Source organism: Aedes albopictus, chromosome 1 (genome assembly GCF_035046485.1).
Source record: "Aedes albopictus strain Foshan chromosome 1, AalbF5, whole genome shotgun sequence".
NCBI lineage: Eukaryota > Metazoa > Arthropoda > Insecta > Diptera > Culicidae > Aedes > Aedes albopictus.
The window spans coordinates 337,042,622-337,103,569 of record NC_085136.1 but is presented as its reverse complement, the minus strand read 5'-3'; the positions used below and the strand labels follow the sequence as shown (position 1 = coordinate 337,103,569).

At 40.4% G+C, this 60,948-nt stretch overlaps 3 protein-coding genes and 1 non-coding gene across 6 annotated transcripts; 3 read left to right on the top strand and 1 right to left on the bottom strand.

Moving 5' to 3' along the window:
- The first annotated feature begins 5,990 nt into the window (after positions 1-5,990).
- Positions 5,991-39,468, top strand: LOC109412833 (lipase 3). 3 transcript variants are annotated; one of them, XM_029851893.2, is made up of 6 exons: positions 5,991-6,145; positions 7,426-7,913; positions 37,682-38,072; positions 38,139-38,338; positions 38,427-38,519; positions 38,722-39,468. In XM_029851893.2, exons 2-6 carry the CDS (start codon positions 7,539-7,541, stop codon positions 39,265-39,267), a joined length of 1,605 nt encoding a protein of 534 aa, XP_029707753.2. In that variant the 5' UTR covers positions 5,991-6,145; positions 7,426-7,538; the 3' UTR covers positions 39,268-39,468. The 3 variants fall into 3 exon arrangements, with proteins under 3 accessions (XP_029707753.2, XP_062703435.1, XP_029707754.2); XM_062847451.1 differs by lacking the exon at positions 5,991-6,145 and adding an exon at positions 6,215-6,229; XM_029851894.2 differs by lacking the exon at positions 5,991-6,145 and having other exon boundaries at positions 7,094-7,913.
- On the top strand, positions 11,689-11,829 carry LOC115254408 (U4 spliceosomal RNA). The gene has a single exon (XR_003891843.1). It is a non-coding gene; the product is annotated as a U4 spliceosomal RNA (small nuclear RNA).
- LOC109412830 (lipase 1) lies at positions 15,097-17,846 on the top strand. The gene is made up of 3 exons (XM_029851895.2): positions 15,097-15,679; positions 15,740-16,450; positions 16,513-17,846. The coding sequence occupies exons 1-3, from the start codon at positions 15,563-15,565 to the stop codon at positions 16,897-16,899; spliced, it is 1,215 nt and encodes a 404-aa protein (XP_029707755.2). The 5' UTR covers positions 15,097-15,562; the 3' UTR covers positions 16,900-17,846.
- LOC134287958 (lipase 3-like) lies at positions 19,596-21,621 on the bottom strand. The gene is made up of 2 exons (XM_062851300.1): positions 20,819-21,621; positions 19,596-20,765 (listed from the first exon to the last, which is right to left on the bottom strand). The coding sequence occupies exons 1-2, from the start codon at positions 21,512-21,514 to the stop codon at positions 20,190-20,192; spliced, it is 1,272 nt and encodes a 423-aa protein (XP_062707284.1). The 5' UTR covers positions 21,515-21,621; the 3' UTR covers positions 19,596-20,189.
- Positions 39,469-60,948: the final 21,480 nt, after the last annotated feature.

Below are 60,948 nucleotides of genomic sequence, written 5' to 3'. Positions count from 1 at the left end.
GAATCATCTGCCGTTCTACGCATAGTTGTCCCATGTTGAAAAACTTGAAACTGAGAAAATCGCGATTGAAGATTCAAACAGGTTTTTCATGTTTTTTGGCCAAATGGTGCAACAAATCGGATTTAAATTTTCATAGTATCATTAGAAATCGCTTATATTTTCATGCCTGAAGTATTTCCAATCAAATATTTTTAAAAAATATAGTGTTTTTAGCAAAAACATTATTAGTGGGACTGTTATGCCTAGAAATGTAGACCTGTTGGCGAAATTTCTACGCATATCAGTCCCACGATAATAAGTCGTCTCTTTTCACGCTCGATGTGGTCTGTTCTGTACTTTTTTGTTATATTTTTAAATAACAAACAGTATTAGCTTCTCTTATAACGTTATAAGACTCTCATGCATTAGGCTCAAATGTCTCGAGGCAAAACGGAGCCGAAAGACAACATAAGATTGACATCACATTTTAACACCTTCTTAATAATCGGGTAAGTAGGAACTAGGTGAGTGAGTTAATGAATAAGAAGTTGATTAGTGAATTGATGAGAGGATGAATGTGAGGTGCTCCAAGATTAAGTGAGTTGGTGAGTGGATCAGTTTTGAATTAGGTAAGTTACAGGGAGTGACCCCGTTAATTTTAATGTATTGGTAAGAGAATTGTTAAATTGGTGAGTGTGTGTGTGTGTGGGATAGTAAGTAAATGAATTAGTGAGTCAGTGAGTGACAGTGAGTAAGTGAGTTTGTTGGTTTATGAGTATGTGAGATCTGTTCCGTGGAGTGAGTGCATTAGTAAGTGAATTAGTGAGTTAGTAAGTGAGTTGGGTTTCGTGGCCGTGCGGTTAGCAGCGCCAGCCATTTAGGCGTTTTGATATCCACGTAGAGTGACTTCGATTCTTACTCCAGTCTGAGGAAACTTTCCATCAAACGAAAAATTCTTCATTGGGCCACTGGGTGTCGTACACTCAAATCTCCGTTAAAGAAATAAGTCGGGGATATTTAAATGCATTCATTACGCAAATAGATTCATTTTTTTTAAATAGCTCTTCCATCGCAGTTTACGTCGAAATATATACAGTATTATAGAAATAAGCGATTAGAACGTTAGGCCAAAAACGTTACAAAGTTGGAAAGGTCATTGGGCCGAAAATGTTGTTAGGTCGGAAAGGTCGCCAGGCCGAAAAGGTCTCTAGGCCGAAAAGGTCCCGAAAAGGTCTCTAGGCCGAAAAGGTCTCTAGGCCGAAAAGGTCTCTAGGCCGAAAAGGTCTCTAGGCCGAAAAGGTCTCTAGGCCGAAAAGGTCTCTAGGCCGAAAAGGTCTCTAGGCCGAAAAGGTCTCTAGGCCGAAAAGGTCTCTAGGCCGAAAAGGTCTCTAGGCCGAAAAGGTCTCTAGGCCGAAAAGGTCTCTAGGCCGAAAAGGTCTCTAGGCCGAAAAGGTCTCTAGGCCAAAAAGGTCTCTAGGCCGAAAAGGTCTCTAGGCCGAAATGGTCTCTAGGCCGAAAAGGTCTCTAGGCCGAAAAGGTCTCTAGGCCGAAAAGGTCTCTAGGCCGAAAAGGTCTCTAGGCCAAAAAGGTCTCTAGGCCGAAAAGGTCTCTAGGCCGAAAAGGTCTCTAGGCCGAAAAGGTCTCTAGGCCGAAAAGGTCTCTAGGCCGAAAAGGTCTCTAGGCCGAAAAGGTCTCTAGGCCGAAAAGGTCTCTAGGCCGAAAAGGTCTCTAGGCCGAAAAGGTCTCTAGGCCGAAAAGGTCTCTAGGCCGAAAAGGTCTCTAGGCCGAATAGGTCTTTAGGCCAGGTCTTGGCGAAATTACCTTGTTCTATACCTAGATTATTCGGCCCTAATGTCCTTTTCGGCTTAATTACCTATTCGGCTTAATGATTTTTTTGGCCTAATGACCTTTTCGGCCTAATGGCCTATTTTACCTAATCACCAACAAAGCATACATCTGATTAAGCTTTTGTATTAATTTTAAATGACAAGAAATATGTACATATCATTGAAAAAAATATGTTTAGAAATACAACAGATTATGTTTACAAAACATTCTGCACCATGCCTTCCTCTGCTTGTATAGGTGATATGAATAGGAACCCCAGCAAAGATTGGGAGTGATTTGCCATTAGAGGCTTCATGCTTCATGTATCTTTATTTGAATATTAAGGGTCAGAATGCCGCCGTTGGTAATGGCACGGTTCTATGTATATTCATCCTATTCGAAAACAAGCAGTTACGGTACTATGTTCACTTTTAATACAAATACAATAATAAGAATACATATAATGTTTTTGGGCTCTATCATTTATTTTACATATCCACAGAAAGTCGCTTATCTAAGACACAACTTACTAACAACAGTTTACTCAAGAATTCACTTACTCATCAAGTCTCTGGGCGTCTAGGTCACTAGTTTATCAAGTTACTCAATAACTCATTAACACAATCATTCAAAACTCACTCACCCTCCAACCCATTAATAAACCAACTTGCTTATCATCTTACTCATTTACTCATCAACCCACACACTTACAAAATCTCGCTCACCAATTCACTCACTTACTCTTCAATTCACTTATTCTCATCAATTGATATATTGATTGCTTGTTCAGTACCTCCAGCAGTTCGTCTTGGTTAAACCCGAAAGTGTTCTTTTTATTTTCTAAATAGGCGATAACTAAGCCACAGAGAACAGACATCCAAGCCTATAGAAAATTTTCTCGAATGTTGTGTAAGGATTAAATTTTTTTAGCGTTGACAACACTAGCGTTACCTATGCGGCAAATTGCCACAGTCAGTGGTGAGTACGCATATCTAGATAAGTTTTATATTCACCACCGACAACAGCGTGGGAACTTTGCAACAGCAGCGCCACCATGAAGTTGCCACTTGTGTTGCCATTTCAAATGACCGTTAAATTCCTTACACAGCTTTGGAACTGGACTTGGATGTCTGTTCTCTGTGACTAAGCCACTCACTTACCGACACAGTAATTCTATCAAATTATTGGGATAACATATTGAGAAAAAAAAGTGAAACTCATCAACTCACTTACCAACAATATTTCAAGCTTGCTTAAATTCTGAAAATTTTCACATATACCAGTCATTCAATTCAGCAACCTCTTTGTCATTATATTGGATCGGCTTCGTCATGCTTCACGACATTTGAGCCTCTTAATTAAGTTAAAATGTTTATGTTTGGTTTATGAGCTCAATGCGCATTGCAGCAATATTTGAATTTAGATTGAAACTGCAAGTTGCGAAGAAATAACAGGTTTTGTTTAACTGGAAAACAAGTTTCGTTCCAGCTGGAGCGTAATGCCATCTTAAAAGAAGAGTTTATACCATACAGTTTTGAAAAAGCCATGCTAGGTGAAGTAAGTTACTAAAAATGCTTAATGTATCGGTTTTACGTTGAAATTTTATAGTGGGACTGTTATGCGTAGAATTTCAGTTGTGGGACAATTTGACTTGACATGTTTTTCATTGAGTCTTCGAACAAAGTATGATATTTTTTATGTTATATGAAAATATATGTATAAATAGAGCGCCTGGTGCAAAAAAGTCAAAATCGTCAAAAAGTAACATGGGACAACTATGCTTATAACGGCAGCATAATACCCACGCTTTTTGCACCATTTCATTGCAGAAACGGAGAATTGACCTTCTCACCATACTAAAATTCAGCTCATTACTACAAATCTACTACTTCACCGATCTGTCCTATTCCTGGAGGAATTCCCGAGGAGCTACTCGTGGAATTCCCAAGGAACTCCCAAAGGAATGGATCACTAAAATAACTAAAACGGCCGCTATGAAATGAACAGATAGTGCCGCCGTAGCCTTGTGTGTTTGACGTAACTCGACTGATGTCACTGTGTTACCGTTCATATACACTGAACGAAACCCTCCGCCCAAGATCGACTGAGAGGCGATACGATCACGCCCCTTAGGGAACGTTCAAAAATTACGTCCGACATTTGGGGGAGGGGGGGTGTCTAGAAAAGTGTGACAGTACGTGTATTAGGTATAGGAAACTAGCGTGACAGAGGGGGGAGGGGGGGTCTAGAAATCCCAAAAAATGATGGACGTAATATTTGAATCTTCCCTTAACGATATTGGGTCGGAAACCGTACACGGAACTACAAATCAACCCAAATTTAAGTTGTTTTGACGCAATCCCGGTCTTCCGTGGAATAACTCAAATTTGCGTCAAACAGCGAAAGTGGTGAGTGAGTAGTTCTCGTTTGAGAGCGGCAAAAAAAATAACCCACTGGTAAGTTATTTTCACCCAACGGAGGCCTCAAATGACGCAAATTTGGGTTAACTCAAGAAAACCCAAATTTGGCTTCTTCCACGGAAGAGCAGCGGATGCGTCGGTGCTTCTCTCTTTGTTTTCGACAACATTGCGGTGGGGCGAGGGAGAAAACAACCCAACTTTGAGTTAAAACTAAAAGCAGTTAAGCCAAATTTGAGTTTTTAAAACTTATTCTTTGGGTTTTTATATTTTTCCGTGTATGGTCCGCCGACCAAATGATGTCATCTTAAAACCGGATGACAGCTATATGAAAATAGAATGTCGACCATATGGTCGAGCAACTTTGTATTTTAGCGATTGATAACAATAATGTCACCGCTATCTTTTTCAAATATGTGCTTAGTATGGCTTTCAAAAAATATGACATGTCCAGGATAGGACATGCGAAACAAAATCGTCAATGTCCCGGGTGTCACGATCAAGGAACTTGTTACGCTATCGATGAATAAATTCGGTGCATCTGTGTGGCCTTCGCTCTGCAACTAATATTCATTCACATAGCGTGCGTCGACTCATACGCGCATAAGATGATCGTCATCCGCTTTTTGGGATGATTGCCGTATGACTGATTCGTCATTCGAAAACACGATTTTGGTAACTTGGACTGGATGGTCGGACAAATCAGTCGATTTCGGGATGGGGTTTTCGTTCAGTGTACGGTGGCGCTTTTGATTTGATGCGGTATGAGTAGCGGAGAAGTCGGCTTCAATGATCCATTCTCGAGGAACACATAGTTCTCGAAGAACTCCAGGATGAATTCCCGAGGAACTACGGTAGGAATTTCCGAGGCTTTCCTGAAAAAAAAAAAATCTGCAAACTTCTGGAGGGATTCCCGAGGAACTGAAAGAATTCCTGAGGTACTCCATGTGGATTATCCGAGGAACACCTGGAAGAATTCCTGAGAAACTGACAGCAATTTTTCTTCCCGGTCATTGCACATGGCAGACACTGAAGCAATCTTGTGGCGCGCGCCTTTGATCTCCGCATATCGTTTCTATCCATGCTCTCCTGAGCTTCAGCAATCACACTCTCACACATTTTGTAGTCCAAACCGTCCTAATTGCTCTGAAATTTGATTAAAAATGTTTTATTGGTTTCTTGGACATCTATATATCTATCTATATCTATCTATATATATATAAAAATGTAGTGGCATACGTGGGACCGCGCATAACTTGCGAACGGAGGGTCCGATTTGGGTCGTCTTAGTTTTGATCTGTTGGTTTTCACTCAAGGAAGGTTTATGAGGCAAAAACATGGAAATATTGAGAGTTTTTGAAAATCGATCTTCCATACATTTTGTGACCGGGGTCTTGGATAGAAACTAGAAACGTCAAAAAACGCAGTAGGCAAGACAAAGTTTGCCGGGTACAGCTAGTATTTTTGTATTGTTTCGAAAATTTTCAAACGATGATGGGTAAATACGCGATGTACGTTGTTTACAAAGCATTCAAACTTTTTATACGATTGTTGATTGGAGGGCAGCGTCTTATAGGAGACCCAACTGTACTTATTTTTTTTTACTGATACACATCCAAAAGGCGCAAAACAGAGAAAGGCTCTCTCCTGCAACGTGATTGCCGCGTTCTCAAACACTCCCTCAAAAAAGAGAAAATCTCTCCTCATTCACGAGCAAACTCCTGCATGGACCTGGATGGAATGAATGAAAACATTTTGGCTTGCTTGGATGGACGATGCGAGCGAGTCGATTTTCCTCACTCCCGAACGGCTCGGAGTTGTCGGGGATAATTCAGTCTGTCCCAAGGCGCGGGCCTACTAGGACTTGTTTTATTTTCTTGGTTCTTTCTCCGTACGCGACGCGACGCCGTTTCGAATCGAAGGTATACATATTGTGACGTGTTGCGTTTTTTTCCTTCCCATCCAAAGTTTTCATTGAAGAGCAAAAGTTTCCGGCAGCTGCCGCGGTGAATATTTTGTGTTTGAATCTCAGTTGGCGCGTGTTTTCAGAAAGTTGATGACATCTTTGAATGTTTGATAATGGAAGTTTTGCGAGGGCAAAGTGCGGTTTTCGCCACGACACGGCATAATTTCACAACAGATTACAGCAATATATCAGGAAGAGATTGTTGTTTATTTTTGTTAAGTGAGCCACTCTGATTCATTGAGTTGACTTTTGACTCTTTCCGCAAGCTTATCGCCTTTCGAATGAGGCGGCAGATCCGCTTGAAAGAGCAACAATGGCAAATGGATTTGGATTGACATTTGAACTGATAAACATAATCTTTTATTCGAGTTCTAAGAAATGGGCCGTTGTATAGCTATGTAGCGAAAGCTTCGAAACTGAAGAAAATTGATCGATGAGTCACATTACTCCGCGTGTTTATACAAGTCGCGTATTGCTGCCGCGCCTGCTGCGGTTGATTGATGAATGCATGTTAGAGTGACTCGGATTATATGGAAAAAAGTTGACAGTCTGATACTTAAAAACACTTGCTTACTTGTTCTACATTATTTTGTAAAATCATATATTTAATTTCATAATTTTTTGCAAAATCATATATTTAATAAGTTCACATTAGGGTGCCAAATTTAAGTTTCATAATTCCACGCAGTATGGACTATTTGCATAATTTTCTTTTATTTGAATCTTAGATCAAGATTATGTTCGTAAGGGGCAGTTCATAAACCACGTAGACTTTCTGGCCAAAGTCTACGCTCCATACAAATTATAAAATTTTTGTATGGAAAAAAGTCTCCGCCACCCCACCCCCGGAGGGGTTTACGATGACCAAATTTTGGTCTACGTGGTTTATGAACAGCCCTAAGGGTGTTACTGTTATATAAAATCAAATAAAATTTTTGCACATTTACTGTTACAAACGACACCTTTCTAGTGGCAACAATTTGAAATTCTGTCCCGTGACGGTATAGTGCACAACCCAAAAACTCATAAAGTTCGGCATGCAAATGAAGCTCGAAAATTCAACGAACTAACCTCTTGGCCTATATTGTGCGATAAACCAAGTCATTTAGCTAACCGCGCGATCGGTCAATTCCCGTTACTTACACATCACCGCGACGAGTGGCGGAACGGAAATATCTTCTGCCTCCTCTCTATATGTCAACTTGAACCGGCTTTTTCCGTGTCCTCTTTCAACAGAAAACAAAAACACGCGGCATAAAAAAAAAGCAAAACCGACGTGAATCCATCAGTGAAGTGCGCGCATCAAGCCCGCACCGGTAACCGGTTATCGCCCCATCATCAAGGTAGCCATGACCTTGGTCAACAGCATCGGCAGCGGCGGCCCTTCGGCCGTCGTTTGGTTGCTTCTGCTCTGTTGTCTGGGCAACCACCAGCCTGCTGTGGCAGGTGAAAGCATCTTCGATAACATCATCAACCAGCTGATGTCGACGGCGGCTACGGCTCAGAACTACCTGGACACCACAGCTGGACCGCAGCAAAAGCAGCAACAATCATTGGTTGAAGAATCGTCGTTGTACTCGGTGGATATCTCTTCATCATTTTTGGGAAACGGACTACCGACTGTTGCCAGCTACGATGAGAATACGCCCTTTTGGAATCCGTTCACCTGGTTGAAACCACGGGCCGTTTCCATCCCGTACAATCCCGACACGGATTTGACTACGGTAAGTAATTACAATCTTTACAGATATAAGATGCAAACCTTATGAAATTTATTATGGTTCCGAGAAAGAGTACAGGTATGTACAGGGAATTCAGTCTTTTAGGAATCAGTTCCTTTATGGAACAAGAGTTTAGTATGGGATCCAGGAATTCGATAACGGAATTCCTCGAGGAACTTCTGGAAGATTTCCTGAAGAAATTCCCAAAGGAATCCTATCAATCCTAAAGATTTTTCACAACAAACTCTTAGAGGATTTCTTGGAAGAACTCCGGCAGGATTCCTAGAAGAAACTTCTGAAGGATTCTCATATGAAACACCTGTAGCATTTTCAGAAGGAACTTCTGGAGGATTTCCAGAAATAAATCCTGGAAGATAGGATTCCCAGAAGTAACTCCTGGAGGATTCATAGAATAAGCTTCTGGAGCACTCCTAGAAGGAACTCTTGAAGGAAATGCAGTGAGAAATCCTGGAGAAATTCTAAAGATGATTGAAGGAAGAATCCAGCAAAATTTCTTGGAAGTATTCAAATCTTAAGTTTCAGGAAGAACTTCTGCTGCACAATCACTAAAAAAAAGTACTGCAGGAATCCTGAAAAGGAGGAAATTTTTTTGTTTGATAAAAAAAAGCCAGAACCAACTCTTCGAAGAATCCCATGAGGAACTTCTGATAAAATCCTAAAAAAATGAGGAAATCCCACAACAAATTCTTGGGGAGCCCCAGAAAGCACTCCTGGCTGACAAGGATGGGAGCACTTACTTGCAAAGAGTTACACTCACTTGCTATTTTCTCAGCTCAGAAGCATGCCATCAAAAACAGTTGCAGTATATGTAGGACTTTTTTTATCTGAAAGTTTGCCGAATAAAATGAGTCTCGCAAACATATGCCGAAGTCGTGTGGAAGCCATGATTGCAGCTCTCCGTGAGATGAGCTCCATTGAAACTCCATCAAACAGCCGTCGTCTTGGATATTTGGCTGCCATCTTGGTTTTTCTGGCTGCTATTTCTGGACTCCGGAAATCTTCCCTATACAAAATATACCTACTTATGTTGAATGATTTATTAGCCTAAAATACCATTGAACAGCCGCCATCTTGAAATATATGACGCCATTTTAGATTACAGATCGCCATCTTGGGTATTCTGGCCGCTACTTTTGAACTCTGGATATATTCTCCATATTTTATACCCATATTGCGTGGTTTTAGAGCCAAACACTTCATTAAACAACCGCCAAATTGAATTTGGAGCCGCCATCTTGGATATTTTGGATGCCGTTTTTGGACTCCGGCTGTCTTCCCTATACCAAATATACCCATGTTGCATGGTTATGGGGCCTAAAACTTCATTAAACAGCCGCCATCTTGCATTTTGAGTAGCCATATTGTATTTTAGATCGCCATTTTGAATATTCTGGTCGCCATTTTGGACCCCTGTTATCTTCCCCATACAAAATCTACCCGTATTGCATGGTTTTAGAGCTTGAAATCAGGGATGTTTTCGATTACCTGGCAATCGTTTGACTCATTTGTCCATAACTCAGTTCAGAAACCTAATATTGAATTGTGGTATTCGGTAAAGCTGTAGATAAGTGATCTTCATACAATTATCACCAAGGACGCCATATTCTAACTTTTATATATATATGTACGGCACTAGAGCGCTAATACCATACCTAATCATACTAAACGATCGAAAAATCCGATCGATTAGTATGAGTATCTGGTACTAATACTTTTACGACGTAAATATTAGAGTTAGAATATGGCGTCCTTGGTGATAATTGTAGAAAAACACTAATCTACAACTTTGCCGAACACAACATTCTAATACATATAAGGATTCTGAACTGAGTTATGCACAAATGAGTCAAACGATTGCCAAGTGATCGAAAACATCCTTGCCTGAAATGCCATTATACAGCCGCCATCTTGAATTTGGATTAGCCATCTTGGATTTTAGATAGCCATCTTTGATATCCTAGTCGCCATTCCAGAGCAGGAATGAATAACTGACACTAAACTGCAGCATACCAAAGTCAGGTATCATACCAAGACAATGTCGGTTATCCAGGTATTGAAAATAATTCATTTTGGTATTTTGCAGGTACTGATAAAATACCTCAACGAGTTATTGGTTTGGTGTTGAGGACTGCTTGAGGTATTATTCAATTATGGAAAAATCGCTGATTATTATTTAGGTACAGTACAAATTTGCAGTTATCGCACCGCCAAACGTCAACATGGTGCGCCATGTTAGCCGAAATGAACAGTCGGATCACGTTCACGGTTATTTTTTGTCTTTTGACAACTTGTTGACATCTGTCAGTCGTTGCAGTTACCGAATTTCGTTCGCTAAGTGAAACGTAAACATGTTGCAGTTATCGAACGTCTACTGTACACAGAATACACATCAGTTATTATTTTACGTATTTTACCTCTTATGCAGGGCTGTTCAATACCTCATTGAGTGTGAAGATATTCGGTTTTCCATACCTGAGTTAGGTATTCTTCAGCTATTTTCTCCTGCTCGGGTTATTGAACTCCTGACATCTTTCCCATGTCAAATATACCCCATGAGCCATTTTACGAGTGACAACAATGTTGATGATGATATTGATTTTCACGGGTTATTGGACGCTACCTCCTGTCAAAATTCATTCATAAAATCGGCTCGTAAAATGGACTATATTGCATGGTTTTGGAGCCTACACAGAGAAAAATTTCTACTCAGTGGCTGAGTTAGTCTTACTCAGAAATCGAAAAATCCTTTGTTTTCTTACTCATTTTCCGTTAAAAGTGGGACAACCCATTGCCAATGGGTTGTCCCATTTTTAGCCGAAACTGAGTAAGAAAACAAAGGATTTATCGATTTCTGAGCAAGGCCAACTCAGTCATTGAGTAGAATTTTTTCTCGGTGTAAAGCTATATCAAACTGTCGCCATTTTGAATATTAAGCTGCTATCTAGAATTTTGGGCCGACGCGACAGCGTGGAATGTCTGATCTTCAGTGTTGATTTTCGCACAAAATTCGTCAACCATGCTGAAGGTTGCAAAAAATCGGCCAGCAAAAAAACCCATCAAGAAGAGAATAAAACTGCCAAGAATACTCAAAGACACGACGTTTACTCATTTTTGTCCGTATTCATAGGCTAGAGGAACTGGTTCACCTAGCGTGAATGAGGATGAAGCATCTGTCAAAGAAAAAGTAGATCTTCATATAAAAAAAATGCTAAAAGTGGCAGGTGCTTCATCCTCATTCACGCTAGGTGAACCAGTTCCTCTAGCCTATTTTTCCGTATTTTTCCTCGTTTCTAATCGTTTAGTTCAATATTTAACACCGAGCAGTGACAAAGGATTTTGTCGATTTCCTAGACCAACTCAGTCACTGAGTAGAAAATTTTCTCGGTGTATGGGATTATTTGTGACTTTACGAGTCATTCACCGCACAGCCAGCATCATTAAAGAAGTTCCTATAGGAAAAGAGAAGAGCGAACAATCTTTCTCTCATTGTACAACGTGCGTTGTGCGTATGCCGGCGGAGCATCGCTGTTTAAAAAAAAAAATGAAGAAGAAGCAGCCCTCTTTTTGGCTGTGGTGTTTTTGGCGCGTTTGCCGTGTGGTGTAAAAACAAAACGGGGAACACGAAACACGCCGGTCGGTCACCGCACCGCAGGCAGCGCAAAATGATAACGAGATGAAAAGAACGAAACGGCTAAAGCATCACTAGCGTAGAATGGCGCCGTGTGGTGCGGTTGGTGGTGATGAGTCCAGTTAAGTTAGCTTTGCGCAGTGGCGATATCGTAACCAATGAGGTACAACCGAGGTGCGATTATTGCTAGTTGAAAACTAATACCAATACCCCGCCTTGAGGACGTGAAATACCGTCCGCTATGGCAATTTTTGACAGCCCCGAAAGGGGACATAATTTGATTAAAAGTTAAGATCAACACAATCCGAATAACTTTGGCTAATGGACTAGCGACTAGTTTGGGTCATGTTCATGTATTCATATTATCGATCAAAACAATATTTCAGTAACAAATTTTGAAAACGACGTATAATCAATGGTGTAGCATTGATTATACGTCGTTTTCAAAATTTGTTACTGATTTGTTTTAGTTAAGTAAGAAAGTTATTGCACTACATATAATATCTATATTAATACTTGCCTCTTTGGTATCGTAACGGCCTACTTTTCTTCACTAAATCAAAGAATTGCATTATGGTTCATAATGCAACTCGTTTCGGTTGCATTATGAATCATAATGCGATTGTTTGATTGGAAACCAAATTTTCCACGGTAAGAGCTTGAAATATTGTGACAATTGTGACGGTTATAGCACAGAGAACAGACATTTAAGCTCGAACAAAAATACATCGAAATCGTGTGTAAAGGATTTAAGTGTACCTCAACGCCACCAACGGAGACTGCCCCACATATAAAGTCGATTTGACCAGACGATGGCAGTGTTCATCGTTAAAATACACTAGCCCACAAAGCGACACGAGTGCCAAACGGCCAAAAACGGCGAGCACTGGAAACAAAAATGACAACATAACAATGCAAGTGATGGGACGCTAGCGCCGCGCATCGGGAGCATAACCACATACTTTGATATGACCGTTACAAAGTTTTACACAAGGCAGAAAGCAAAGATAGACGTCTGTTCTCTGTGGTTATAGCACGGCTTGTTTGATTCAAATTTCGAAGGATGGAACACGTGGGCGCTCTCATTCAGCCATGGGGAAGCACGATGGTACTGTTTAAATAAATTATATTCTACCGCATTTTTTGTCATTGCAAAAAAATGTTGTATGCAACTCGTTGCAAAACTCTATTTTTGTAAAAATCTTTATTTTGCAACTCATTGCATCAATAACTATTACTTGGCTGACTTTGGGTAGTATCGGTAGGTTTGTTCTCTTCGTCATGGGGGTTTTTGCAGGCTAAATTGCTAGAAACTTGGTCATATAGTTCAGCATGGTTGGGAAAGATTTGAGGCCAATTTGAGATCGCCCCATTGAAGTTTTGCTCAAACAGTATCAAATCAGGCAAGGAATCATAATACAAACGCTTTTTGCACCATTTCTTTGCAGAAACGGAGAATTGACCTTCTCACCATACTAAAATTTAGCTCATTACTACAAATCTAGTACTACACCGAAACCGAACGTGCCCCATTGGGGACTGAAGGTTGATGAGCCGGGAAACACTCTTTCTTCCTACGGGGTTTATTATGGGAGTATGAGTGAAAAAAAAGCAACAAACCTTCCCTCCTTCACTTTCTCACAGAAAACCGCAAACAAAATCATCACCTTCGTAGTCCCCAATTACGAGTTCCAGTAGCCCAGAACTGTCTCATTCTGGTTGCTAACACCACAGAGAACAGACGTCCAAGCTCATGTAGTGCAGTTGTGTAAAGCATTACAACGGTTGTTTTGAAATAACTGGGAATGTGGCCATTACGCGGCGCTGTCAAATTTCGAACCGGGGTAGAAATTTGCCGTTGTTTTACTTTTTGGCGCTAGTGTCACCAAGTGTGCACCCTAGTATAGTTCCACCAAGAGAATGTGTTGATTCTACTTGGAAAACGTTAATTGAATTCTTGTTCAACTTGTTTCTTATTGATAATAATGAAACTAATTATCAATGGGTTCCTCAAATTTTGTTGCTGGATTAGTGAAATAATCTTAAACATCTTGTTATTTAAGCAAATACAGCTCAGAATCTGAGTAGGAAAATTTAATGGTGCGCTAGTGAAATATTTCTTCAGAAAGCGCCATCATGGTGTCGAAACAAGTTTTTGAGTGGGAAAGTCACCGTCGTTGTCGCTACTGAGCTTGTTTTTCCTTTACACAAGATTTTGAAGCAATTTTGTTCGAGCATGTTCGTCTGTTCTCTGTGATGTAGTGCAGTTGTGTAAAGCATTGCAACGGTTGTTTTGAAATAACTGGGTATGTGGCCATTACGCGGCGCTGTCAAATTTCGAATCGGGGTACAAATTTGCCGTTGTTTTACCCTTTGACGCTAGTATCACCAAGTGTGCACCCTAGTATAGTTCCATCAAGAGAATGTGGTGGTTTTACTTGGAAAACAAAAATTGAATTATTGTTCAACTTGTTTCTAATTGAAAATAATGAAACTGATTATCAACGGGTTGCTCAAATTTTGTAGCTGGATTAGTGAAATAATCATAAACATCTTGTTATTTGAGCAAATACAGCTCAGAATCTGGGTAGGAAAATTTAAAGGTGCGCTAGTGAAATATTTCTTTAGAAAACGCCATCATGGTGTCGAAGCAAGTTTTTGAGTGGGAAAGTCACCATCGTTGTCGCTACTGAGCTTGTTTTTCCTTTACACAAGATTTTGAAGCAATTTTGTTCGAGCATGTTCGTCTGTTCTCTGTGCCCCGATTCGAAATTTGACAGCGCCGCGTAATGGCCACATTCCCAGTTATTTCAAAACAACCGTTGCAATGTTTTACACAATAGCACTACATGAGCTTGGACGTCTGTTCTCTGTGGTTTTACACAATAGCACCACAGAGAACAGACGTTTAAGCTCGAACAAAAATACGTCGAAATCGTGTGTAAAGGATTTAAGTGTACCTCAACGCCACCAACGGAGACTGCCCCACATATAAAGTCGAATTGACCCCACGATGGCAGTGTTCGTCGTTAAAATACACTAGCCCACGAAGCGACACGAGCGCCAAACGGCCAAAAACGGCGAGCACTGGAAACAAAAATGACAACACAACAATGTAAGTGATGGAACGCTAGCGCCGCGCAACGGGAGCATAACCACATACTTCGATATGACCGTTACAAAGTTTTACACAAGCACAGAGAACAGACGTCTATCTTTGCTTTCTGCCTTGTGTAAAACTTTGTAACGGTCATATCAAAGTATGTGGTTATGCTCCCGATGCGCGGCGCTAGCGTCCCATCACTTGCATTGTTATGTTGTCATTTTTGTTTCCAGTGCTCGCCGTTTTTGGCCGTTTGGCACTCGTGTCGCTTTGTGGGCTAGTGTATTTTAACGATGAACACTGCCATCGTCTGGTCAAATCGACTTTATATGTGGGGCAGTCTCCGTTGGTGGCGTTGAGGTACACTTAAATCCTTTACACACGATTTCGATGTATTTTTGTTCGAGCTTAAATGTCTGTTCTCTGTGACACAAGGTAGAAAGCGAAGATAGACGTCTGTTCTCTGTGATAGCACTACATGAGCTTGGACGTCTGTTCTCTGTGATTCCATAGTGACAATAATCTTAATTTACTTACATTAAGGTTCCATGACTATCTCCCCGAAATACGATTCGTCTAACGTCGTATTACAATGTGGATAACTTCACATAATTAAGGAAAATGATAAACTTAATGGCATATGAACTGATGCGCTTTTCTCTATAATGGCTGCTCAGTTGACAAATCACCTCTTTTAGGCCTCTTATACGTCAACGACAAAGGTTATCCAAGGCATCGCTAGGGTAGATCGATGATACCTCAGTGAAAATAAGTAGTCTGACAGCTGCGGTAGCTTTTTGTTCTACCGTAAAACGGAAAGTTTTCTCTAAATTAGCAATAGTACGAGTTAGAACACGGGGCTGGTCGAACAACTTTCACGCTGCATCGGGATATAGCAGAATGAGTTTATCGGGTCGTTCGTTGATGGTTGTGTTGATTTGTGCATTGTTGGAGTCAGTGCATTGTGCCGAAGGAAGTTGGTTCGAAATTGACGAAGGAGATGGGAGTTTGTTAATTGTGAGAGCAGGTTCAGTTGACATAAATCAATCAATAAGAACATTATTTGAATTCTTGTAGCCTGATCTGATCAGCAAATATGGATACGAGGTGGAAAGCCATTTGGTTACCACGGAAGATGGTTATGAACTGACGATGTTCCGTATTCTACCGCGGCAGCCTTCTGAGACTAAAAAACTTCCCGTTCTAATGGTGCATGGCCTAATGAGTAGTTCAGTTGATTTCATCATCATTGGCCCCAACAACAGCCTCGCCTACTTACTCGCCGACAACGGTTACGATGTGTGGCTGGCAAATGCACGAGGAACTCGATATTCCAGAAAACATTCCACACTTTCGGTGGATTCTGAAGAATATTGGAACTTTTCGTTTCACGAGATCGGCTACTACGATCTACCGGCCAAGATCGATTACATCCTAAACACTACCAACAACAATAAACTCCAGTACGTTGGATTTTCTCAAGGTACCACCGTCTTCTTTGTGATGGGGTCCACACGTCCGGAATACAACGACAAGATAGCGCTGATGATCGCTCTCTCGCCTGCCGTACTGATCACGCGGGTTCGCAGCCCGATTGTATGGCTGATTGTAGAGGCATTGAAGGAGATCAAAAGACGGAAAATTCCATACGGTGACTTCGAAATTATTCCTCATTCATACCTGTCCTATTATATAGCGCAGGGTCTATGCGCTGAAGACGATCCCGAAAACGTTTGTTACAAATTAATATCGCTCCTCACCGGGTTCGATCCGGATGGGTACGATCAAGTAAGTTTTAAGTGTTGCACACCAACCGCTCAAGTTCTAACTCCGTTTCATGTGCTCCGTAGAAATTGATAACGGAATACATTGGACACACCCCGGCCGGTGCTTCGATCAACCAAATCATCCACTTCGCTCAAGTCTATATGAAAAACGGTTTCCAGCAGTACGACTACGGACGGAAAGGAAACATTCAACGGTACGGTACGAAGAAACCTCCCGTCTACAATCTGAAACTGGTGACGGCATCGATCCTGGTGTACTACGGCCTTAATGACTGGCTGGTGCATCCGCAGGACGTTCTAGATCTGGTGAAGGTGCTTCCACGGGTGATCGCTGCCAAACAGGTGGCAGATGAACGGTTCAACCATATCGATTTCGTTGTGGCGAAGAACGTCCGATCGCTGTTGTACGATCAGGTGATCGAGGCGATGGAGGAATACAGTCAAAACTGAGTCGTTGAAGGTCGCACTTTTTTTCCGTGACTCGGAAGTGAGGTGGCCCCGCGGGTTGCATGTATGTATGGACACAGAGAACAGACGTCCAAGCTCATGTAGTGCTATTGTGTAAAGCATTGCAACGGTTGTTTTGAAATGACTGGGAATGTGGCCATTACGCGGCGCTGTCAAATTTCGAATCAGGGTACAAATTTGCCGTTGTTTTACCTTTTGGCGCTAGTGTCGCCAAGTGTGCACCCTAGTATAGTTCCACCAAGAGAATGTGTTGATTTTACTTGGAAAACAATAATTGAATTCTTGTTCAACTTGTTTCTTATTGAAAATAGTGAAACTAATTATCAATGGGTTGCTCAAATTTTGTTGCTGGATTATTGAAATAATCATAAACATCTTGTTATGTAAGCTCAGAATCTGAGTAGCAAAATTTAAAGGTGCGCTAGTGAAATATTTCTTCAGAAAGCGCCATCATGGTGTCGAAACAAGTTTTTGAGTGGGAAAGTCACCGTCGATGTCGCTACTGAGCTTGTTTTTTCTTTACACAAGATTTTCAAACAATTTTGTTCGAGCATGTTCGTCTGTTCTCTGTGCCCAGATTCTGGGCTGTATTTGTTTAAATAACAAGATGTTTATTATTGTTTCATTAATCCAGCAACAATATTTGAGCAACCCATTGATAATTAGTTTCATTATTTTCAATAAGAAAGAAGTTGAACAAGAATTCATTTTTTGTTTTCCAAGTAAAACCACCACATTCTCTTAGTGGAACTATACTAGGGTGCACATTTGGTGACACTAGCGCCAAAAGGTAAAGCAACGGCAAATTTGTACCCCGATTCGAAATGTGACAGCGCCGCGTAATGGCCACATTCCCAGTTATTTCAAAACAACCGTTGCAATGCTTTACACAATAGCACTACATGAGCTTGGACGTCTGTTCTCTGTGACTACATGAGCTTGGACGTCTGTTCTCTGTGATCGGGGTACAAATTTGCCGTTGCTTTACCTTTTGGCGCTAGTGTCACCAAATGTGCACCCTAGTATAGTTCCACTAAGAGAATGTGGTGGTTTTACTTGGAAAACAAAAAATGAATTCTTGTTCAACTTCTTTCTTATTGAAAATAATGAAACTAATTATCAATGGGTTGCTCAAATATTGTTGCTGGATTAATGAAACAATAATAAACATCTTGTTATTTAAGCAAATACAGCCCAGAATCTGGGTAGGAAAATTTAAAGGTGCGCTAGAGAAATATTTCTTTAGAAAGCGCCGTCATGGTGTCGAAACAAGTTTTAGAGTGGGAAAGTCACCGTCGATGTCGCTACTGGGCTTGTTTTTTCTTTACACAAGATTTTCAAGCAATTTTGTTCGAGCATGTTCGTCTGTTCTCTGTGCGTATGGACTTATCTTTATATCCATCTCTAACCCTTTGCTCCTTGCAATTTTTCGGTATACGTACAAGCACAGAGAACAGACGTCTATCTTTGCTTTCTGCCTTGTGTAAAACTTTGTAACGGTCATTTCAGAGTATGTGGTTATGCTCCCGTTGCGCGGCGCTAGCGTCCTATCACTTACATTGTTGTGTTGTCATATTTGTTTCCAGTGCTCGCCGTTTTTGGCCGTTTGGCGCTTGTGTCGCTTTGTGGGCTAGTGTATTTTAACGATGAACAATGCCATCGTGGGGTCAAATCGACTTTATATGTGGGGCAGTCTCCGTTGGTGGCGTTGAGGTACACTTAAATCCTTTACACACGATTTCGCCGTATTTTTGTTCGAGCTTAAATGTCTGTTCTCTGTGCTTAAATGTCTGTTCTCTGTGGTACAGGGTCGTTGGAATACAATAGATTTAGGATATGAAACGCAAGAGCAATTTTGTTATGTGTCTTGTTGTTTTTGTGGGGTTACAAGCTTATATTTTGTTTTTATGACCGTGTATTTTAACAATAGCCATTTCATTTGAACTGTCAAATATGAGTTGAGAAGTTTCTGAAAGAACTCCTAAAGATTATCTAGCTAGTTAATAATCATTCTTCAAGCAGACGATTATTTTTTGTAAAGTTTGATCTAGAATAGGTTCCCAAACTTTCAGGTGCGCGACCCCCTTTTTCCAGCAGACATACTTTTCATGACCCACCATAGAAATTCCCTCATTTGTTGTCTGTTACAGTAAAATCACAGAGAACAGACGAACATGCTCGAACAAAATTGCTTGAAAATCTTGTGTAAAGAAAAAACAAGCTCAGTAGCGACATCGACGGTGACTTTCCCACTCAAAAACTTGTTTCGACACCATGATGGCGCTTTCTGAAGAAATATTTCACTAGCGCACCTTTAAATTTTTCTACTCAGATTCTGAGCTGTATTTGCTTAAATAACAAGTAGTTTATGATTATTTCACTAATCCAGCAACAAAATTTGAGCAACCCATTGATAATTAGTTTCATTATTTTCAATAAGAAACAAGTTGAACAGGAATTCAATTAATGTTTTCCAAGTAAAACCAACACATTCTCTCGGTGGAACTATACTAGGGTGCACACTTGGTGACACTAGCGCCAAAAGGTAAAACAACGGCAAATTTGTACCCCGATTCGAAATTTGACAGCGCCGCGTAATGGCCACATTCCCAGTTATTTCAAAACAACCGTTGCAATGCTTTACACAACTGCACTACATGAGCTTGGACGTCTGTTCTCTGTGGTAAAATATTCGACTGTCCCTTGCCACTCCCTGGATGAAGGCCGACGACCCCCCCTGGGGGTCGCGACCCACAGTTTGGGAAACCATGATCTAGAGGTATTCTTGAAGAAATCATTGGGGAAAAATCCTGGATGAGTGTCAGGAGTAATTCCTACATGAATTCCAAGGGAAATTCGTTGAAGAATTCCTGAAGAAATCTGTGGAGGGGGAATATCTGAAAGATTTCCTGATTCAATCTCACGAAAATTTTCTATAGCGATACCTGGAGAAACTGCTGGGAGGAGTTCGTACAAGAATCTCTTGAGAAATGTCAAATAGTTTCTCTAGAGGTATTTTAGGGAAATTTCATAAAGGAATACCTGATGGAACTCCTGGAGAATTTCCCGCAAAAACCAGTGGACCTCTGGAGGATCTTCTGATTAAACTTATGCAAAAATCTTTACATCAATTACTGAAAATGTATCTACTTGAAATTCCAGAGAGATGACTTGATGATTTCTCTTGTTGATCTTTCTCTTCAAGAAGGGTCGTCGCGCTTCTTGGTCTTGGTTCTTTCAAAACCTAGAAAGGCGTTAAACATCACAATTTATCATTCTTCACCATTCGTATATTTCTCCGAAACTGTCTTCCCATACCGATCCATCAAATCGATAACCCTATTATACAGCAAACTCTTCGCTCCGGTAGCGTAAATGAAATCTAAATGGTTCCACTGCTTTTCCGGCACCCGAAGCAACCTGGCCGTATTGCCGAGCTGCCGGTGAAGTAGTTGAACATCCGGTACCGCCGCCAACCAATCATTATCCCCGTAATGGAGAAATACCGGTGCCGTGATCTTCTTCAGCGGATAGCTCGGTGGCGTAGCGGATCCGTAATTCATCACATTGCCCAGCACGCCATGGTCGAACTGCCGGAAACGCCCGCTGTTGATCCCTTGGGCGTAGTGCGCCAGCTGTTTCACGGAAGCCCCGGCCGGAGTATGCTGCACAATGACCGGAAGCAAGGTGCGATTCAGCTGAGCCGTATCGTACCCGCAGATCAGGAAGATCACATTGACGCAGACTTCCTGAAGGGCCGACGAATCTTCGCACGCCTTCTGACCGCCGGCTATCATCATCTTGTGGCTGGGCAGGAACTCGTTGACACCCAACATGCGCATCGTCCACTGAAATGGAAGACGGTTGAATACGGGAAGATCTTACCTGCGGGTGAACTCACCTCAAGCTGGGTGGAAATCGGAGCTACCGCTCGTATGAACGGGGACTTCATTTGACCCATGAATGCAACAGGAGCCAACGCCTGCATTGACAGGATCTTGGAGTTGTACTCCGGTTTCAGTGATGCCATCACGAAGAATGCCGTTGTACCCTGGGAATGTCCCACGTAGTGAAGGGATTGCTGATCGGTCTTCTTCAGCACATAGTCTATCATGGCCGGGAGATCGTAAAGGCCAATTTCGTGCCAGCTGAAGTCCCAGAACTCCGGCTTCGCTGGATCCAGTGAAATGTGCTTCCGCGAATTGACGTTGCCGCGGACGTTTCCCATCCAAACGTCGTAGCCTGCGGTGACCAGAGAGTGGGCTAGGGATTTCCCGGGACCCAGAATTACCCAATCCGCAGACGAGGCTATGATACCATGCTGGAGGAACGCTACTGGAGCGCCGGACACGTTTGCAGGAATGCGGAACATTGTGAGGACGTATCCATCGGAAGTCACTGCGCGATGCTTCTCAACCGGTAAACCCATCCGGGTTATGAGTTGTCCCGTTCCGGCTAGGGAAAGGCGGATGACCGCCGATGTGATCAACAGAGTTGGTAGGGAGACGATCAGCATCGGTGGAACAAATGTCCTGTGAGTAAAGTTGGAAACACTTATGTGAAGTATGTGACTATAAATTCCGTGCAACCAAAACATACGTTGTCGTGACTCTTCAGTGACATGTGTGTTGCTTGGAAGAATTCCTGGAGGAATTCCTGAGGGAATCCCTAAGTAAACTCCTGAAGAAACATATCTGAAGAAATTACTACAAAACAATCGGAAGGAGATCCCTGGCCAAATTTCTGATGCCAGGGTAAGTCCTAAAACCATCATTGGAGGAAACCCTTGAGGCATTCCCGGGGGAATTTCTGAAGGAGTCCCTAAACAAATTTTTGGAAGAATCCTTGAAGAACTTTCCAAAAGAACCCCCTCAAAACATCCCTGAAAAACTTCTAGTGGAATCTCTGAAGGAGTTCGTGAATAAAGCAATGGATGACTTCTTGAAAAAAATCCTGTATGCATACCTCTAAATTTATCTTAAATAATTCCAATACAAATCGCTGGAGAAATACATCTTGAAATCCTTGAAGTAATTAAACAAATCTTCAGTTAATCCTGGAAAAATTCTTGGGTTCATCTCTCGAAAATATGGTGGGAGAATTTCTGAAATTTCTGAAGAAACACCTGAATATTTTTTTAGAGAAATCGTTGAGAAAATTTTCTTAAGGAATCACATGAGGAATTCCTGGAAGACGTCCCGAGGCAATCCCTAAATTCCTGGAGGAATCTTTAGATATATTCTTGAAGGATTCTCAGGAAGAATTCATGGAGGAATCCCTGTATGAACTCTTTGAGGAATTCCAGAAGAAATGCCTAGAGGAATTCTGAGACGACAGGAGAAATTTTTAAAGAAATTCCTGGAGGAATTTCTAGATAAATTTCTGGAGGAATCCTTGGAGGAGTCACTTATGGAATTATTGGAGAAATTCCTGGAGGAAACCATGAAGCAACTCCTGGAGGAATCTCTGGAGGATTTCCTGGAGGAATCTCTAGAGGAATTCTCTTGATGAAATTCTGGAGGAATTCCTGGAGAATTTCAGAATAAATGCCTTGAGCATTTCCTAGAGAAATTTGTAGAGGAATTCCTGGAGAAATTCCTGGAGAAGTCCTTTGTGAAAATTCTGGAGAAATTTCTGGAAGAAATTCTGGGGAAATCCATGGAGAAATTTGTGAAGATCTCTTTGGAAGAATTCCTGGCAAAAATCTTCACACTTAATCTAGACTGCCGGGATCTCAGCATTTTCTCAAACTTTCCCGAGATCCGCACAGCTGAGTGCTCGGCAAACAAGAACAATTCCGAGATCTCAGTAACTTGGACAGTTCATTACTGAGATTCGGCAACTGTTTTGCCGCGAACCAGTTAACAAACGTAATTTATACTGAGATATCAGTTCTTGAGTTTGCTGAGAAGTCAGCTGTGAGCGAAAAGCCGAGCCCGCGCATATTTTTTAAGTGTGTGGGAGAACCCCTGGTGGCATTCCTGGAGGAATTCCTGAAGAAATTCCTGGAGGCCTGGATACCTTGAGGAATGCCTAGAGGAATCCTTGAGGGAATCCATTGAGAAATCCCTTGAGGGACCGCTGTGAGAACTCCTGGAGGAATGCCTGGAGAAAAACCTGGAGGGATTCCCATAAAGGAATCCAGGAATTCTTACATGAATAGCCGTAGGAACTCTTGGAGGAATCCCTGAAGGAATTTTGGGAGGAATCTCTGGAGGAATTTCTGGAAGAATTCCTGGATAAAATCCAGGAAGAATTACCGAATTTTTGAAGGAATTCCTGGTGGATTTCCTGGAGAAATTTCTATAGGAATTTCTGAAGGAATTCCTGAAGGAGTCCTTGGAAGAATTCCTGGTTGAAATCCTGGAAAAATACCTGTAGAAATATCTGTAGAAATACCTGGAGGAATTTCTCCAAGAATTCCTTCAGGAATTCCTCCAGGAATACCCACAGGAGTAGCTGTAGTGAGTCAATGAGCGAGTGTGTAAATGAGGGAGTTTATGACTGAATGGTTGAGCTGATAAATGAGGGAGGCAATGAGTGAGTTATTAACTCAGTGAGTGAGTAAGGAAGTGAGTGAGTGTAAGAAAATGAGTGAGCTAGTAAATTAGTGAGTCAGTTAATGATTGAGTTTGTGAGATAGTGAGTTTGAGAGTTAATGAGTAAGAACTTAGTAAATTAGTGAGTTGATAAGTTAAAAAGCAAGTAAGTGATTGAGTGAGTTAGTAAGTGAAATAGTTAATCATTAAGTGTATGAGTGTATGTACAAGTGAGCTAGTAAGTTAGTGAATTACCGAATGAGTGAGCTTGCTAATGTTTGAATGTGTGAGTAAATGAGTAAATTAGTGAGTAAGTGAGGGATATAGTGAGTTAATGAGTAACGTAGTGAAATGACAAAAAATAAGTGAGTAAGCAAGTGAGTCATGTATTGAGTTAGTAAATTAGTGAATTAACAAATGAATGTATGAGCATTAGCATAGATGACCGGACAATTCGTATATGCTACTCCGTGATTGACTAGAATAATCGAAATTGCACAAGGAACCAACAAACAAACAAACAAAGTTTGAGACTAGTTCGCCGCTCTCTATGTGCACCTTCCCCGAATAACACACTTGTAATAGAAGAGTCACGGCGGCGCAGGTTTTTGTTGCGCAGAAGTCACTGTTACCTACTTCTAACAAATAAATACCTACTTGCTAGAAGTAAGTCACATCGACTTATGCGCAACAAAAACCTGCGCCGCCGTTACTCTTCTGTGACAAGTGTGTTACTTGGGTCGAAAATTTCAAACAATATCAAGTCAATAACGGCGTCGGCCACGTCCTTACGGTCGTCTAGGAAGGGAAAGGAATGTTAGTATGATCACAGAGAACAGACGTCTATCTTCGCTTTCTACCTTGTGTAAAACTTTGTAACGGTCATATCAGAGTATGTGGTTATGCTCCCGTTGCGCGGCGCTAGCGTCCCATCATTTACATTGTTGTGTTGTCATATTTGTTTCCAGTGCTCGCCGTTTTTGGACGTTTGGCGCTCGTGTCGCTTTGTGGGCTAGTGTATTTCAACGATGAACACTGCCATCGTGGGGTAAAATCGACTTTATATGTGGGGCAGTCTCCGTTGGTGGCGTTGAGGTACACTTAAATCTTTTACACACGATTTCGACGTATTTTTGTTCGATCTTAAATGTCTGTTCTCTGTGGATGTAGTGATTTGAAATATTAATTAGTGTAGTGAGTGAGTTGGTAAGTGAGTGAGTAGACGAGTGAATGTGTAAGTGAGCTGCACGGTCAGTTGCCTGCCTGACAATAAGTGAATGAATGTGTGAGTAAATGAGTGAGCTAGTAAGTGTTGTGGTAAGGAAATAATTTGATGAGTGATGTAAATACTCAATAACTCATAGAAGGAATCACCCAACGGGGAACTTTGAAACTCTTACCCGCTTGCGACTCCACCGTTGGAACTGATGTTTGCTCCGGCCGAGTGTTTCCACCGAACTGGCGCCAACCACTGAGATGTGTTGCAAACATAATCAACTTGTCTGTCTGGCCTGACAGGCAGCAAAGATAAGGCGGGTATGCACCATATAATAAAGGACAAGCTTGGTACACACCTCACATTCTCCTTCTTCTCTAAAAAAAAGCATTCTACACTAAAATGTGGTTTTCTCGGTAAATATTTACTCAGATTTCCAGCTTTGTTAAAAACACCATCAAAAATAACGATACATAACGCCGTTGTCAAAGTAAACAACGCTATAAAAACTGGTGTTCTGAAATTTCTTCGAATTGCGATACACAGAATTGTTCTAAGTTATTTATGATTGTTCTAAACATCTCAATGTGTTGTACTGGATTCAGAAAACGCATTTTATTGTTCCATTATTCTGCAAATACATATAATACTTTTTCAATATCTTTCAAATAGCATCGTCTTTGCTCTTTGCAGCATCGATTATCCTTTCCATCGGCCTTCTTACTCATCCATCTAATAAAACAGTTGCATCCAAGGTTGCATCCTATTTCCCCTAATTTACTTCAAATCCGAAACATTCAAACCATGGTTGCAACTATCTTCACAGCTAGTCGCGTTCGGTAATTTTTACCGAAATCTCAACAGCTGAAAGTTCGGTAATGGTTTTTTACCGAAATTCTGCAAAAAATACCAAATTTCGGTAAAATGTTTTCGTTTATCTGTCAAATTTTAACGAAGTTCGGTAAACGTCACCGAATTTCTCCGGTAAAAAACTTAACGGTTGAGATTTCGGTAAAATATTACCGAATTCGGTGATTTTTTCTAAGTGTGTTTTTTATGTATACCGTCTTACCCCTCTGGTTCGACACGTTTTAATGCGACACTTTTTAATTCGTACCCCGCTCATACGACACATGTCGAATTAAAAGCGATGTACACTGTAAATGCAAAACAGTTTGATATTGCGCTTATACTCGCACCCGCAGCAACTCCTCTTGCAGCCGCAAATTTCGGAAGTTCTGAATTGGTGCTATTCAACACCCAAACCGCCTGAAGACCAACCGGAACCAACTGAGGATGGCAACAATCGTAGAAAGAACGAGCTTTTCATTCGTGCCACAGCAATATTTGATGAAATTATGTTTCATAACAAATCCGGAAATCAAAACAAAAACAAAAATAGAATTGCCAAATTTCAATGAGCATGGTGGTGTAGGGTGACCAGTTTGTCGAATTAAAAGTATACCCCGGTTATACGACAACAGTCGGTGTCGTATTAGCGGGGTAATACGGTAGGAAGCATATCGAGTGGAAGCAAAAAGACATTTTCAATGTTATATTAACATGGGCACTTTCATCCAAGTTGTGATCTTTCCGTCTCTATGCAAAAATGTACGAATTCAAATCGACAGCCTTGTATGGAAATCGAAAAAAAACCGCTCTACTGTATTTTTCCCTTCACGTTTTCCAACTCAGAGCATGATTCAACATTAAAAATTATCATCTACTGACCGAGTTCAAAAAATACTGTTAACTAGTGTAATCTTTACAAGCATTCATTACTCGATCGATTAACAGAGACTAGAGTAAGGTTTCGCCTTAACCACCAAAACCACATGCTCACTCTCGCAGATTTTGACGCGCTTGCACTTACGGATTTCCTGGCAGCATAAAACCGTGATCGTCTGCACGACGCGATGTCGAGCTTCTTCTTATTTCTGGCCTGCCGACACCGTTCGGCAGCAGTTGTAGTTTAACGTTCTATTTCTAGCACTAACCCTAAACACGGACGGTCAGGGAGACATCTACATACACTTGGCACCCTACATCTCGAACCCATCAACACATGGGCATGACGCCGCTGTTTGAACTGTCAAATATACTGTTTAACCTTTTTCTGACAGCTCTGGATGTTACATATAGGTCTTCACATCTATAGGCATATCAAGCTATCACATTCAGTTCAATATCATGCACAAACGTATGTTTAGAGTTTCATACTGATCGGACACCCTCGTTTATTCAATAAATTTTCAGAAGTCATGCCGTCAGCTCGGATCTACAGTAATCATTAACCCTTTATAAGGCCGAGAAAACTAGAAGAGCTGTCATCGCATACTATTATGCAAATGATTATATACATGATTACATGTACAAAACAATTTTTGTTTGAAAGAAACTCTCAAAAATCTAGGTGGCAATATAGTTGCCACTGCCCGTTTAGGCCAAAAACGCTGGTGGCAATATAGTTGCCACTGCCCGTTAACCCCAAAAACGAGCTTTTGAGGAGGCAATATAGTTGCCACTGCCCGTTTAGGCCACCAGCGCTGGTGGCAATATTCTTGCCACTGCCCGTTTAGGGTACTTTTCTTCTTTTGACTTCGACAAAAAGCCGGAAAAGAGATTTTAAAGTGGATTGGGGCTTAACCCATAATATAAACTGTGTAGTTCAGCTCATGTCAACCCAGAATTTGATTATTTCTTAAAATATTTACCAAATCTATAATTTGACAATAAGTTTGAGCTAATTTTCTTCACGCGGTCAAAATTAGCCATTTTTGAGACTACAAATGGCTCCTAAATTGTTTTTAAAGCTTTGTTTAGTACCAAAAAAATACCAGGCGTTGTTAGTAGTCCCAATTTTGCGTAACCAAAAAAAAAGTTCAAAATTAATTGTTATAAAACAGAAAAAAATACAAACAGTAGGTGGCAATATAGTTGCCACTGCCTTATAAAGGGTTAAAGCTAATATAATAACAATTTTTGGCATCATCTGTTTTTTTTGTGATCATCATCATCATCATCTGTTTGCCTGTGATCAACATCACATCATCTGTTTGTCTGTGATTTACATCACACATCTGTTTGTCTGTGGTCATCATCACTTCGATCATTGTGATCATCATCATTTCGAACATCAGTCACTGCTACATACTACGATTACCGGCCTCTACCGGCACAAATGCAGCTGCTATCTTGCCATTCAGGATGGTTTTCATTACCTGCCCTGTGTTTACGTTCTACCGACCGAGCCTTCACAACGGGCTCCAGCAGTTTCCGTTACTGCTCAGTTATTTTGAAAGCTTAATTTTCAATTGAGATGGTTTTCCTTACTCATCTCTGAAGTGGTCTTCTTTACACACTTCATGGAGTAGTTTTCTTTACTACTCTGAGACGGTTTCCATTACACGTCTGTGGAAAGCGGTTTTCACTACACACTTCCCGCAAGCAGTCTTCATTACATACTTGCTAACTGGTGGTTTACATTACGCACCTCACCAAAAAAAACTTTTTGTTGTGATTTCCCACGGTGAGTGATTCCTCCTATTTCTTCTGATTTGTTTATGACCAGCAGCTGGTCAAAAATGCTCCTGGCAGGATCGCCAATATAAATACTCAATAACTCATAGAAGGAATCACCCAACGGGGAACTTTGAAACTCTTACCCGCTTGCGACTCCACCGTTGGAACTGATGTTTGCTCCGGCCGAGTGTTTCCACCGAACTGGCGCCAACCACTGAGATGTGTTGCAAACATAATCAACTTGTCTGTCTGGCCTGACAGGCAGCAAAGATAAGGCGGGTATGCACCATATAATAAAGGACAAGCTTGGTACACACCTCACAAGTGAGTGATCACGTGAGCATGTGAGTAAATGAATAAGTGAGTGAGCTCATTAGTGAATGAGTCAGTGAGCGAATTAGTAACTAAGCGTTTGTGTGCGTAAATGACAATAAATAAGGATGGCATTTGAGGTAATTGAAAAAAGTTTACGAATAAAAAATATAGGTAGGAGATGCTGTAACAGAGTAAATATCCCCACCCATGCCAACTAATGCATAGCATAGCATTAGTATAGCCTGGTTCAAAGCGTTCAAACCTCGTACTAGTGTTCTTTCCGTAGACATCAATGAAACGAAGAAGCATGAAACAATGTCTGCTGAGATCGGTTGACAGAGAGTGGATCTCATCCGTTCAAACTCTCTGATCCCAGTTGCTGCCAACGACAGCATTGTGCTCATTGGTATAGTGAAAAAAAACGACTTCACTTACGACATCACTTTCTTGCCAACTCACTCACTTTTGAACCCTCTCACTTACCAATACACTTTATCGCCAACGTGCCTCTTGAGCCGACCTACTGATAACCGCTAATTCACTCACTCACAAACTCACCTAACAAAATTCACTCATCAAGTCACTTGGTGTTTAATTATCTAATTCATCAGATTATTCTTCATCTTACTAAGCCACTTATTCAAAAACTACTCACCTACCTGTTCACAAACCAGCTCACTTTTGCTTGAACTCATTTTCTCACCAACTTTACCACTAGGTAAGGAGGTAAGAGGGTAAGCTTACAACATTTACTCGCTTATCAACTAGCTCACTTAGTGATCAACCTACTCACTCCACTTCTCAAACTACTTATTCACCAACTCATCTTCATATCAATTCACTCACTCACTCACTAATTTACACGCCAACCCAACTCAGACGTTTTTCCACTCTCTAACTTATCTACTCACTCACTCATCAACTCAATAACTCACTCCACTCACAGAAAAACTATCTTATTCATCAACAGCTCTCTCATGAACTGGGGTTTGTTGAAAAGTCTCAGCGTCTTCAAATACGTGTAATCAGTTTTGTACCTATTTAGCGTCTGTCTTTCCTATTTTTTTTGTTACTTTCGTAAGACAATTGAATGAATATGTGAGTAAAAATCTATTCACTCACCCACCAACTCACGGTATTGTTTGAATTTGCACAATAAAAAATAGCTACTTTAAAACCGAAAAGATTTATCATGGGCACTTTTAACACACAATTTCGGGTAGTTTATTCGATGAAAAAAAATGAAAAGTTTTGTAACACAACTTTTCCATGCGAGAAAATGTTTTCTTATGTTCTGCACATCTCAAGAGTTTATTTTAAATTTGGTCTTATTTGTCATTTTGTCATTTTTGCATCGGCCTCGTCATTTGAGCTACATGGTTATCGGGCCCATATAGCCGAGGCGGTAAACGCACGGGTATTCAGGCATGACCATGCTGAGGGTGACGGGTTCGATTCCCGGTCGGTCCAGGATCTTTTCGTAAAGGAAATTTCCTTGACTTCCTTGGGCATAGAGTATCTTCGTGCCTGCCGCACAATATACACATGCAAAAATGGTCATTGGCAGAGGAAGCTCTCAGTTAAAAACTGTGGAAGTGCTCATAGAACACTAAGCTGAGAAGCAGGCTTTGTCCCAGTGAGGACGTTACGCCAAGAAGAGAGAGAGAGAGAGAGAGAGAGAGAGAGAGAGAGAGAGAGAGAGAGAGAGAGAGAGAGAGAGAGAGAGAGAGAGAGAGAGAGAGAGAGAGAGAGAGAGAGAGAGAGAGAGAGAGAGAGAGAGAGAGAGAGAGAGAGAGAGAGAGAGAGAGAGAGAGAGAGAGAGGTTTTTCGGGAGCATGTCCTTATACCATATTAAATCCCACATTGTTGAGCCTACGATACCGTATAGTGGCCATTGCCAGCCATGGCCCCACGGGAAGCCTGATCCGAAATCACAGTTACAAAGTCAATTGGTGATTTGTTGTTGCATGAAGAAGAAAAAGAAGAAGAATGATGGTGTTTTGAAAAAATCCTATCCCTATAACACAGGGGAAGATTTTAAAATGCCTCTATAAAATCTAAAACAAAATCTAATCAAAAACGGTTTGATGTACGGTGTTAGACTTTGGACGGACTACATATTGAACGTAATTTAAATTTATCATTTTTTTCTTGATAAGGTACTTAATTTGTAGTTCGTTCAAAGTCTAACACCGTACATCAAACCGTTTTTAATTAGATTTTGTTTTAGATTTTATAGAGGCATTTTAAAATCTTCCCCTGTGTTATAGGGATAGGATTTTTTCAAAACACCATCATTCTTCTTCTTCTTCTTCTTCTTCTTCATGCAACAACAAATCACCAATACGTTTTATGATCGCAGGCTGGTCAGATACTATTTGCTGAAGCAATTTTAGAATGATTGATACCGTAAACCGGGGTGAAATTGATCATTTGGGTACTACATTGTAATTGCATACCAGGAACTTCTAAGCGTCGCAATGATCTTAAACTTCTTACCTCATCTAGTTCATAGATGTCTAGAGATGAGTTTAGACTTTTATTTGTTTAGAAAAAAGTTAGTTTTGCCTTATTTTTTTTAGGAATTTGCAATGTATTTCTCACTTAGCTGAAATCATTACTTCTAAACAATTGATTGCCACTAGGACTTCCCGTATTTTTTTTTTGTTTTAACATTTTTGTGGAGCCTTGGTTAAAAAGTTATGAAGCTATTCTGAATATGAATAAGTTAAAAAAAGTTCTTATTTGACGAAAAGTCATTTATTTTAACAAAAATCACTTATTTCAAAGGCAATTGCCTACCTGTAGGCGTTAAGGGGGAAATTTTAAAATTCAATTTTGCATTTTAAGTGTCAAATACACTAGTTGTAAGAGTTTTGACGCGTTATTCGGGTTTACAAAAGCAAAACTAAGTGGGTAAGGATTTTTATCTTTTTACCGATGCTTAATTGTATACTGATAAATTTCGCCCCAAAGTGGCATCCTCAAATTTTTGATTTTTGAATTAATTTAACTAAAAGTTTAAACTTGTTGAACAAAATTTTGTCACATGGTTTCATGGAGATCCACTGGGTACTGATTTTACAGCAATTCTTTTGGCAATATTTGAATTGTCACTAATGTTATCTGCAAAAGTTGTTTAATTGAAGGAGTTTATGAGTGAATAGTTTAGTTGATAAATGAGGGAGGTAATGAGTGAGTTATTGACTTAGTGAGTAAGTGAGTGAGGTAAGAAAATAAGTGAGCTAGTAAATTAGTGAATAAGTGAGTTAATGAGTGAGTTTGTGTGATTTTGAGAGTTGTGAGTAAATAAATTAGCATATGAGTGAGTGAGCGAGAGAGCTATAGCTCATAGTTAGTGAACTAGTGAGCTTGTTAGTGAATAAGTGAGTAAAAGTGTGAACTAGTGTGCAAGTGACTGAATCTGTTAATGAGTGAGCCTGTAAGTTGGTAAATGAGTGAGTTAATAAGTAAGTGAGGGACGTTGTGAGTTAGTGAGTAGACAAGTAAATTAGTGGATTAGTAAGGGAATGTATGGATAAAAAAATAAGTGAATGAGTGAGTTGGTGAGTGATGTAGTGCATTGTAATATTGATTAGCTAATGAGTTAATAAGTAAGTGAGCAGATGAGTTAATGAGTGAGTTAGTGAGTGCTGTGATGAGTTAATAATTTAATGAGTGAGTGAGTTGGTAAGTGAGTGAGCACGTGAGCGATTGAGTTAATTAGTTTAGTTTAGTGATTGAGTTAGTCAGTGAGTTAATTAGTGACTAAGCCTTTGTGTGCGTAAATGATAATTAATGAGGATGGCATTTGTAATTGAAAAAAGTTTACGAATAAAAACATATGGATGCTGTAACAGGGTAAAGATCCCCATGTCATCCAACGCAATTTTGCAATGCGTTAGCTGGCATAACTTGAATCAAAGCTTTCAAACCTCGGATCTGACGAGTAGTTGTTCTTTCCGTAGACATTAATGAAACGGTGCAGCATAAAACAATGTCTGTTGAGATCGGTTGACAGAGAGTGGGTACCATCTATTTAAACGTTCTGACACCAGTTGCTGAAAACGACGACATTGTGCTTGTTGGTACGGTGAAAAGAAGGTTTCATCAGTGTGATGTATATCACCCTTAAAACTATCAACTGCACTAGCAGATTCAAATGTGTATTCATTGTAGGACCTATTGTTAAGTTTAGAACAAACACTCTTTTCATGACTATGAATAAATAGCTTCACGAGCAAAGACTTGTCCTTGTATTAGCATCTACTGCTAAACCAGACACACCAAATCTTATCCTTTACCAACTTGAAAGTTCTTTCAAGTTTGAACCGTAAGATCTTTCAAAGTTCAAAACACAATATATAAAAATTAGGAATGTTGTAAGCTAACTTCTTTTATACATATGAAGTAGATTATATACAGCAAGCCGCTCACTTACGACATTATTTACTTGCCAACTCATTCACTTTTGAACCTCCTCACTTACTAATCAGAACACCTAACCGCCAAACCGTTAACTCACAAACACAACTAACAAAATTCACTCATTCACTTATTAAGTCATTTGGTGGTTAATTATCTAATTCAACAGCTTACTGACTTTCTTACTAAGACACTCATTCAAAAACTTACTCACCAACTCACTTACTCATCAACCTGTTCACAAAGCAGCTCACTTTTCCTTAAACTCATTTACCCAACAACTTTGTCACTAACATACAACCACAGACAAACAGATGTAACACTCTGAACATTTTCTTATTCAAATCATAGTCACGGAAACATGTTCGCCCAATGCTAAAACAACTAAGTTTGGCTGACTATTAACTAGGTGGCGATAGTAGGCAAACGTCAAACTCAAACAAAAAAGATGCGAGCGCCAGGGGTTACCACTTGGCCAAATATCATTTTTTTAAAAATAGACTGTTAAATCGTTGTACGATGGGAATTATTCACCAACTCACCCTTATATCAACTCACTCACTAATTCACACGACAACTCACATGTGTTTTCACTCACTAACTTACCAACTCAATCGCTATCAACTTAATAACTTATTCCACTCACAGATAAACTAGTTCCAACTCACTATCTTATTCATAGACAGCTTTCTCACGATCTGGCTTTTGTCGAAAAGTGTCGGCGTTTGTTTTTCGTTGTGATATTAAAACAAATGTGTTTCCAAAAAAGTTGCCGAAGAGATTTCCTAGAAATCTCTATGGGAATTGACAAAGCATGTCCTAAAAATGGTATGCAAGCATAAGATTTCCAAGCATAAGAAATCGAAAAAAGATTCCATAGCATGTCAATTTCTTGATTTTGCTTTGGCTGACCAAGCAAGCCATGTAGGAAATTACACTGTTGAAAATGCTTTGACATCCATGTGCACAACAGAACATGTGTTCGATGAACAAATTGAGATTTGAATTATGAAAAGAAATCCACGTACTCCGGTGAGACTCGAACTCACGACTCCCAATTCGCTAGACGGGCGCTTCTATTCCTTCAAGCTACGGAGTCACTCGACTATCTCCGTCGCCAGCAGGCCTAGAACTGAACTCGATTCCACAGTCGCTCATGGTTATTTTCTTTTCACAATCCAAACCAGAAGATAACCATGTGCGACTGAGGAATCGAGTTCAGTTCTAGGCCTGCTGAGGAATCCAGGTCCACAGGAATTACAGAACGATTTTCAAAAGACAATTCCAGAGAATTTCCGAAGGAATTCCAAAGAAACAATTCATTTAAACAACTTTCAAAGAATTTTGTCGAAGTAGTTCGCAAACAAACTGTCAAAAGAATTACGCAAGAAGTTTTCAAAGTAATTACCATGTGATTTTCCAAAGACATTCCCGAAAAAGTATCAAAAGTGGTAAACGAAGAAATTTTTCAAAGGGTTGAAGAAGAAATTCCTCGCAAAAAATCGAAACAAGTTGCAAAGAATTTCCAAAAATATTCCCAAACTCCCAACTGTCACAGGAATACTTTAGACATTCTTAAAGATGTCATGACAATTGATGAAAGAATTTACAAAAAAATAGCTGAAAGCTGAAGAATTTGGAAGGGTTTTTCCGAAAGAATCCTCGAAGAAATTAACGAAAGAATTCCAAACGAAGAAATTCCCGAATAAATTTCCTGAAGGAATTCCTGGAGAAATTTCAGGAAGAATTCTTGGAGGAATCCCTGGATGAATTCCTTGAGGAATTCCGGGAAAAATCCCTAGAGAAATCACTGGAGAAATATCTGAAGAAATCTCTTAAGGACAAACGTCTTGAAATCCCGCAACAAAAGTGCATCAGAACTTCAGACGCACAAATCTCAAGGAGCAAGCTTTAAACAACAGTGCATTTTATTATTCTGTTCTTGCTCACTTGCAATAAGCTTAAAATGAGAAGCTCAGGTGCGCTGATTTTGTTTACGAAGAGATTTGTGCCCTCGAAATCGTGAGTAGGTGCCAAAGTCGGCCATTGTGGCGGCCATTTTGGGATTCTAACAAGTCTGTCCTTAAGGAATTTCCGGAAGAATTCCTGGATAAATCGTTGGAGAAATTTCTGGAGGAATTCCTGGTAGAGCCACTGGAGGAATCTTGGAGGAATACCTGGAGGAATTCCCAGAGGAATCCCTGAAACAATTTCTGGAGAAATCGCAGGAGGATTTACTGAAGGAATTGCTGGAGCAATTCCTGGAAGAATTCCTTGTTGAATTCCTTGGGCCTTGAGAAATTCCTGGAGAAATAGCTGTAGGAATATCTGGGGGAATTCTTGTATAAATTATTGGAGGAATTCCTGGAGGAGTCCCTGGAGGAGTCCTGGATGAAATCCTGGAGGAACTGCCTGACGGAATCCCTGAAGTAATTCCTCAGAATATATTTGGAAGAATTGCTGGAAAAAATCCCAGGGGAATCCCTGGTGGAATTCCTGAAGGAATTTTTGGATGCATTCTAGGAAGTCTCCCTGGAGGAATTTCTGAAGGAATTCATGAAAAGCTGAGAAGCAGGCTTTGTCCCAGTGAGGACGTTACGCCAAGAAGAGAGAGAGAGAGAGAGAGGAATTGCTGCATAAAGACTTGGAGGAATAACTGAAGGAGTACCAGGGGAAGTCCTTGGAGGAATTCCTGAATAACATCCTGGATGGAATGCCTGGAGGAATGCCTGGAGGAATGCCTGTAGAAATCCCTAGAGGAATTTCTGGAGAACTCCTGAAGGAATGCCTATAGATATTACAAAAGAAATTCCTGAAGGAATTCCTTCATCAATCACTAGCCTGTAGGAATTCTTGTAGGAATCTCTAGAGAAATACTTGGAGGAAATTTTGGATGAATTTCTGGAGGAGTCCCTGGAGAAATTGTTGTATCAATATCTGGAAAATTTCTGCATTAATTCTTGTAGGATTTTCCCAATGAGTCCCTGAAGGAGGCCTTGGAGGAATTTCTGGATGAAATCCAGAAATGCCAGGAATCCCTAGAGGAATTTATGGAGGAACTTCTGGACAAATGCCTGAAAAAATACCTGTAGGTATTTCTAGAGAAATTCCTGGAGGAATCCCTTCAGCAATTTCTAGAGGATTCTCTAGGAATTCTTGTAGAAAACTCTAGAAGAATTCATGACGAAATCTGTAGAGAAATCTCTAGAGAAATCCCTGCAGGGATTCCTTATGGAATTCCTGGAGGAATCTCTGGAGAAATTCCAAGAAAAATCTCTAGAGGAATTCCTGGAAGAATCCCTGCAGAAACTCCCAGAGGAATCCATAGAAGAATTCTTGAAGAAAACACTGGAGGAATTCCTGAGGGAATCCCAGCAAGATTTACTGAAGAAATATCAGGAGGAAGTACTGAAGAAACCGTAGAAGGAATTCTTGGAGAAATCCTGGAACTTCTGGAGGAATCCTTGTAGCAGTTCCTGAAGGAATCCTTGAAAGAATTACTGAAGAAACGCCAGAGAAATCCCGGGAGCAATCCTAAAAGGAATTCCTAAGAAATCGCAGAAAACAGTTCCTGGAGGAGTTCTTAAAAAAAAATCCAGGAGGAATCCTGCAGGAATCCCAAAACGAGTTCCTGGAGGAATGCTTGGAGGAATTTTTAGAATAATCTTTGGAGTTGTTCCTGGAAGAACCATAAAAGGAATTCTTGTAAGAATATCTGGAAGAATTCATGAAGAAACCCCATGAAGAATCCTGGAAACAATGTCATGAGGAATTCCCTAAGAAACCAGAAGATTTTTTTTAACTAGTTCTTGGAAGAATTTATGTAGGAATCCTTGGAAAAAAATCTGAATGAATCTGCAGTAATTTCTGGACGAAGAAATTGGAGGAATTGAAGGAATCCTTGGATGGAAAGGAGTTTTTGTACAAAATGTTAAAGGAATTCCTGGATTAGTTTTTGAATAATCTGTGGTAAAATTTAAAATTGTCTGAAAGAATTCCTGGAAGAAATTCCTACAGAAATACTGCGAATAATTCCAGAAGCAATTATTAGAGCAATCCCTAGCAGAATTCTTGAAGGAATTCATGGAGAAATTCCTAAAGAAATCTCTGAAGGAATACCTGAAGAAATACTTAAAAGGATCTCTGGTGAAATTCCTATCGGAATCATTGGAAAATTTCCTGAAACAAATGTCGGAAAAAGCACTTGGACAATCACTGGAGGAACCTCTAAAGATATCTCAAGAGAAATTCCCGGAGGAATGTCTGGTGAAAGCTCTAGATGAACTATTTAATGAAGTAACCTCTGGATGAATCCATGCTGGAATCACTGAAAGAAGATATGGGGAAAATCCTGAAGGAATTCGTCGATGCATCATTGCAAAACTTTCTGTGAAAATTTCTGAAGGTCGTCGGAAGTATTATTGGAACAAGCTCTGAAACATATAAGTTGAAATGTTATACTTACGATATTAAAAGTTCTACTGAATGAAAACTTCGGCTAGGTCTATAGATCAGCACGTACCGCACGTACTCATTCCACGTGGATGGATAAAACTCATCTAAAACTTTTCATCGCGTTGAAAATGACCTCTGCTTTATCCAAACATCATTCATGTCACATTACCGTTGTCGCTCGCGATTAATTAGCAGCTAACGTTGCGTGACTGACTGACCATCAACCTTCCCCTAAACCTATTTCCCTATTTCGACCATCAACAGCAATAACACGTGAACTTTTCTCTTGCAGCCGGAAATCGCAGTACGCCATGGCTATTGGGCCGAGTCGCACACGATCAAAACAGCCGACGGCTATCTGCTCACGTTGCATCGGATTCCATGCGGTCGGGTTGGCTGCGCTGGTTCTACCGGTGGCAAGGGTGCCGGCCAACCGGTGTTCCTCCAGCATGGGCTGCTGTCCAGTTCGGCCGATTGGTTGTTGAGCGGTCCGGAGAAGGCGTTGGCTTTCATCTTGGCTGACGCCGGGTATGATGTATGGCTGGGGAATGCCCGCGGTAACACCTACTCGAGGAAGCACGTGTCGATGAGCAGCGATGAGACGGCTTTCTGGGACTTTAGTTGGCACGAGATGGCCCTGTATGACATTCCGGCGGAGATTGACTTCGTGTATGGGATGAGAGGTGTGTGTTAACTCCTCGCGTAGATATGTATACTTCTTAATAGTGGACATTCCTTCTCATCCACAGAACTTGAGCAAAACGACACCCGGCGGAATCTGCTGTACGTCGGACACTCGATGGGTACGACAATGGCGTTCGTAATGCTGGCCAGCAAACCGGAGTACAACGACAAAATCCAGGCGGTGTTTGCCATGGCGCCGGTGGCTTTCATGGGCCACGTGAAGAGTCCCATCCGACTGCTGGCCCCCTTCTCGCACGACATTGAGGTAAGTTCGCTGATGCGTTGAAGGTCACATCCCTCAGGAAACTCATCTTCTCGCTCATTGTCGCCCATTGCAAACGCCGCTCGCCCAGATGGCGCTAAACCAGTTCCCCACTCTTCATGTTCCCAATTGGGTAGACGGGGTCGCGACCGACATCCTCAAGCGATGGTCGTTGCGTCTGTTGGTGAGTTTTGTCCAAGTTCCGTTGTCGCTCCAGCGACACCCTTCGTTTAACACAACCCTGTACATAGAACAACCGCTGTCGATACGCTCTAATCAACGCTGCTTCACCTCTTCTCCTCAATTGGGATCAGGAAGACTTTTCGGTTATTGGAAGGAAACCCCCCTTCATCACATCTCTCAATAACACACCTCCACTCTCCTAGATGATCCTGAAGTTCTTCGGAGGCAACGAGTTCATGCCGCAGAACAAAATCATCCGCTACCTGGCCAAATACGGCTGTGAGCTGACGGAAGCCGAGAAGTATATCTGCGAGAATACCGTATTCGTGCTGTGCGGGTTCGACAAGGAGCAATACAACGCCACGCTGATGCCGGTGATATTCGGACATACCCCGGCGGGAACTTCGACCAAGACGGTGGTCCACTACGCCCAGGAGATCCACGACAGCGGGAATTTCCAGCAGTTCGACTACGGTGAGACGGAGAATCAACGACGCTACGGTCAGGCACTCCCCCCGAGCTACAATCTGGACCAGATCACCACTCCGGTTGCGCTGTTCTACGCCAACAACGATTGGCTGGCGGGACCGGTGGATGTGGCCAATCTGTTCAACCGGCTGACGAAGACGTCGATCGGTATGTTCAAGGTGCCGAACGACAACTTCAATCACGTGGATTTCCTGTGGGGCAACGACGCTCCGGAAGTGGTCTACAAGCAGCTGCTGATGCTGATGAAGAGGTACAAATAGGGTAGTAGAAGTAATATATGCTGGTAAGAAGGTTTGAGGATCGAGAACCGCATTTAAATTCCTAGTGGCATTTATACTCCTTAACATGACAAATTCGATGCTTTAATATTTTGTTACATTTTTTTAGGCGATAGAGTAGTTGAACTCCAGATGACAAGGAGTTTTATACATGCTTATTATATACATACACTTATTTGTAGACACCGAAGACTAGTTATTTCATCCGAATGTCCTTGTCGAAATATTTATAGTTATGTTTTGTTGTAATCCTCAGTTAGCATTAGCATTAGCATTAAGCAAGTCGTACAAATTCGTAGCTGGTACAGCCCTAGATCACTATAATGAGAATTGTTCAATACACCAACAAAGCTAGCCATGAAAATGTTTGCCATTTTGACAGACCACACACATGTACACAAAAGACGGATCATGTATTCCTATGTATTCTACTCTATCGTTCTTGTTGCGCGCTTTTCATGCTTATGTTACATCTGTCAAAATGACCTGAGAGTTGTCAGTGATTTTGAGGTTAGGTCCGTTGGTGTAATAAAGAATTGCCTCCTTCCCGTCCGTTACCAAAGTACAGAGATTTGGGGCTAAGCACTAACTATATGACAAGATTGACGCAATTCTCCAATTGTTAAATGCTGTCATGGCCACGTCCTTGCGACAGCTGTGGGATGGGAAAAAAAGACTAGTTGGACACCTAAGAAAGGTATGCAGATACCTCTATGTCCTCTCAGGCCTTGGTGTCACGAGAATTTTGGTGTTGTTAGTGGAATGGTCAAGTCCAAAGGATACGTTTGGTCAAAGTTTATGTGCCAAAACGATATATAGGAACAAACTCACCAAATTATATGAATTTCAGGATTTATCAATTTTTCCAAAATTTTCCTAGAAAGAATATTTTTACAGGATTTTTTAAGAATGGCCGCAGCAAGAATGTCACCGAATGCATTCCTGACCATTAGGGTAAATCGCCAATTGTTGCACGGCTAAAAACTCGCCTATTGTTGCACACTCGAAGCTTTTCTTATGAGGTGTGCAACAATTGGCAATTTTCTCTATTATTCCTCTAATGATTCTTGCAAAAAATTTTTCCAGGAAGTTTTTAAGAAAAAAATCTCAACAGATTCATCGTGAAATTTTTAGAAATTCCTCGTGAGATTGTTTTAAGGTTTCTTGAGAAAATTCCCCTAAGAATTACTGCAGAAGTTCGTACATGTATTTTTTCAAATACTTCTGAAGTAATGTCTCCAGGAATTTTTTATGGGATTTTTCCATGTTTTCTTCTAAAAAAATCTCAAAAAATCTACAGTAAATTCTTTCAGAAATTCTTTTATGGGTTTCTTTAGAAATTTAGGACATTTACTTGGAAGCCTATTAAGAACCCAAGCAACACACATGTCATATAAGAGTTACGGCAGCGCAAGTTTTGGTTGTATAGAAGTTATTTTAACGCGATTCTAACATAATGTGAAAATAACGTCAAATTTACTTCTATATAACCAAAATTTGTGCTACCGTAACTCCTATATGACATGTGTGTTGCTTGAAAAAATATTGTTGGAACTCCTTCAGTTAATACTTTATATCAGGGGTTTTCAGACATTTCGGCTCGCGGTGCACTTTTTGAAAATAAATCACTCCGCGGTGCACATATCCAATATTGTTAAAAAAAAACAATTCCAAATTATTTGAAAAAGCTGTCGTAATTTTCATAGCTATTCCAAGGTGCATACACTCGTCATTAGTGTTTCCCCCACTAATTATGACACGGTTTTATGTTTTTTCATCACTTATCGGAGCATAATAAAGTGACACAATTATTCGACTTGGAATATTCCTCGCTCAGAATGTTTCTGGAAACTTTCAGACAAGATCTTTATAAATGCTGAATGAAATCTTGAGCCATATTAGTGTTTTGTTTTTAAGTAACTCGGTGAAGTCCTTTCAAGACTACTGAATTATTTTTAACAGTAGCGTCTCGTAATCTCACTTTTTACCTGTTCAACGACTCTGAAACTGGAGTTTGCGAAGAATTCAGTATCAGAATCAAATTGAAAATGGATGGAAATTTGATGACAAAATTCAAGAATTAACGTTCGTTGGACATGTAGGTTTGAGGTTAGGGAATTGCCACTAAAATTTTTTTGATGGACGTTTTTCCAAGACTTTTACTGGATTTCTAAAAAATTTCTAGCAAGACACTTGGCAGCTTTATTTTTAGAACTTTGGAATATATTGACAATATTTTAAAAAATTTCTTCCTGGCACTCTTGTTAATTCGGAAGGAATTGTGTGTTCATTGATTTCGAGATCAATGATAGATTCATTCTCTGGTATTGAGCAAAGCAACAGGAATATTAGTAAGATTTCTTCTGAGATTTTTTAGCGCATTCATTGAAGATACACTGCGAATGCTTTGTAGGGTAGGTAGGTACATGTGAACATCCATTACGAGCTCTTTAAAAAATATGATATTTATTAGGAGAGTTTCGGTAGACTTGTTCCATGATTCTTCGCGAATATCTGAGACGGATTTTGCTGGATTCAAGGTTAACTCGCCGGCTGGAATAATGGAAAATTTACTCTCAATCCCTTGGAGCACGTTACAATAGTGCAGTTGTACTAATTAATTCGAATTATTTTTCATGAAATCAGTAATGCATTTAAATTTAAACTTAAATATTTAAGACTTTTCTGAAGTGCCGCGGTGCACATGTCATGGCTTCGCGGTGCACCAAGTGCACCCCGGTGCACGATCTGAAAACCGCTGCTTTATATAATCAGTGATTTTTTTCAGGAATATCTTTAGAAACGCTTCTAGTTTCTAAGAGATTATTCTGGTACTTTCTCCAGGTGTTTCCCCAGAAATGACTCCATGGATCGCTTAGGATTTATTACGACCTTTCATCAGGATTTTTATCAAAGATTTTTTTGATGATATTTCAGAAACTTCTACAAAGATTCTCTCAATGATTCCTGCAAAAGTTACTCTATTCTTTATCCTTTGTCAAGAAATTTGTTCATAAGTACCTTCGTTCGGGGTAACATTGATCCATCGATCCCACGCATTCGAAGTAAGAGAATCCGACGGTAGATGCAGAATTATGTATTCTAATAGCCTAGCACACAATATGCATTCCCGTCGTATTCTAAACGTGCGGAATAGTGGCCCAATGCCACCCCGTACGACGGTACCTATAAAGGGTATTTCAGTTCTTCTGAGCATTCTTTCAAAACTTCCTTCAAAAATTTCATTTTCTGGTGGATCTATAAACAAATTGCCAGGATGTTTTTGTTTCTCCATGATTTCTTTCAGCAATTTTGTGTACCACACCATTCAAAAATTGTACAAGTAATTTTACTATGAATTCCTCCAGAGATAATCAAGGAGTTCACCAAATATTCCTTCAGAAATTGCTCCAGAGATTGCTCAGAATTTAATTGATAAGAATTTATTAATTATTTCTCCAGAAATTCTTCCGGAAACTTCTTCATCATTTTTTCCTTGCAACTATTTTTTTTAAAGAATTAAGGAAGTATCTTCAGAAATTGCTTCTGGAATTGTGTTCAGGAATCACCCCACAAAATGTAAAAGAATTTTCTTTGGCAATCTCCAAGAGTATCATCAGAATTCAGAACCTATTCAAAGAGCTAATTCAGAATATACTCCAGGAATTTCTCTGGAAATTCCTTTAAAGATTCTTTGAAGAATTCTTCTACCAATGTTGCAATTTTTGGTAGAACTTCTAAAAATCCTAGATGAAAATCTGACACTATTCCAGCAGAGTTCTCTCAAGGAATAGCAGGACGTATTTCCAACGGAGTCATGAAAGCAATTCCCAAAAAACCCTTGTAAGATTGTCTGTATCTCCCTCCGCAGGAATTTTTCAAGCATTGGTAAAATTGCCGTCAGAATCTCTTTACGAATTTTGAGAAGTTTTTGAAGGAGTTTCTGGAAAACTCCAAGAAAAACAACTTGTGAAGAAATACCTTGTTAAAATTCTTGAAAAAAAAAATCCCTAAAGTTATGAAGAAGTTCATGGAGATATTTCTGAAGGAATTTCAGAAGGAATCCTAGTAGAATTTTCCGAAGGAAATTTCAGTAGAATTCCTATGGAATTTCAGGAAGTATCTTGCATGAATCTCTAGAGAAAGATCTGCAGAAATTCAAGGTAACTTCATGAAAAAATCCCATGAGAAAATTTTCTGATAATGTGTAGAGTTTTTTGAAGAAATCACTCGAAGATTTCCTGAAAACACTGGAAGAAATCATCAAAGAGTCTTTAAAAGATTTTCGGAAAAAATCTCCGTAGACAATTCCTAAGGAATTACTCAGTAAGTAACATGGAGTAACCTCGACGACACCACTGTTACGTATGTTCAGAGGGCTTTAAGGCTGTTTCATGGGGCTTAAGGAAAACAACCGTGTCTCAGGCAGTTTCAGCAGCATATCAGAGAGTTTGAAGAGGTTTTTTTTTGAAGCGTTTCAGGGCTTTCAAGAGATTTTTGAGGGCTTTGGAAAGTTCCAGAGGAGGATTCCAGGGTTTGTAGATATTTTAAATGCGCTCCAAGGCCAGAGAGCGTAACAACAACCGAAAAAAAAAACATTTCTTAAACACTTGCCTTGAAACCACTTGAAAGCTTCTAATACATCTGTCCTGAAACCAGTTGAAACGCTCTGAAATATCTATGAAACATTCTAGTCTAGTCTAGTCTAGTCAACACATACACAGCCATTCATTGAAAGAATCCTGGAAAATGATAAATTCGACTACTTCTATAATTTTTCATGTCATTATTAATGCGTGCAGCACATCGGAAATGTATTACACGCATTAAAGCGGCCAGGCCTACTGTACAACGTCATTGAATGCAATTAAAGTATATCGTGGAACGGCGACATCTCGTCAGCCGCTCCATATAGAATCTTTATAACAATTTCAGAAACAACGTTGGGAGTGACGGTGCTAAGTAAGCTAATGTCACTCCATTGGATCTTCTCTTCCTGGGATGGGACATTGGAATTTGACCCTTCTGTCCTGGCTCGAAAGCCTAGGCTTAAGGCGAAACTGGAAGCATTTCCTCACTTTTTGGTTTTTGATTTTTTATTAAATAACGAAGCAATATTTTTAAAATCGGTTTTCGTGCATATGTAGAGTATAGATCAAGGTATATTCTGATTTTTTTTGTAGTGGAAAATGTTTTTCGTTTTTGCAGAAACCATTTTTGAACTAAATTTCACAAATAAATGGTTTCTGCAAAAATGGGAAACATTTTCCAACTCAAAAAAAAAATACAGAAGATACCTTGATCCATACTCTACATATGCACGAAAACCGATTTTGAAAATATTGCTTCGTTATTTAATAAAAAATCAAAAACCGAAAAAATGAGAAAATGCTTCCAGTTTCGCCTTAAGTGCCATTGCTCGCTCTCTGAAACGAGAAGAAAATATGATGACCCCTTCCCGGCTGAACTATATAACCTATACCAAAGTAAGCAATGAGATTTCATTCACACTTTAGGACTTCACTCCAACACTTGTGGCGATAAACTGTACAATGCCATAATTATACAAAAACCCACGGTTGTCGCAACAAGGCGTTGAAGTCGTTCTACTTAGCCTTCACAATAAAACAAAAGCATGAAACGAACACACCAATTGAATCATGCATTCCACTATTGCTCCATTTAAGGTGCTGCGCCAGACGGTTTACTGACCGGAAAAAAAACACCTCCCTGAATAGACATGCGAGTAGCTTTTTCAGAAATTATTGTTGGTATTCCTCCAGTTTTTACTCCATATAATTAGGGATTCTTTCAGGCATTTCTTTAGAAGCGCTTCTAGAAAATTCCGAAGAAATTATTCTGGTACTTTCTCCAGGGGTTTCTCCAGAAGTTTCTCCAGGGATTGCTATGAGTCCTAAGACCTTTAAGAATTTCGTTCAGAAACTTATCCTATGATGCTTCAGGGACTTCTGCAAAGTTTATTTCAGTGATTCCTGAAAAAGTTACTCTATTCATTATCATTCGACAAGATTTTTTTTCATAAGGACTACAAGGGGTACTCCAGGTCTTCAAAGTATTCTTTCGAAGCTTCCTGAACGATATAGCCATAAAATAATTAAGCTTTAACATAAATTTCTAGAAAAAATCATAAAATAATCTCATGAGGAATTTCTGAAGAACTTCTTGGATAATTAGCTGGGACAACTTCTAGAGAAACTCTTTGTGGAATTCCTAAAAAGAAACGAGGATTTTTTAATAAAATTCCTGGAGAAATACTTTAATAACAATTTTGTAGGATTTTCTGGAAGCATTCCTGGAGCAATCTCGAGGTGGACATTATTCTGAATAAATAATAAATAAAATTCTAAATTTTTTTAGAAGAAACTCTTGAGATATTTCTTATGACATTCTTGAAATATTTCCTTGGAAATATTATGAACGACTTCCTTAGAGATATTTTTAGAGTTATTCTTAAAAGAACTGCTGAAATCACTGAAACTAATTACGCAAAAATCTCCGGAGGGAATCTGGGAGGTTTTTTTTGGATCAATCCCTGAAGAAATTTCTGAACATATGCCTGTGGGAACTTTCAATGGAATCTCTAGAGCAATTCCTTAACTAATCTCCGATGACGTGTAAACAATTCTGAAGAAATCTCTCGAAGACTTGCTGAAGAAAGTACTGGAAAAATTTATCAAAATGGAAGAATTTCTGAAGAAATGCCCCTAGAAATTTCCGAAGGATTTTTCAAACGAACCCCTAGATGTTTCGAAAGACGAAGTTTCAGAAGAAAGCCATGGCAATCAACCTAATAATATTCTTGGAGAAATTTCTGTAAAAGAATTATCTGGAGAAGGATCCGGTGAAATTTCCTTAAGAATTCTTGGAAGTACAAATTTCGAAAAATAAAACTGGAGGGGTTTCCAAAAGAAACCTCCGTAGATTTTCAGATTGAATTCCTGGAGAAATATCTGAAGGAACACATGGATACATTTTGGAAGGAATCCATTGAAGATTTCTAAAAAGGATCTGGAAAAAATTATGGAGGAATCATATAAAGAATTGCTGATGGGATCTCTAGGGAAATATCTAAAAAGTCCATGGCGAAAAGTAAAGATTAAGCTTTGTAGAAATTCTGAAGATGTCTGGAAGATTGTCTAAAGGATCCTTGAGGGAATTTTCAGAAGAATTATAACCTTTTGATTTTCTGAATGAATCGCTGAAAGCATTCTTAAAGGAATCCGTGGATGATTTCCTGAATGCAGTCTTGCACTGAATTCTGAATTAATTTATGGAGGAATTTCTGAAGATGTCATGGGAGCTTTTCTTGAGATTTTTGTCTTTAGAATTTTCTAAAGGATCTTCTAGAGAAATTCTAAATCAATTTCTGAAGGACCAATCAAGATGTTTTAAAAGAACTTCCCAAAGGAACCCAAGGAACGCTTTCTTAAAAGGAATTCCTGGGTGAAACGAATCGAGGACTCAATTTTGGAAGGGGTTTAAAAGGAGTTCTTAAATTAATTAATTTAGTAATTAAAAAAAAATGAAAATATTCAAAAGAAAACAATGAATTTTCTAAAATAATCCCTGGAAGTATTCCCAAACGAATTCAAATGGAAATCCGCGATCTCATTCCAGGCAGAGTTTCTTGAAAATCCCATAAAAGATTTTCATGAGAAATTCTTGAAAAAAAAATTCCTGGAAGAATTAAAAAAAGTTCATGGAGGAATTTCTGATGATATCTATGGATGGATGGTTTTCAAAATAAATTCTTTGGTAAACTTCTGGAGGTATCTCTCAATGCTTTCTGAAAAAATACATGGAGGAGCGGGTTAATCAGTAAGTAACTTGGAGTAACCTCGATGACACCACTGTTGCCCATGTTCATCTTTGGTATCCCAGATTCAGTTTCAGGTTGTTTCAGATGACTTCAAGGGTGTTTCGTGGATTTTTATGGAAATTAAAGCGTGCCCCAGGGGGTTTCAGCAGCATGTCGGACAGTTTGAAGAGGTTTTAAGGGGCGTTCCAGGGATTTCAAGAGATTTTTGGAAGATTTGAGGAATCTCAGGGACGTCCCAGAGGGTCCCAAGGACGGTTTTAAGAGGATTCAAGGGGATTCCAGGATCTGCAGTGAGTTCGAATGGGCTCCTAGGTCAGAGAGCGTAACAATAGCCCCAAGAAACTTTGCTAAAACACTTGACTAAAATCAATAGAAACTTCTTCAAACCAGGAGAAACGCCCTGAAATATCTCTGATACTTTCTATCACATTTGTAAGCCCATCCTGAAATGCTCACTCCAAATCCCTTGAAATTGTAAACGCTTTGCAACCCCTGAAGTGCCCCCTGAACCATTCGGAATACCCTAAAACATCTCTAAACCCCATTAAAGCGCCAAACTCCAAGAAATGCACCTTAAACGCCTTCAAATGCCTTAAAATCATTCAATGTCCCGAAACCTATTAAAAACCCTTGACACACTCGGAGACCTCCTAAAACTTCCATTAAACTCACTGAAACGCTTCTGAATTCGTACCAAAACCCTACTAAAGCCCCTTGAAATGCCCCTGAAATCCCCTGAAAATCCTGAAATGCGGTTGAAACCCTTCAATGCCCCCTGGAACGTCACTAAACTATCTTAAACGCCTTAAAACTCCCTAAAATCCCCTTATCCTTCCTACTGCATCACGTTGGGAACAGCTTGCAGACTCAATGTGAGGTTTGGATCAAAAATGACCCTTATGCAGAAAGAGGGTTAAAACGCTCGGGCCTCTGAAACGCTTCTGAATATCATCAGGTTATCTCAAAAGCCGTGTATTGAAATTGTCGCATGCATGGGTTTGGTTCACTAGTTGGCCACTTTTGCCGGAAAATCTGGATCCGTTTTCGGAACACTACCGATAGTTTTTAATGTTTCTTGGGCCAATTTTCTGCTAATCGTTCATCAGATTATTGAAAAAGCAGTGATTTTATGTTTTTTTGCTTTGCCAAATGGCTAAAAGTGATTTTTTCGTGTGTTATTTTGTTTGAGAGACCCCCGCTGAACCTGTTCCAAGTGTTCCGGAGCGGCCATATCAGTGGGTACATACTTCAGGCATTGTTTTCTGCCCCATTCTCTCGAAAAAATGAAGATTGATACGTCGCACGGCATGTTTTGGTTGCAAACCAGAAATGTCCTCGATGACACCCCCGTGGAACCTGTGCTAGATTTCCGGAGTGGCCATATTTGTTGATACAGACTTCAGGGTATCGTTTCTGACTCAGTCATTCGAAATCATGAAGTCTGATATGTCGCATGACATGTTTTGGATGCAAACTAGAAATGTCCCCAATGAGGCCCTCGCGGAACCTGTCATGATGATCCGGATGGGCCAACTTATTTAAATCTGGTTATCGAAGTTGTGTTTTATTGCTCGCAATACAAATTCCGCTGAAAATCAATGATTCAAACACAATAACACAGGAAATAATCACTTTTGGCCATTTCGGTACCCTCCTGACCCCAGTTTAATCTGGGATATCTCCGGAATGGTTCCGGATATTGCATGGCCACTTGGGTGTAATAAACTTACACCAATTTATGATCGATTGAGGGCAACTTCAAAAACAAAAATGGATGGAAATAGACGAAATGCCAGCATTTTGAAAATGAGATGTTGGGGGTCGGGACGTGAAGGTTAAACACTCCTGAAACTCTCTTTTGGCCTTCACGCTCTTAGATTTCCCGTGAGGCCTCCAGAAACGCTTCTGAAACACCTTTAGATGGTGATGATGATGAAAGTGTACCCACCATCAGCGCAAGGATTACCTATGGCTGCAGAGCCACTCCGGAAGGGAATGATCTACTCGCTTAATCCCTTCGGAATCCAACAAAAAGTTGCTATCTCATGACATAAGTCTGGCTACTCCACGAACTTGAGTCCGGTTATCAGTTCATAAATTCTGATACCTACTTATTACTTACGGAACAGATATCGCCACATTTCTGGCGACATCTCTCTCTTCTTGCGTAACGTCCTCATTGGGACAAAGCCTGCTTCTCAGCTTAGTGTTCTATAAGCACTTCCACAGTTATTAACTGAGAGCTTCCTCTGCCAATGACCATTTTGCATGTGTATATCGTGTGGCAGGCACGAAGATACTCTATGCCCAAGGAAGTCAAGGAAATTTCCTTTACGAAAAGATCCTGGACCGACCGGGAATCGAACCCGTCTGGCGACATGTTCCTTCAATTGATTGGACTTCCCAGCGACGAGCGAGGACCTCTGAAACACCCTTAGACCCTTTAAACCCCTAGATTCACCAGAGACTCTCTGAGACACCCTGAAGCCCCCTGGAAACTAAAGATCCCGCAAAACGCGCCTGAAATATCCTTCAATCCTCCTCTTTTTGACCCACTGAATTTTCTGAGATCCCTGAAACTCCACCTACATATGTCAACCATGTTCTTTGTTATCATTCTACAAATCTGGAATAACATTTAAAAAGTTCCCAAGAGGTATGGTGCCTTTTCACTAAAATATGTCAGCAGCTGCCACGAGCAAACTATCTGAAAGTTCAATGGTTGCTTCTGATTTTCTGATACATAGTGATATTAGCTTGTGTGGATAAGTTGCTGAGTGCTCAGTATTTTTGTCAATGCTGATTGACTCTTTTCGAAATTTGGTCCTGGAATCCTCAAAGTACCCCTTAAGCCTGACTGCCTATTGGCAGATTTTTCTAGCAGTTGCTGTTTACTACAGTGGGCATAGTACACAGTCTTGTGCCGCGCACCATTGACAGCTGCATAAATCTTCCGCATATCATTTCGTCGATACACACTTCCTTCGTACTGCCTTTTCACGTTGTGGATTTCTTTCTCTTCTGCCTCTTAGTCCACTCTGTACCGTTCTCTATTAAGCCGGTTGCCAGCCAGTAGCATATGCATATTCATCTCCAGATGGCATTCTTAATGGTCGTCACTGGTTTACAGTCAATATTCGAAACTCGTCATCTATGCTGACCTGACTTTCGAAAAATATCGCACAATTGTTGAAACGGTCTCATATGTATTTACCTGAACAGGATTACCAAAATGGATTTGAGGGGCCCAGATGCACCCATTACACCCCAGTGACAATTTTGTCGATTTTGAGCTGAGCATACCAAAACAATCTTCAATTTCCAAGCTTTCAGGAACTTTTTGAGGAATATTTTTACGATGCTTAGAAAAATTACAATAAATCGGTGAAAAATGGGTCGATTTTGAAACTCCATACATTTTATATGGGATGAAAAATTGGTAAAAAACTTTAAACCTCATTTACTCGAAAGTGGATTTTTGTCACTTACACCCCTTTGCTTCTAACCCATTCATTTCAATGTTGCAGAGGCGTTTCAGGAGCTGTCCGGCCATGTGGACGAATGCCGTCTGGCTGAATGTCGTTTGGCTGAATAATGTTCGAATGAATTAAAAAAAAATCGCTTTGAAATTCTTCTCCAAGGACTTTCGGTTTTTACGCAATTGGAATGGTTCGTGACCACAGCTTGGGAACCACTGAGCTTTGCTATAGAGGCGCTGCAATAATGTAGTAATAATGAGACGCACAATCTGAAAACAATTATCACTTTCATATAGCACTTGAAATTCTTGAGAAATTTGCATGGACCGTAACCTCAAATTGGAAACCCCTGAGGATTACAGCACCACTTTATTGGTATAAATGCTCCTCGAGACCCAGAATTCTAAAAAAACATTCACACTTTCTCCACAGAGAACAGACGTATATCTTTGCTTTCTACCTTGTGTAAAACATTGTAACGGTCATATCAGAGTATGTGGTTCAGCTCCCGTTGCGTGGCGCTAGCGTTCTATCACTTACATTGTTGTGTTGTCATTTCTGTCTCCAGTGCTCATCGTTTTTAGCCGTTTGGCGCTCGTGTCGCTTTATGGGCTAGTGTGTTTCAACGATGAAAACTGCCATCGTGGGGTCAAATCAACTTTATAAGTGGGGCAGTCTCCGTTGGTGGCGTTGAGATACACTTAAATCGTTTACACACGATTTCGACGTATTTTTGTTCGAGCTTAAACGTCTGTTAATCTGTGCTTTCTCCTAGGACTTTCGATTTTTGCAAAATCAGCGTGGCCCGTGAACCCAGTTTGGGAACCGCTAAGCTTTGCAACGCTACTATATTGTAATAAAGACGCAGAATTAAAAAAACTTACTTTCTTATCACACTTTGGGGTGCTTTGGGTTCTCGAGAAATTACCATGGCCTCTGCTTGGGAATTATTGTGCTATGCAACACAGAGCTGTTTTGTAATACATGTAATTCCTACTAACAAAAGTAGCTGCATAACAGCTTATAGAGCAAACGCTTTTGGAAGAAAGCTCTTTTAAGCTCTTATACAGCTAAAATGTAATGTACATGCACATCCGAAAAAAAAATCTCACTGTCTTGTAGAAAGCACGCGGGACCTTCAGCCAAGCTTGGGAATCAACGTTGCTGGTGGTAGTGCTTCTTAAGATTGACAATTTAAGGAACACCTTCAATTTAAGGATCGCAGCAGGCTGTACGTGTTTTCTTTGCTCCGCGCATTGATTTAGCGGAACACGTGGTGTAGAGTAGGATAATTCGTGCTTGATGTGAGAGTTTTGCCTTATTTCCAACGGTGTGCCAGAATTCGTCTACATTTTCGCGTGATTTCTGGAATTCATATAATTTGATGAGTTTGTTCCTGTTTATCGAGTGGGTGTCTAAACGATGACTAGACATACATTGCGCTTTGGTGCAATTAAAATTAGCGTAAATTAGGGTTTTAGTATATTCAAGCGTTTTGTCGTAGACTCGTTCATAATCCCATTGGCATTTAGCTATCTCATCCAACGAACCACGTGACTTTGTATGTGCTCCATGAGAGTCCTAGTCACAACACGAAATACACATGATTGTCTGAAGAAATGTTCTTTATGTAAACACTCAACGAACGGATGAAAACGGATAGAAGCAGTAACTGTATGCACAATCGTTCAAACTCGAGGAAGGTATATAGCAAAAGTAAATGAACTTAATTAATTTGGGGTGGGGGTGTCACGTTCGTCAGCATTGGACCTTCATTTTTCCCCGTTCAGTTCGATGCTGCTCGCATGGTATCTTTTGGTACGACACTTTCTCCCCCACAGGAAAGTAGAAGAGCAACTAACTGCCAGTACGATACATACGAAGCAACCAAGTAAAGACAGGACCCCCTTCCACTACGTGTTCGAACTGTTAGACAAACAATTAGGCACTCTGTCTCCTTTCGGTTGGGTGTCTTTGATCCTTTGATGATTTCTGGGAGAGAACCTACCTTTTGCCTCCTGGCCTGCTTTGTCTCCTGACACAATGTCATCCTAATGAGTGAATTTCTTCTAAATGGTGGGTGGAGCAGTCAGTTTCTTTCTCTTTGACACGTGGAGGCCACTGCTATCGATTAATTGTTTTTAGTGAAGCGTGTTTGCTCCGTTTGGTTCATTTCCTCCTGGTAGAACACGACACTAATGAGCCGAATCATCCTCTTTAGATCATCTCTGGTGTCCGATTCCGTTTTAATTACTCTGAGACGTCCCTTCTTAATTGTTCAGTTAAGCAAGCCATAAACACTTTCGCATGCGATGCATCCTCAGCCTCTTTATCGAAGGGATTCTTTCAGTTGGGAAAGCCTTCACAGACAAACCGACGTGTCATTCCACAGTTGGTTTAATGTTTCTTCTTTTATGTGTTTTATGTGTTCGTCTCTGGGGACGTTCAATGTACTATACTTCTCTATTTTATTTTGATAAACTCTACTCTACTCTACTCTACTCTACTCTACTCTACTCTACTCTACTCTACTCTACTCTACTCTACTCTACTCTACTCTACTCTACTCTACTCTACTCTACTCTACTCTACTCTACTCTACTCTACTCTACTCTACTCTACTCTACTCTACTCTACTCTACTCTACTCTACTCTACTCTACTCTACTCTACTCTACTCTACTCTACTCTACTCTACTCTACTCTACTCTACTCTACTCTACTCTACTCTACTCTACTCTACTCTACTCTACTCTACTCTACTCTACTCTACTCTACTCTAATTGATTGATTGATTTATCTTTATTTGAGAGACTTAGGTACTCTACTCTACTCTACTCTACTCTACTCTACTCTACTCTACTCTACTCTACTCTACTCTACTCTACTCTACTCTACTCTACTCTACTCTACTCTACTCTACTCTACTCTACTCTACTCTACTCTACTCTACTCTACTCTACTCTACTCTACTCTACTCTACTCTACTCTACTCTACTCTATTCTACTCTACTCTACTCTATTCTACTCTATTCTACTCTACTCTACTCTATTCTACTCTACTCTAATTGATTGATTGATTTATCTTTATTTGAGAGACTTAGGTACTCTACTCTACTCTACTCTACTCTGCTCTACTCTACTCTACTCTACTCTACTCTACTCTACTCTACTCTACTCTACTCTACTCTACTCTACTCTACTCTACTCTACTCTACTCTACTCTACTCTACTCTACTCTACTCTACTCTACTCTACTCTACTCTACTCTACTCTACTCTACTCTACTCTACTCTACTCTACTCTACTCTACTCTACTCTACTCTACTCTACTCTACTCTACTCTACTCTACTCTACTCTACTCTACTCTACTCTACTCTACTCTACTCTACTCTACTCTACTCTACTCTACTCTACTCTACTCTACTCTACTCTACTCTACTCTACTCTACTCTACTCTACTCTACTCTACTCTACTCTACTCTACTCTACTCTACTCTACTCTACTCTACTCTACTCTACTCTACTCTACTCTACTCTACTCTACTCTACTCTACTCTACTCTACTCTACTCTACTCTACTCTACTCTACTCTACTCTACTCTACTCTACTCTACTCTACTCTACTCTACTCTACTCTACTCTACTCTACTCTACTCTACTCTACTCTACTCTACTCTACTCTACTCTACTCTACTCTACTCTACTCTACTCTACTCTACTCTACTCTACTCTACTCTACTCTACTCTACTCTACTCTACTCTACTCTACTCTACTCTACTCTACTCTACTCTACTCTACTCTACTCTACTCTACTCTACTCTACTCTACTCTACTCTACTCTACTCTACTCTACTCTACTCTACTCTACTCTACTCTACTCTACTCTACTCTACTCTACTCTACTCTACTCTACTCTACTCTACTCTACTCTACTCTACTCTACTCTACTCTACTCTAATTGATTGATTGATTTATCTTTATTTGAGAGACTTAGGTACTCTACTCTACTCTACTCTACTCTACTCTACTCTACTCTACTCTACTCTACTCTACTCTACTCTACTCTACTCTACTCTACTCTACTCTACTCTACTCTACTCTACTCTACTCTACTCTACTCTACTCTACTCTACTCTACTCTACTCTACTCTACTCTACTCTACTCTACTCTACTCTACTCTACTCTACTCTACTCTACTCTACTCTACTCTACTCTACTCTACTCTACTCTACTCTACTCTACTCTACTCTACTCTACTCTACTCTACTCTACTCTACTCTACTCTACTCTACTCTACTCTACTCTACTCTACTCTACTCTACTCTACTCTACTCTACTCTACTCTACTCTACTCTACTCTACTCTACTCTACTCTACTCTACTCTACTCTACTCTACTCTACTCTACTCTACTCTACTCTACTCTACTCTACTCTACTCTACTCTACTCTACTCTACTCTACTCTACTCTACTCTACTCTACTCTACTCTACTCTACTCTACTCTACTCTACTCTACTCTACTCTACTCTACTCTACTCTACTCTACTCTACTCTACTCTACTCTACTCTACTCTACTCTACTCTACTCTACTCTACTCTACTCTACTCTACTCTACTCTACTCTACTCTACTCTACTCTACTCTACTCTACTCTACTCTACTCTACTCTACTCTACTCTACTCTACTCTACTCTACTCTACTCTACTCTACTCTACTCTACTCTACTCTACTCTACTCTACTCTACTCTACTCTACTCTACTCTACTCTACTCTACTCTACTCTACTCTACTCTACTCTACTCTACTCTACTCTACTCTACTCTACTCTACTCTACTCTACTCTACTCTACTCTACTCTACTCTACTCTACTCTACTCTACTCTACTCTACTCTACTCTACTCTACTCTACTCTACTCTACTCTACTCTACTCTACTCTACTCTACTCTACTCTACTCTACTCTACTCTACTCTACTCTACTCTACTCTACTCTACTCTACTCTACTCTACTCTACTCTACTCTACTCTACTCTACTCTACTCTACTCTACTCTACTCTACTCTACTCTACTCTACTCTACTCTACTCTACTTTTCTCTAGTCTCTGATAGATGTCTTCTGCCACTCTGTAAATCCTTCATTGGCTGTGTAAGAATTCTACTCTCGACTGGCAGGCTGCTGCTATTCGTCATCATTCACCAGATCGGTGGATGCGGCACCCAAAAACCTCAAAGGGGTATACGAGAAATCAGTCATTGCATTGTGAGTGCACGGTTGCTTCTCTCAAGAACAATGCGCTGCGGCGATAATTAAAAATGTTAAACAATCCCCCTCACTCTATCACAAAAGTCTGTCTCGTTGATTACCACTGCTTGTAGCTATCCATGCTATGGTATTCTCTTCCATAGGACAAAAACCATTCCGAAAAAATAAGGGAAGATTAGGCGAAATGCATCAGTTGTTTACTTTTCACCGCTGTGAACATAGGAAATAAGGATTACGGAATTTTCTTTCAAAATGTTTTATTCTGAAGATCACAACAGGATGTAGTAGGCTACGAAATAGGTCTGAAAAGGTAAGCGTCTCCATGTAGTATTTGAAAACAACAACAAATGAACAAATCTTCTTTTGAATTGTTAGATTGTTCGTCGATTAGAATCGCCAAGTTGACAGTTTTATTGAATTATTTTCTTACATTTCAGTAATAGAATTTTCAGTCTAATCTTCTCGGGAACAATCGACTAATGGAAGCATCGAGTAATGACGCATACATTTTATAAGCAATTTGCTGAAATAAAATATGTACTGCACTGCCGTGTGCAGCATAGTTGTCCCATGTTACATTTTGTCGATTTTGACTTTTTTTCGCCAAACGGTCTATTTTTACGTATTCTTTTAGAAACTGCCCTCGGTTAGTACACTTTTTTCGGAAAATCTATAAAAACAACATCAAGTCAATTTGTCCCATGTTCATTTTTGTCATCATAAGCTGTCCCATGTTCCAATTTTCAGCATAAGCTGTCCCATGTTCAATTTTTCAGCATAAGCTGTCCCATGTTTTTTTTCTCAGCTTTTAAAGCTAAATTGGAGTAAGCTATGAGTAACCAGTGGAGGGTGTAATCATTAACCAGTCCAAAGATGGCGACCAGAATATCCAAGATGGCGGTCTACAATCCAAGATGGCGGCTCAAAATTCAAGATGGCGACTGGTTAATGGAGTTTTAGGCTCTAAACCATGCAATCTATATATATATATATATAAAAGTCAATGTATGTATGTTTGTATGTTAAATTGTATGTTAATGTGTATGTAAATTTGTATGTTTGTTTATTTGTTTGTTAAAGAGGTGGTTATAAGGGTATTGGAATTCAAGATGGCGGCTTAGGTTCCAAGATGGCGGGCAAAACGTCAGAGTGCTTGCTATTTAACGGTGAATCTGTTACGGATACTATGCAATATGGGTATCTATCGATCGGGTTTGATGAGTAGAAGTCAAAAATCAATATCCGACCCCATTTTGAAATCCAAGATGGCGGACCATAATCTAAGATAGCGGTCACGGAATGGTGTTTTGAGCAATGTTTCCATGAAATATGGGTATCTATCGATCGGACTTGATAAGTAGAACTCAAAAATGGATATTTGACACCATTTTGAAATCCAAGATGGCGGACCATAATCCAAGATGGCGGCCACGGATTGGTGTTTTGAGCTATGATACCATGCAATATGGGTATCTATCGATCGGACTTGATGAGTAGAACTTAATCGATATTTAACGCCATTTTGAAACCCAAGATGGCGGACCATAATCCAATATGGCGGCCATGTAATGGTGGTATGAGCTATGATACCATGCAATATGGGTATCTATCGATCGGACTTGATGAGTAGAACTCAGAAATCGATATTTGACGCCATTTTGAAATCCAAGATGATGGACCATAATCCAAGATGGCGGCCACGGAATGGTGTTTTGAGCTATGATACCATGCAATATGAGGATCTATCGATTGGACTTGATGAGTATATGTTAAAAATCGATATTTGACGCCATTTTGAAACCCAAGATGGCGGACCATAATCCAATATGGCGGCCATGTAATGGTGGTATGAGCTATGATACCATGCAATATGGGTATCTATCGATCGGACTTGATGAGTAGTACTCAAAAATCCATATTGCGTAGGTTTCCATTTATTTCCAGAAACTGGAAGCCGCCATCTTGGATTTCAAAATGGCGTCGGACATCGATTTTCAACATCTGCTTGTCGTGCCCGTTCCGGAAATATCCATATTGCGTGGGTTTCCATTTTTTTCCAGAAACCGGAAGCCGCCATCTTGGATTTCAAAATGGCGTCGGACATCGATTTTCAACATCTGCTTGTCGAACCCGTTCCGGAAATATCCATATTGCGTGGGTTTCCATGGATTTCCAGAATCCGGAAGCCGCCATCTTGGATTTCAAAATGGCGTCGGACATCGATTTTCAACATCTGCTCGGCGAGCCCGTTCTGGAAATATCCATATTGGTGGGATTCCATGGATTTGCAGAAACCGGAAGCCGCCATCTTGGATTTCAAAATGGCGTCGGACATCGATTTTCAACATCTGCTCGGCGAACCCGTTCTGGAAATATCCATATTGCGTGGGTTTCCATGGATTTCCAGAAACCGGAAGCCGCCATCTTGGATTTCAAAATGGCGTCGGACATCGATTTTCAACATCTGCTCGGCGAGCCCGTTCTGGAAATATCCATATTGCGTGGGATTCCATGGATTTGCAGAAACCGGAAGCCGCCATCTTGGATTTCAAAATGGCGTCGGACATCGATTTTCAACATCTGCTTGTCGAACCCGTTCCGGAAATATCCATATTGCGTGGGATTCCATGGATTTCCAGAAACCGGAAGCCGCCATCTTGGATTTCAATATGGCGTCGGACATCGATTTTCAACATCTGCTTGTCGTGCCCGTTCCGGAAATATCCATATTGCGTGGGATTCCATGCATTTGCAGAAACCGGAAGCCGCCATCTTGGATTTCAAAATGGCGTCGGACATCGATTTTCAACGGGGCCGGATCACAACGTCCGAGGCCATACTGTCCCGGTCGTTAAGTCGCGTTTTTTTGCGAAATAACGTCCAAAAGTTTAGGTGCGTCACAATATCCTATGTGCCTTCTTTCCTTGGACTTCGTGGCATACTTGTATGTTTGGACGTTATGCCCCGAAAAAATGCGCCATAAAGCCCTGGGACATTATGGCCTCGGACGTTATGATACTGCGCCATTTTCAACATCTGCTTGTCGTGCCCGTTCCGGAAATATCCATATTGCGTGGGATTCCATGGATCTCCAGAAACCGGAAGCCGCCATCTTGGATTTCAAAATGGCGTCGGACATCGATTTTCAACATCTGCTTGTCGTGCCCGTTCCGGAAATATCCATATTGCGTGGGATTCCATGGATTTGCAGAAACCGGAAGCCGCCATCTTGGATTTCAAAATTGCGTCGGACATCGATTTACAACATCAACTCGTCGAGCCCGGTTCGATAATACTCACATGGATTTTTAAAAATTATTTTGGCAATTTCATGAAATGGTACGTTTCACCCCTCCCTCCCCAAAGTCCTCCAGAAATCCTAACAATACTACATGAATTCCAAAAATTCGCCGGGAATGCCGAGAATGTCTGTGTGAATCCTGGACATTCTCCGGGAATCCTGATAACATCCAACATGGGACAGCTTATGCTGAAAACTGAAACATGGGACAGCTTATGCTGAAAATCTCGCATGACATGGGACAGCTTATGCCGATAAAATCCCGAAATTTGCTAGATTTATCGGCATTACAGTCCCACCAGAGTTTTTATTTAAAAAGTTAAAGTAAATTTAATACCTATGAAATTTTTGGTTCATACTTCAATGATAAATACCAATTCTAACGCTCTCCTGATGAATTCACTTTGATTTTTTATTACACTTGTTCGTAGAGAGGGAAACAAGGCTGGAACTTAAAACGCGTTTTTCTCGGTTTGCTGTTTTGTAACATGGGACAACTATGCTGCACACGGCAGTGCAATTTGTACTGATAATCATCAAGGTTGCTCTGGAGTGTTAAGTAGGCTTTGGGAGCGAGCGGTTGTGTTTTCGAAATCACCTGTTATGAAAAGTACATCTATCAATTCGCGATTGTATGAGTTTGTTTTGTTCCTATCGAGGCGCCAGAATTTGTCTTTAGTGCACCGGAAATCGTACAAATTGGTGAGTTCATTCCTGTTTATCGTTGTTAAACTTAGGTACTTAAACATAGCCCTAACGTATCCTGTGGCCTTTAGCATACATACGACTAATAACCATCCTGTAATGTCTATACATATAGGAGGCAGAGGTCTCTGGTATTCTTTTATGTTGACATCCAACTAACCATCGTTCCCCGTTTCCAACTGTCACAAGGACGTGGCCAGGGCAGCTTTCGACCATTGTAGGATTCCGTCAATCTTAATCATCAAGGGTGCACTGAAATTCAGTAAACTTTGACAGCATGTAAGACATTCATTTTACAGATTGTTAACATTGTTGAAAACGTAAAGCGTGTACTAGTTTGTGTTTTCTTTTAATCAATGTATACAACAAAAAATATGAATATTTTACGATTTTACTTTAAAAATTATCTTACTATATATGAAATATTATCGTTGAAAAAAGACCGTTCAAACATTTACATTTTTTACTCATAAATCGTTAAGTAAAATATTGAAAAAATGCTAAAACATTTCCCCCATAAAACCATAGAAACACCCAGTACAATTCTCCACAGCCTACTGTTTTAATTAATTCTACTTTCCCCTTCTGTATCTACACCAAAATGAGGAGTAGGGGAGCGCTCGTACAACGTCAGAACAACACCACGCTCGCTCTCGGTTAGTTTTCACTCATTAAGCGACCGTTCGACCAGGCGAGCAGCATCAGCCAGCAGCAAGTCCAGCAGCAGCGCCAATCCATCCCAAGTTCCGGGGAGTCGGGGAATCTCCCGAAACCCATCATCCATCCATACCACCCCACCCCACCGAGGGAAAGCGAGCGAGATGTGTCTGGCCGACGAGCGGCTAAATGAGTGTTTCTGTGTACAGTACAACACGTACAGACATCGCCGGCCGCCATGCCGATGCGATGCCAGACGGTCTACCGAAGCGTAACACAACAGCAAGATGCCCCCTGCCCTCATCGACGACGACGACGTCGTCATCTGGATCCGCCTGGAATCGGCAACGACTAAAGGAGATATACTGGGAAGGCCATGACCGGGGAAGGGTGGCCAGAAGCGGGGTATG

What these genes read in the sequence shown, in the direction of transcription:
- LOC109412833 (XM_029851893.2), top strand. Translation starts at nt 7,539, where the DNA reads ATGACCTTGGTCAACAGCATCGGCAGCGGCGGCCCTTCGGCCGTCGTT. An exon ending in CCGACACGGATTTGACTACG is followed by an intron (nt 7,914 to 37,681) that starts GTAAGTAATTAC and finishes TTTCTCTTGCAG; the next exon opens with CCGGAAATCGCAGTACGCCA. An exon ending in CTTCGTGTATGGGATGAGAG is followed by an intron (nt 38,073 to 38,138) that starts GTGTGTGTTAAC and finishes TCTCATCCACAG; the next exon opens with AACTTGAGCAAAACGACACC.
- LOC109412830 (XM_029851895.2), top strand. Translation starts at nt 15,563, where the DNA reads ATGAGTTTATCGGGTCGTTCGTTGATGGTTGTGTTGATTTGTGCATTG. An exon ending in GAGATGGGAGTTTGTTAATT is followed by an intron (nt 15,680 to 15,739) that starts GTGAGAGCAGGT and finishes GAATTCTTGTAG; the next exon opens with CCTGATCTGATCAGCAAATA. An exon ending in ATCCGGATGGGTACGATCAA is followed by an intron (nt 16,451 to 16,512) that starts GTAAGTTTTAAG and finishes TGTGCTCCGTAG; the next exon opens with AAATTGATAACGGAATACAT.
- LOC134287958 (XM_062851300.1), bottom strand. Translation starts at nt 21,514, where the DNA reads ATGTTTTGGTTGCACGGAATTTATAGTCACATACTTCACATAAGTGTT. An exon ending in CGATTTCCACCCAGCTTGAG is followed by an intron (nt 20,766 to 20,818) that starts GTGAGTTCACCC and finishes CTTCCATTTCAG; the next exon opens with TGGACGATGCGCATGTTGGG.